The sequence below is a fragment of the Notamacropus eugenii genome, chromosome 1 (genome assembly GCF_028372415.1).
Source record: "Notamacropus eugenii isolate mMacEug1 chromosome 1, mMacEug1.pri_v2, whole genome shotgun sequence".
Classification (NCBI taxonomy): domain Eukaryota; kingdom Metazoa; phylum Chordata; class Mammalia; order Diprotodontia; family Macropodidae; genus Notamacropus; species Notamacropus eugenii.
Genome location: NC_092872.1, coordinates 490,469,012 through 490,538,982, shown reverse-complemented (window position 1 = coordinate 490,538,982; position 69,971 = coordinate 490,469,012). Strand labels below are relative to the sequence as shown.

At 38.9% G+C, this 69,971-nt stretch overlaps 1 protein-coding gene and 1 pseudogene across 1 annotated transcript; one reads left to right on the top strand and one right to left on the bottom strand.

The window, feature by feature from the left end:
• Window positions 1-17,517: 17,517 nt before the first annotated feature.
• On the bottom strand, window positions 17,518-20,505 carry TMEM250 (transmembrane protein 250). The gene has a single exon (XM_072632975.1). It carries the CDS (start codon window positions 20,375-20,377, stop codon window positions 19,958-19,960), a length of 420 nt encoding a protein of 139 aa, XP_072489076.1. The 5' UTR covers window positions 20,378-20,505; the 3' UTR covers window positions 17,518-19,957.
• Window positions 20,506-30,320: 9,815 nt separating this feature from the next.
• On the top strand, window positions 30,321-31,353 carry LOC140519681 (proteasome activator complex subunit 1 pseudogene; annotated as a pseudogene).
• Window positions 31,354-69,971: the final 38,618 nt, after the last annotated feature.

Here is a 69,971-nt window from a genome sequence, read left to right as displayed (position 1 = left end):
GGATCCAGGGTAAAGAGGTTTCTATGGCATGGTAGAGAAATTGTTGACTTGGCTTGATTTGACTTTACTCTATTCTAGCCAATTCTTGTTTAGATCTCCTGGAACCATCCATTTCATCACCACTCCCTGATTCAAACTCCACAATCCAATACTCTCTGGCCTAGGAGAAACTTACAGTTCTGAATGCTAACCTTACGTTTAGGAGCATGATCAGACTGCCTCTTACTGTTGAAGGTCTTCATTGAAACAAGAGAGACATGTTTGTGTTCATGTATGCAAACATAAGCTACAAGTGTGTGTTTTAATTAGATTTCATTTGGATATTAAATCTAGAATCAGAAGAACTACCTATGTGCTTTCCTTCCCAGCAGAATTTTCACATTTTACTTCTCTATCTGGATCATTTGAATTTTATAACTTCAGCTGCTATTGAAATGCAACTGGATTGGGAGTTGTAGTACTAATGTTTCAAATTTTAATTCCTCTACCTGTTTGACCTTGGACAAGTCCCTTAACTTTTCTGTGAAGTTACCTTATCTATAACATGAGTGAGCTGGATTCAATAATCTCTAGGGCTTCTTCCAACTTTCAATCTTGAGATTCTGTAACTTTATAAAGATGAAAACTTAAAGAAGATCTGAATTTCCTTTCCCTTCATCTTTAATGGGAGGTGGTAAGAAAATGTTTCCATCCACAACCTCTTTGCATTAGCCTAATGCCATAAATCAGCATCTCTTACTTCAAGTCTAAGATAAGAGCTAAATTCAATAGCTCAGTGAAAAGGGCTTGAAAAGGGAAGAAGTGAGGTTAGAAAAAATCATTGCTACAGTTAATAAAGAAATTAAAGGACTAAAAACCCTTATGACTGTGCATAAGGTGAAACCTATCTTATAAATATACTAGTTATGGGTGTGGTGGTAGTGGTGAAGAGCAGAGTATAGGAGATGCAAATATAAGTACAGGTCCTCCTGACAATGGGGTCAGTTGCATTATCTTCCTATATGATGGACCATGCCTTTGGTATACTCTGGTGCTGACTCAGGATGTGGAAGGGACTGTCCTTCTCAAGGCCATGTCAGTAAGACCGAGGCTCCAGCAGGTGTCAGCAAGCTGGAAATGCTCTGATGTTCTCGAGGTCTGCAGTTTGAGGACCAATCCCAGCTGACTGTAGCGGTGCTCCTCAAATGCTGGTCACTAGGAAAGGAAATTTTTGCTTATAGCAACAATGTGAAAGTAGAAAGAAGGAGAGATGCTAATGAAATTGATGTTCTTTCAGAGCATAATGGGCATGAAAAAAATAACAAGAGCAGAGCAGAATTAACTAAGGGCGTTGTATATTCTAGGTAATAATGAGAGTTCTCATCTACATAATAAAATGTTATATATACATACACATATATATATTTATTTGTAGGGAGAGGATTATTTGTGGAGAGCTTCATGGATATTTTGTGATTTTTGTGGAGCCTCCTATTCAGACCAAGGGTGATTTGTGTTTTTCTTTCACAGAAGGAAACTGGGTGAGTATTTTGGTTTCTCTTTAGCCACTGCAGAACTCGTGGTTCTCTCTGCTAGTAAATTAGGGCAATACCGTTTCAGTTTCTGTATTCCTCCCCTTGGTTTAAATTGGATGCGCTAATCTTCCTTTTTTTGTCCTAAATTTTCCTATAACATTGCTGTGCAGCTGTTTAGCAGCTGCTGCCTCCTGCTCTTGAGAAGGCTGTCTCTGTGTGTGTGTGTGTGTGTGTATGTGTGTGTGTGTGTGTGTGTGTGTGTGTGTGTGTGTGTGTGTGTGTGTTGGGGTTATTGAAGTCATTCCATTACATTTGGTAAGAATTTAGAGAGGCAATCTCACTGGAGCTGAGATGAGAAGAAAAAGGCTTAGATTGCAGCAAGGGAAACTAAGAAACGAGGAAAAGACGGACTTCTAGATGATTGGTTCCTGGATCATTGAAAGTGGAAGGTTGGCCTGGTATGAGATGGCTCCACCACCTGACTCTAGACATAGAAAAACTAGGGGAAGGAATAGACTCTTGCACATATGAAATGTCAGAAGAGATATTTTGTTCTCTTTGCTCACTTGAAGGCTGAATGCCCATGATACCTAACAGAGAAATTTTTTTTTAAAGAAGACAGATATGGTTTTCTCTAATGTCACAGGGGCCAGATCCCACCTCTAATGAGGGTGGGGTAGGAGTGAAGGAGAAGACTGAGGGCCAGTTTGGAAGACACTGTAGTTAGTTACTCTCCCTGATGCCATTTCCAAAGGTTAGGGTCAGCTTTAACTTCGACCATATCCTATTTCCTTTAATCATCTGCTGATTTATCTACACTCCTCTAGAACTTGTTTGCTTCCAGACTTCACCACTTCTTAGGGAGTGATTTCTATTAAGTGTATCATCCACTGTGTGAAGCCCAGCTTCATGGGACTATGAGGAGCCTTGACAAAGAGGATAAAGGGAGGGGGTCTGGTCCTAGTTCCATTCTGGCACATCTGCTTCCTCTTTTTAGGTCAGGCCAAAGACAGAATGACTGAAACAAATGTCACACTGGCCTAGGTGAAGAAGCTATATCAGTCTCTGCTAAAATCCTCCTCCCCATTCCAAAGAAACTGGAGAGAGAATCCAGCTTGAGCCAGCAGGGAGGCAGGGTATTTTTTCTGCACTGGCTAAGGACCCTTTTTAAGAAAAGCCATCATCCTGGCTCCTGCCACCCACTCCTCATAACTCCTTGTTTAATCCTTTCACTTACCCAATCTCTCCTTTATTTCCTTTCTCTTATCTCACAGGAAGCTTCTCTTGAAGCAACATAAACAACGGTAATGCAACACAATGGAGACATTCAAAGAACAACACATTTCTTTCCGGTTAATCAGCTCAGACAGTGACTATCTGACCCAAATCATCCACAAATGGAAATGTAGCAAATGCTGGGGTTTTTTTTTAAGTTTTTTTTTTTTTAAAGTAGATTCTGTGTCCCTCCCTCCATGACTGTTAGAGTTTTGTTTTGTTTTTTAAGAGGAATATGAAGAATAATGCTATTGATGATTTGCAGTCAACTTTCTCAACCTTAACTGCATACACTCTTTCCTACAGACTTTCTACCCTCCTAGAAGGCAGCTAGACCACAAGAAATGAGAGTAAATGAGGAGAGTAACAGCTCTTGCTTTCAAGCCTGTGCCCCCCTAACTACTCTCTGTTAAGCTGGGCATCTCTGAGGGAATAAAAACCAAAAAGAGAGAAATATGCACACAAACCCATGCCCATCCTAACAAGCTGAAGGGAGAGAATCAGTTAGAGAATGAGTTTGAATTGTGAAGTGTGTTTCTATAATGTATTTGCATAATAACATAGGTAGATGTCTGCTTTTCAGGGGCTGATTCAGCCCTATGGTTGTGGCATTAGGAAAGATAATAGTATTCATTAAGGAAGCTTTTATGCATTGAGATAGCTGAGGAAACTGACAGGGTTACAGGGTACAATTTGAAAAACATACAAATAATTCATGTTACCATTATGTCACAGTGTTATTATAAATAATGTATTCAAACTTAAAACAGGAATTTAAATAATCTTTGGGGCAGTACACACCCATGGAAGTAAGGCGATGCAGCCATAAAAGGCTGCTTGTATGTCAGGATTTCTGTACAAAATGCTTCTAGAAACACACACACACACACACACACACACAGTGTAAGACTTGAATTTGTTCTGTACTAAGTAAGGGAGCAGACAAACTGAATGGTAACTCTCTAAACTGCATATTTCTGGGGCGTAGTGATGTTTCTTTTGTTATAAGAATATAAATTTGTTAAATAGCCTAGCATAAGCAGCATTGGGCCAAAAGTCAAGACAGAATTGGAGTCCCAGATCTGCTATTGTTCATCCTGGTTGTGTAATACCAAGTAAGGTCTCTTCTGTGGGAATGAAAACATCTATGCCTACCACCGCCACCCCGACTATCTCAGAAGATTGTGAGGCACAATGGAAGATAGGAAAGCATTTTACCATGATAAATGCAATATAACATAAGGTATCATAATCTAGAACTTGTTTTCTTGTGAGACAAGGGAAAAATGTGCCCTCTGCCCGTAAGAAAAGGGGAAAATTATTATCTCTTTTTCACTGACAGACTCCTGATGATGATGATTTGGAACATGATGATGATTTGGTCCAGACCTACGATTTCATTAGTATAGTCAACGTCAGGTATGGAAATTGATACAGATGAGTAATTCCTTGGCAACTTATATTTAAGAGTTGCCTGAGGGTCTGAGAGTTTAATGAAAACCAATTCAATTCTAAAGCAAAGCAAGAACCTACTATATGACCTACTATGCGCAAGGCACTCACTATGCTAGGCACTTGGTGGGGCAGAGACAAAAAAGTGAAAACATTCTATGCCCTCAATGAACTAGAGTTCATGCCAGGATTCACCAGAAGCCAGAGAGTTAGGAGCAAAGACTCAGGCAACCTGCCCTACACACCTCAGTCCAGAAGTAGCAGAGAGGCAGATGTCTCCCCCACTACAATGCTACTTGGGGATATGATATGTGGACATGTGTAAGAGGTAGGGGAGAAGGTAATCCCCATATGGAAGAGGCAGGACAGCTTGCCTCTGGAAAGACATAGCATTTAATGAATGGAAATGTTCTGCTTCCTGATTTCGAGCATGTGCAGACATTTTATAACTGGTATTTTAACCTTATGATGAAAAGATCAACCATTGACTTGATCAGTTGTATAGCCTAATGAAGGGTGCATTCACAAAGTCATTAATTAGCCAAAGCTGGGAAGGTTATCATTCCTGCCTGGCTGTGTTTAGGTGAGAAGGTAAGGGCTGAGCTCTCAGTGCAGGCCTTTATCTTCCCACCTGGGTCTGGTGTCTGCTTCTTCTATTATATCTATTCTTTCTAGCCTTTAAATGAAATAGATTGAAGATAGCTATGACCCTATAAGTTCAGAAAGGTCAGGAGAATGATCCAACAGAAATCTAAGAACTAGAGTTCATGCCAGGATTCACCAGAAGCCAGAGAGTTAGGAGCAAAGTCTCAAGCAACCTGCCCTACACATCCCAGTCCAGCAGTAGCAGAGAGGCAGATGCCTCCCCCACTACTTCCCCCTGTTGTGCTGCATTTGAAAGTGAACTTAGTGAGGCTAATACTCTGTAGGAACTACATTAAGTATGAACCCACTCTGTCCAAGGACTTAGAGTGGGGAAAGTGTGCCCTCAGGTGTTGGGGGGAAATGTTTGGACTTCTGTTCTTGCTATATCTTCACAGTAAATATTCTTTTGTAAAAGCTAATTGATATTAATAGGTTAAATGGAGGTGAGGCACTATTCACGGACAAGTCACAGTGGGGAGGACTCACTGGAATGGGAGTATAAGGTGATAGCATCAGAGAAAAATCATTCCAACATATCAGGGATACCCTTAAAACACTGAAGGGGAAGATATAGCTGACCTCACTCTGGAAGTTAGGTAAGAGTCTTGCTAGATAAGTATAAAGTATGTATAATGTAATACAAAAAAGAAAAAGAAACCTTCAAGAGTGCTAATAACTATGTAGATCAGGAAAGTACTCTTGTGGGAGGTGGCCCCTGACCTGTGCGTTGGAAATTAGCTTGGCATTTTGCAAGGCAGAACTGAAGAGAATGTGCATTCCAGTTGCTGGAAACCATGTGCACAGACACAGAAGAAGGTGATGGTGGTATGATGTATGGAGCAGGGGAAATAGGGGGTTGGGGTACGTATTTAGCAGGCCAGTTGGGAATATAAAGTAAGGAAAGGGGATTATTATAAAAGTGGAAAGGTAAATAGGAGTCAGACTGTGTAGCACTTTAAATGCTAAGTTTAGAAGTTTACATTTTATCCTAGAGGCATTTGGAAACCACTGAAGATTTTTGAGCAGGGAAGTAATATAATCAGATTTTAGGAATATCTATTTGGGTAACTAATTTGGAGGGGGTGACTGGAAAGGGTAGAACCAATTAGGAGGCTACTGCAACAGTTCAGGTGAGAGAGAGGAAATGAGGGTCTAAATGAGGATATTAGCCATGTAAATGGAAAGAAGATAGATTTGAGAAATGTTGTTGAAGGACAATCAAACAGACTTGGAAACTGATTGGATGTGGAGGTTGAGGGAGAGAGAAGATTCGAGTGATACTGAAGGAGAGATGGGTTTAGTGAGAGTCTAATTTTAGACCTGTCTTGTTTGAGATGCCTACAAGATATCTTCATGGAGGTACCCAACAGTGATTAATACAGGTCTGGATAGAGATTAAAGCTGGATCAGGATTCATCTGCATAGAGATAATAATTGAACCCATGGAAGTCCATGAGAAGAGAGGGTCCAGGGCAAAGTCTTGGAGTATGCTCACAGGTAGCACATGAGAAGAAGAAAATGACCAATAAAGGACACTGAGGAGCAGTCAAATACCTAGGGGAACCAAGAGGACAATGCCCATGGAAGCCAAGGAAGGAAAGAATTTCTAAGAAAAGGAAGTGGTTGCTGTAGAGAAAGGTGAAGAAGAATAATGTCTAAGTCTATTAAATTTAACTGTTCAAAGATCACTGGTAACCTTAGGACAGCTTCCCTCAACTGGAAGGATAGGAAACCAGAGGGCAAGGGTCCCAGAAGTAAGCAGAGTTAGGGAAATGGAAGCAATAAATGAGAATAACTTTTTTTTTTTTTGATGAATTTGGCACTGAAAGGAACAAAAGAGAAATGCTGATGGTTTGAGAGAATAGCAAGGTTAGGTTTTTTTTTTTATAAGACTTAGGCATGTTTGTAGTGGGTGGGGAAGGAATCTGTAGATGATGGGAGATTGAATAAAAGAGAGAGATGATTGAAGGGGTAAGCTCCTAGAGAAGATAGACAGGTCAGGGATGGGATCAAGAACATAAGAGGAGAGGGTCAGCCTTCCTCATTACAAAATGAATAAAAGATTGCCTTGCAGTAGTGGGAGTCTAGAAAAAATATGAATTTAAAGTGGATAGAGTCAGTACCATTAAGTAATTTGCCCATGGTCACATAGCTAGAATATGTCAAAGGCAGAACTTAAACCTAAGTCTTCCTGGCTCCAAGGCCAACCTTATATACACTATATCACAGCAGTTCTCAGAAGAACATTATACTGAATATGAAATTCAGCAAAAAAACATTTTAGAGTAAAAGGTAAAAAAATGGAGTACTCCTTTTTTGGTCTACTCTTTTTTTTTTTTAACTTTTTTTCATTCATTTTTAAAAATTTGGAGTTTCAAATTTTCTCCATTTTTCCCCTCATTGAGAAGACAAGCAATTTGATATAGGTTATATGTGTAGTCATGCAAAACATATTTCGATATTAATTATGCTGTGAAAGAAAATACAGATTTTGGTCTACTATCCTAAAACTTATGTTCTTAAGAATATATCCTTAACATGGCAAACCTCATAATATAAAATTATTCTTCAGCCATACCACCCCAGAGAAGAGGAAATTGGGATACAGAAATGTTATGTATTTGCCCAGTGTTACCCAGCAAACCAATGTGCTTAGCTGAAATTAGAATCCAAACACATTCATCTCTGTCTTGGCCTTAGACTGTCGAATTCTGTTGCATGAGACTCCATTATCATAAAATTATGAACAGTTGAGTTCAGTAGCAAAGCATATCACCTATTCATTATCTGATATCTGATGTAGCAGGGTTTCCCATAAAGAAATATGGACTTAAATATTTTTTTGGGAAAAAATGCTGGTTCCCTTTAACTGTTACTGATAATATCTTCAGGGGAGTGCCAATTTCCCACTGTATGATCTGCTGGTATAGTCTGTGGTCTTCAGCTTCACAGCCTCTGAGGGATGCAGAGGGGATGATTTCACATAAATTCCCTGGATAAACTCATTGTAGCCACGTGAATGTTAACACAGGCAGGCTTCATAGCAGTGCATGCTCATAATCAGGGTGGAATGTGCACACAGAAGCTGTAAATAGTTGGGAATTAGAGCAGCGTTCGCTCATGCCCAGAGAAGCACACACAAAACCCCACTGTGATTTACCCACAGTGAGTTCAATAAACATTAGATCTGATGGCATTCATCGTTTTTTCACAGTGTTCTCTATTGCTGCTCCAGTTATTGCTCAAGTGACATCATCGCAGACACAGGATTTGATTGATTTTTTAATGAATATTCATATGGCATTTCAGCCAGGAGTAGTCATTAATATTCTAAGAAAGAAGAATGAAACACACATCCTAATTTAATGAATGACTGTAAATATGTAACTGACAGAGAATGTGACTGCGGACATTTAAAAAGACATTCATATTAGCTTCTGACTCTTTTATCAGAAACAAACACACATAAACACACAAAAGTGGTTGGAGAAAGAATAAGGAGATAGATATGTCCCAAATAGGGAAAAGTTGGAACAGATAACTGCAGTGACCTGATAACTTCCTTGTTCATGCTTAGATAACCATTTCTGTTTCTGCCTGCAGTCTTCATGCTCCCCATCTTTGCTTTATTAAACCCACCAGGAAAGATTAGCTATATAAAAGCCAACTCAAGCTTTTCTTTCCCCTTTGTGCTATTTTGAGGTCTGGGGAAAGGTTGATGGATCATCTCAGAGGCAGAAATGTTCTCTATCTTTAAAAGGTATTGCATGAGCAGGGAAACAATGTCCTACCACCACAATTCCACTCCCTACTTCACTCAACAGACACATATACACATATACACACATACATACATACATACATACATACATACATACTCTTTCTCTGCTAGACACCCCAACTCAAAGCCTGAGAGGTAGAGGAAGGTTGCTCTCTTGGATTGGCTATATTTTCTTCTCAGGGACTGGCAGAGGAAAGGAAATGACTCTTCTGTGATCCTGAATGCAGATAAAAAGAGATCAGATTTTGGACATTTGAAGAATCCATCTCTACTTAACCAGTCCATGGTCATCATTTTCCTCTAGTTTTAGTTCAAGATTTATCTACAAGGATAGACTGGCTAAACCTCATATCATTGCTCACTTCTTTGCTTTGTACTCTTTAGCATTTCTTTATAATTTTTACTGTTTACAGTAACTTGCTTATAGAGTATCTTTGTTTTGTTCCTAGGATCCAGTAGTAGTAGATAGAGCATTGGGCTTCATGACAGATCTGGATTAAAATTCCAGCTCTAAGAGTTATTAGCTAGCCATAGAATGACAAACAAGTCACTTAATGCTTGTGACCTACTCAACAGGGTAGATATGAAGATTGCACTCGTTAAACTTTAAAATATAAGTTGGTTTTGTGTCCTAAAGGGACAACAGTAAGTATTTGTCAAATAAATGAGTAGATCGTAGCATCCAGAGCTGGGAGGGTATCTAATCTAACACATTCATTTTACCAAGGAGGAAATTGAGGCCAAGAGAGGTTAAGAGACTTGACCAAGGTCACACAGCCAAAGAGGTTAAGTTGCAGCCCCAATATTTGAACATTGGTTCTGCGACTTCAAGTTTAATTATCTTTGTACTGAACTAAGCTCCCAGATCTTAATATTTAGAACTAGAAAGTCCAACTTTTGGTCCAAACCCCTAATTTTTTTTAACTGAGGAAACTGAGGCCAATGTTACTTCTCCACAGTCACATAGGTAGTAAATAGCAGAGGTTTAATTTTAAAACCAGGTTCTCTTGATGTCCCAAATTGCATGGTCTTTCATCATACTATAGTTACTTAAAGATGACTATAGAATGAATCTAATAAAATCTTGCGACTTTTGTTTTGAGGAGGGCAGGGCTGATGTACTACTCTCAGTAGTTTACTTGTAAGAATGTGGTAATTAGGAGAAGGAAGGTGGGTAGCTGTGAAAGTCTTCCCAGACAAAAGACTGCCAAAAGGCAGTTCCACAATAAAAAGCATACCAGGCAGGGAGAAAAGCCCCTGCTTGCTGCATGGTACTTTTGCTCTAAGGCAGACCACCAGTAGGGGTGAGAGTATACACAGTAACCCCAAGACTGAGAAGGATATGGAAAAGAATGTTAGAAAGACTAAAGAAGAGGAGAAAGGGAGAGCTGGTGAGGACAGTGCATGTCAATGGTACATCAAAATCCATAATCTGTCTTGATATAGGATGTCTAGTCACCTTAACAGAGGTGTGTAGGCCTTGGAATCAGGGAGACTTGAGTTCAAATTCTTCCTCACACTCCCTACCTATGTGACCCCTGGGTAAAACACTTAACTTCTCAGTGCTATCTGTACAAAGGGAATAATAATAGCACCTACCTCGCGGTTGTAAGTACCCACTAAGTTAACATAGTTAACGTGCTTTGCAAACCTTAAGGCTGTGATTGCTGTTATTCTCTAAACTCAAGGTGGGACTCCAAAGATAGGTTGGTATTTGTCCTTTATTCTTGAAGAGGACCAGAATGACCTCATTATGATAAAGTCAAGACCAATACAGCTCCAAATGCTCTACCACAGATTGGGCACAGACAGTCCGTGAACCTTTGGGGTGGATAGTCTAAATTTGCGCATCCTATGTTTCCTTTAAGCTCTTTCAATTCTGCTTTGCTCATAAAGCACAGAACCTTCTCTCATGTGGGCATGCCATGCTGAGTGGTCCTATGCCAGTGTCTCCCATGTCATACAATCAATTCCAAAGTTCCTGAGAGAGACCTTCAGAGTGTCCTTGTGTCACTTCTTCTGACCACCATGTGATCGCCTGTCCCATGTGAGTTCTCCATAAAATAGTCTTTTTGGCAAGCTTACATTTTGCATTTGAACAATGTGGCTAGCCCCTCGGAGTTGTGCTCTCTGAAGCAGAATCTGAATGCTTGATAGTTGAGTTTGAGTAAGGTTACCTCAGTGTCTGGTACCTTGTCCTGCCAGGTGATCTTCAAAATCTTCTTAAAACAATTCAAATAGAATTGAACTCTCAAGATTAAAGACCCCAGGGATGAGTTCCTAGAGCTAATTCAACTTCTCCCCCAGGCACTATGTTGTAGACTTGGCCAGCAATCTCAAAATACTCTAATCATCCTTCAAAATAGTTAGCTCCAACAAAGAAAGAAGGTCTAAACTCTGTTGGGACTGCAGCCAATCCCCAACCCATTCCTCAGGCTGCAATAATTTTAGCAGCTGGTCTCTGAGAACCTATTTAAGAAGTTACCAAGTTTCAAAGGTCTCAAAGTTCATGGGAATCAGAGATTTTAGTTGGAATGAACCTTAGAGGTCATCTGAGTTCAACTCCATTTTACAGATAAGGAAACTGAGGCCAAAAGAGTGACTCATTCAAAGTCACACAATGTTACACAGAAGGTCCAAATCTGAAGCCACATGCTCTGATTCCATCCAAATCCAGCCATCTTTTTCCTAGTACTTTCTATGCTGCTTCTCTGTGTCAACTGTTTCATTGTCCTGATTTGGGTAAAGTTCTGAATAGGAACATCAGTTCAGGCATCTAGTACTAGACTTGGGTATGAAACTATAAAATAAGAGTACACTCTTGTTCCTAACCCTATATGAAGCAAATTTAGCATACATCTTTCACTCATGTTAGAAGATGACTCGAGTTAGAAGATGAAGTTGCCACTGTGCAACAAAATAGATTCTTAACTGGTCTCTCTTACTTTAATCTACCCTTCTCTCACCCACCAAAGCGATTTTCCCAAAGCCTTGAGGATCAAATATATTCATTTCATATTTAAAGCTCTTTACCCCATCCTATTTTTTCCAGCATTGCTAAACATTATTCCCCTGTAGGTCTTCTTACCTTTCTCCCCACAGAGTATTCAATCTCCATTCTTTGTCCCAGGTATCAAGCATGTTGTTATTCCTTTGTGTCTGACTCTTCTTGATCTGATTTGGGGTGTTCTTGGCAGAGAAACTTGGACTGGTTTGCCATTTCCTTTTCCAGCTCATTTTACAGATGAGGAACCTGAGGCAAACAGGGTTAAATAACTTGCCCAGGGTCACATAGCTAGTAAGTGTGTGAGGATGGATTTGAACTCAATTCTTTCTCACTATCCAGCACAATGCCACCTAGTTTCTCAGGTATCAAGCAAGCTTGAAAGGTATTCTCTTTCCAGGAATCCTGAGTTTTTTCTAAGATTAAATTACAAGGCCCTCTTTTGTATGAAGTGTTCCTGATTCTCTCCCTACCTCAACCCAATCCACCGATGATAACTAATGTACATTTTGTCCTCTCCCTTCAAATGAAATATAGGCTTCTCAAAAGCTAGGACTGTTGTCTCCATATTCCCAGCACCTGGCATAATACCTGGCACATAGTAGAGACTTAATAAATGCTTGTTAAGACAGATACTCATGATGTGATAAACTCTGTGGGGGAATACAGAAGTAGTGAAGTATTTCATATGGATCACACTCTCATCTAAAATTAGTTTTCATGATAGAAGCACTGGCATTGGAACCAGTGGTAAATTAGAACCAGTTTATAATTTGGCTTTCAACTCCTATCTGTTATTCTTAATTCTTCATTAAACTGCTTATTCTATTACCCACCCAAACCTGCTCTCCATCACCATAAGTATTAAAGTCAGATAAATACTGCCAATTAACACAGCTGTCTATACCTAACAACCATGACCCTGGGCAAATCACTTAACCCTGTTTACCTCAGTTTCCTCACCCTGTAATATGAACTGGAGAAGTAAATGGAAAACCACTCTAGCTATTTCTGCCAGGAAAATCTCAGATGGGGTCCTAAATAGTCGGACATGACTGAAAAACAACTTAATGACAATGACTTTGGAGGTTTGGGAGGATAGGCAAAGGAGGCCTCAACCCCAAAGCAAATTGTATTAATCTTATCCAAAAATGCTCTCCCCAGGGAAGAAAATTCAGGTATTGGAAGATACTGAGGAGATATTTAGAGCTTCTGCTGTTTTGCTGGCAAGATACTTTTGTGAAGTTTTAGGAGAACTAGAAGTAGTGAAAGACAACAAAAACAAATTCATAACATGCCATCCTGCTTGGGGAAATTCTCTAGTTTGGTGCAGAGAAAGGCCTGGGATAGAATCAGAGAAGAAAATTTCAAAATGTAAAAGTGGTATTTGCTATGGAACGAAGAGGAAGGAGTTTCCTGAATGCATTTAGGCAGGCAGAGATTGGATTTGTTCCAAAATACCAAGTCAAAAAAGAAAAAAAATCCATGGCATCTCTGCAGATTGAAGCAAGTTTCCTCTCCCCTAGAAAATGCTGAATCAGCACTTAAATGCCTTACCAGCCCAGCTCCCTCCCTCCATCCTCCTTCTCCTCCTCCAATCACATGATAGAAGGGACAGGGAAGCTCTCTCAAGGTCATACAACATCAATATCAAGGTACTGGGATGCAGAATCCCACAGTTTGCAATTCTTTCTCTCCCCCTAAGTCAAAACTGAATGACAAGTCCAAAGTGGGCCTCTGATAGTTCTTTACATTCCGAAGTTATGAACAAGGGGGTGGGAGGAAGGGGTGTTAGAGATCTGGCACTAGATCTAGACTGGTAATATCAGTCTCCTACCAAGATACAACTGCAGGGTTTGATTGCGGATTCTAGTGCTGGCAGCAGAGGCATAGCCAGCAATTATGATATGCTGCTTGAGTACCACAAAATGTGCCCAGGTGCAAGCAGCCAAAACCCTTAAATCAATTTCAAACAAATTCAGTTGGGGTGGCACAAGATCCTAAGCAGGGGAGACTAGAGAAACTGTGAGTTTCTCAGTCCCCTGATGTATAAGGCTTAGATCCTGGGGAATACTGAGGCCACTGAAGGGTGGAACAGAGGGGAAAAAGGATGAGACCAGAGAGGAAAATACCAGGAGATACAGGGTAGGGAGTAGCTGGGCTTCAGAGGACCAATGAGTGCTGCCCCTCTCTCTGTATGCAATGTGGTGAATAGCAAATTCCTAGAGGATCCAGCCCTATTTCCCATAGCAGTGTTTATCTAAAGTACCTCCATGAAAACTTTGCCTAGGAAAGTGCTTCATTTTCCCTCCGGAGAAGCCTGCCATCTGGTATTCCTATTTTAAATAATTATTGTTATTAACTAGGTGCTAGGCTCAGTTGTTTCTACCTGCCCAAATGATGTCAGCACCCTCTAAATTTTGTTGCAATAGGGCCAAGTCTTAGTCACCATGCCCTAGTTTTGGCGTGGACTGGCAGTCATGAATCCTACACATTCCTTTAGGTTCAGGGCAATTATCCCACAACCTCTCCCTGACCAGGTAGATGAGCGTAAAAAATGGAAAAACAGGGTGATGCTTAGCCACAGTTGTTCCTTTTATGCTTTGGAAAGATCCTTGATTTCATAGATGTGAGTACTTCCTACAGAATGTAGTCTCTGAATAGAGATTTTCATAAGATTCTGTGGCTGAAAAATTAGTCTCCTGGTGGTGAAACAGCACCTTAAGTACTAAGTCTCTCTGCCTTTGGAAGGACTATTCATGTGACAATATTCTAGGGAGTAAGTCCAGACTTGAAACCAGTCAAAGTTCCCACAGCAATTTCCCCCACCAGCTCCCACCCCATACAGTATAAGAGGATGTATATAGACAGCTAGATGGTGCAATGGATAGAGTGCCAAGCCTGAAGCCAGGAAGACTCATCTTCCTGAGTTAAAATCTCAAATAATTCCTAGTTATGTGACCCTAGGCAAGTCACTCAACCCTATTTGCCTCAGTTTACACATCAGTAAAATGAGCTGGAGAAGGAAATGGTAAACCAGTGCAGTATCTTTGCTAAGAAAATGCCAAATGGGGTGATGAAGAATTGGACATGACTGAAAAATGACAAAATTCCAATGATTTATGGGTTTCAGACTGTAGGTTCTTGTGGACCAGTAGACAAGCAGGATATCTAGGATATCCTTTGCAGAGGAATGCAAAGAGTGAATCTTAAAAGGCTATCTAGCCCATCTCTCTGTCTCTAGGTTAGACAGCATGTAAATTATTACTAACAAATTAAAAATCTATATACTTAAAAAAAGCTTAAGAAATCAATTTAAATGATTACATTTATGCTGATAGTCACATATATGCCTTTATCTTACATGATTATAAAGTCATATATTTATCATGATAAATATAAATCATTCTCTCTTGTGCTGTATAATTGATCAGATTCTCCTACTTGCCCTCTTACTGCCTACTACGTATGGAAGAAACATGGATGTTATGTAAATTCAAAATGTGTCTGGGTTTTGGTACTCTGTCCACATATTCCTACTTAGTAAGTGGGCCCTTTCCTGACCAAAGGAAAGACTAAAGAAGACCTCTTAAGAGAATTAATTACTCTTATGAGAGTTTCCACATAAATATAGTCTTGTATTGTTGACTATTTTATGCATATAACTTTATTGGCCAACTAGCAAGGGGCTGAGGGGCATGGACATGGTTCAGGCTCACCTTCCTTTCCCTCCAGTATCATGCCACGAATGTTAGGACAAAGGATTGGTACAAAATAGTCACTCAAAGACTTGGATTAACTTATGGAACTCTACCTTTTACATGTGAAATTAATAGTGTTCTTTTAAAAATAAAACTATACAAGTAGTCTTTGGATTATCATTGTAGAACTTCCTTGCTGACTACTGATATCTATTTCCTTGCTTTTCATATTTTTGTCTTAAAAGTAGTCTCCCCTCAAAATCTGATGCATCATTCAGGGTCTCTGGACACTGTTTTCAAGTATACTAGTCATTCTTATTGTTTCATGCATGGTGTAAAGTCCATAACAAGCAAATAAATCAGCTTTATATAGGCCATTTCAAAGGAAAACCTTTTCCTCAGGAAACTGGCCTCTCTTTTGGCATTCTTCAGCTTAAGAGTGTCTCATTCACCTGCGAAGGGCATCCCTGGCTTTCTTTTTTTTCCTGCTAACTGTTCTGGATCTGATTCTATCCTGCTTCGTGGTACAGGGAATAGACAAACAGCCCTTTAAGTGTAGCATCAACTACCTTGCTGAGCCATCAGATGAACCCCAGATCTTCCTATGAACAGTGCCTTAATCAGTCAACAAAGTGTTTCTTCTGAAACAGTCTTCTGTTTATTTGTCACAGTGGATGCTCTAGTAAACAGTAAATAGCACATTTGTTGGCAAAGTAGAGCGATCTGTCCAGCTCATTAAAGATATGAGTAGGACAGAGGCAAAAGAAGATGCATAACTCTGCCCTTTTAGCAAACATCCAACCTCTAACTTGTAAAAGCTCAGCATGTCTTTAGAATCCTCAAGAAATGTAAATCTTCGTGAAACTATGAACCTGTCAAAACAAGGGAGACCGTAAGGTTTGTTTAGCTAGCAGGACAATGTGTCTGGCTGGCAGACTATAACTGAAACAAATACTACCCCTGTCAAAATAACAAGCTGTGTGGATGGGGTCTAACTCTAATCCCTTGAAGTCATGAAAAGTCTGGGCTGCTCTCATTATCCCAACTTGGCCAGTTAAGCCTTTTAGAAGGCCCCAAAGCTTTTTGGTTTATGAACTATTCTCATGCCACTAACTCACTTGCCTTTAGATAATGCACTGGTTTTTTCTCCTGACTACACTCGAATGTCATCCTGCAATAAACAGGAGAGAGGCATTCTGACGCTCTCAGATTTTAGTGCATAAAGCTGAGTGTATGTATGGTAAACCTTTATTCTATGTCTTCAATTTATGTATCTTTCAAAAAACCCACCTAAAATACATTACATTACAAATAAAAGTAAACAAGCATATTCTCATAAGATGGAAGCTTCTACTAGGAGTTGTCAGTGCTGCTTTTAAGTGTTTCCATCCTACAGTGAATATACTATCTGGGCTTTCTGAATATTTACAAATTTACAAAGTTTACAAATAAGATTTTCTATGGAAAGTAGTAAGATTAACTAGGTAAGAAACTGGACATATTTATAGAAATTTTAACCTAAGGATAAGCAAAGGAAAGCATCACACTGGAGAATGAGGTCTATTGGATTAGAGCAGACTGAAAGACCTATCACTAACAGATTTCAAAAGTGGCCATTTTTAAATAATCCAATTTGTTCCCATATAATTAAGTAGACCGCTGACACAGCCACTTGTGACCATCCTACTTAAGTTTTAGTAAAAGCATTTTAAGCTTGTTACAATACTATTTTGTTTTAAAAGGTAAATTCAACAGCAAAAATTCTCAGACATCAAAAGCTGGATATTAAGTAGCTTATTTTTTTTCTGAAGACAAAAGTCCGTTCAAGTAATTTAAATATACTTATTTCTGTAATTTATTGCACTAAACTTTAAATTTATTACTACTAAACCAATTTTTATTTTAAATGACATTTCTAGCTGTTATGACTGCTTCAAAATAAAAGAATCTATGAATTGGCAGGTAAAAAAAAAAATGAGATGCAAGGATTTTTTTCCACATAATAAAGCTGTCCAAAAGCCTAGAAAGACCTTTAACTAACAACCTGACAACTCTTTAAAATAAGAAAAACTGCAATTTTGATAGTTAATTCCCTACAAACAATATAACTAAAATATATTTGAATACAAGCAATCACTCCATCAACACATTAAAAAAATAAGTTTAATGCAGGTGGTACGTCTCATAAAGAATTTAACAGGCACTCAAGACATTGAGCTGTCTTTGTTTTTTTGTGTGTTCCAAAGTCAATTCAAGGTACAATTCAAACACTTGCATTGTTGTTTATACATTCATTGGCTAAATAGCAAGATTCCTCCTGCTATTAGGACTTTGTTAAAACGCACACACATACTAGAACCCTCAATCAGTGCATCCGATAGGGAGCTCCACTTCAAAGACATGAATGTTTTAGTGGATTTAGGCTGAAGGAATTAAAAAAGAAAAGTTTTTGAAAAAATATGCATGACTAGTGCAATAAGATTTTTAGCAGGCAGTAAAAATGAAATCAATGCATTTAAAGCTATCATTTCTGCCTGTCACATAATCAATTTCTAAAACTACCTTTGTTTTAACCAGTTTATTTAACCACCTTAAAAACAGATTTTTTTTTTTGCAGAGAAGAAAACCTTAAAAAATAACTCAAAGAGCAAGATTTTCTACAACCATAATTTTCCCTGATTTGAACTTTCTTAAGTTTGTCAAATGACATGCATTTTTTCTTACAACCTATCCTCACAACTAGGCTTAGAAAAGAGTTTCTCTGCTCCCACTTCTCCTCAATATTTTTTGCCTTTGTCCTGGAAAAGGTTATATGTGCTGAGGCTTGTGTCAAATGAAAATGCAATTTTTCACTTTATCACATATACATATAAAATTCAGAGATAATGATTTTAGGTGGACAGGGAATGGGTGACCAATATTGGCTTACTAATTATCCTCTCAATAACCAATAATTGCTTCCCTCAAGTAGTTATCCTAGCCACAGTATAAAAATACCTATTTGAGTGTGGTGACAGAAAACGCTCAAGAAAGATTCTCTTGTATACTTTACTTCCCTTCCTTGTTATTTAAAGGTATTCCAATGAAAATGGGATCTTTGTTCCTTTGAAGTCCATCTGTTCCTGCATCTCTTTACGTACCTGAATTCATCTTATGTCTTAACTGCTTTCATAGCAACGAAGAACGCAGGAAATACAGAGCAGACAAGGCTTTAATAAACAAAGATTCAATGTTCATTCAAATGCCTTAAAATTTAGAAGAAATGCTTTTAAAAAATAAACCATTTAAAAAACATTTTCCATGATAAATAATTGGCTTTAGTGTTATCTGTCTAAAGATTTCAGATAACTACAGTGTTTCAGAAAGTCAAATTCTACATTTCTGCAAAAGAAATAAATTCAAATGCCCTCCAAAGCAAGTAAAACATTTCTCAGCTTTCCCAGAAAAGTGAGTTTAGAGAGATTAAAATATTTTATAATGTAATATTGCATTCTCTATAGACCTCTCCACTGATGCACAAAGGGCTCTATATTTGCTTTGCTTCTGAATTTGGCACCACTGAAACTTACAGTGCTCCAGAGAACACAGCTCTCTTATGAGCTATGGCATTAGAATCAGACTCCCTGAATGAAGATCTTGGCACTGTTTGCTTCAGTTTGCTTTCAGATTGGGCCTAGGTCTGTGAAACACCAAATCTGGTTGCAACCAAACAAAATTATTCACTTCCCTCTAGATTTTAGACTAGCATTCAACCTCAACATTTAACTTTTCAATTGTAGCTCTTTGTTTAATGTAAGAAAGATGAACTTGCACTGGACCTGTGCAAACATTCTAGAAATCCAGGGCCATGCAAGTGGTTTAATGGCAGTGCACTGCATTTCTAAATTGGAGTCCAACTTTTTCCTAAGGCAGGGAAGGGGTTAGGAACACTAAGGAAGAGTGGACATTTGGCCCACAGGGAAGGGAACTGCTTCCAGGCTTGCTCCTTGGTCAGTACACAGAGCAAAACTGTTGAGACATGTTCCATTCCTTTGGTAGGTCAGAGAAATACCCCTAAACGTGAAACTGTTGAGAAAGCCACACCAAGATCCTGAAAGTGCAGACTTGATAAAGAGGACCCTACTGCACTGTATTTATTAAATGTGAACATAAGCTACATTAAAATAGAGGAAAGGGGAAGAATACAAAGTAGCGGCAGGGGGAGGGGAAGCTAAGAGTCAAAAAGCAAATTGAAGGAGAGCCTTGATTTAGTCTTTACAAATGTCACAGCCCTTTCCTTTCCCATGCCATAAACACAGTAAGATGGTCAGAGAACAAATAAAAATATTGCCTCTGATCAGGGCACTACTTGCTTTGTTTGGTATGATGAAAAACCTGTCTTTGGGATGGGAGACAAACAGAAGGAAAAATGACCCAACATTCCCCCTGTGTCATTTCATTTCAGAGACAGGTTGTCTTTACCAAAGAAAATATCTATATACTGCATATACATACATCAGTCATAAATAAATAAATTAAACCAAAGGAGGAAGTGGATACATCAGATGTAGTCACAGCTGCCCAAGCCAGCATGCACACCTCCTATTTACATGTCCACAAAGACCATGAAACACCAGCCCAGACCTCCCACCAGCAGCATAGTCACATGAATTCCATAAATGAGCAGCTCATTCATCAAGCTGAAATCAACCCGCCTTCGTCCCAGCAATAGGAGAATGATGGACAGCTTGTACTGGAAACGCAGAAAGATGCGGATGCCAAGGTATTGAAGGCAAAACAAGATGGAGAGCGCCACCCAGAGGATGGAGGTAAATAGGCTGCAGCTGAAGTAGAGCAGGAAGCGGATAAATCCATACATCCATCGGGACTTCAAATAGATGTCGAAGTTGTTGTACTTGGTTCGCACTAAATGAGTGGTTCTTACAGGCCCACAGGCGGAATGCAGGCATGTGGTATGGGGGCCGTGGAAAGACCGGACACGCCGGGGTATGGGAATTACAGGCATTGGGTACCCCACGGCTCACTGAGTTCTAGAGGACGACAGACTGTGTACATAAAAAGCATCATCCATGGACAAGGAACAGAAGTGAGGAGCCTAGGCCTGTGAACTCTCTGCTGAACTTCCAGGGAGGCACACTCCTATAGGAAGAAAAAAAAGCAACAAAAAGAAGAAGCAATTCAGCTGTAAGGAACCAAAATAAAATGAGTTTTTGTACTGAGTACGTTTATAATCTAAAAGAAGAAACAGCAGATAAATCCTAAAGATATTTCTACATCCTTATAATGAAACCCACTAAAAAGTTTATATGGCTGAAAGAATCCTGGGAGTCAAAACATCTTGAGTTTTAGACATTAAAGATCATAAAATTTAAAGCTAACATTTGAGTTTTAAACATTAAAGATCAGAAAATTTAAAGCTAGAAGGAATCTTAGAATCATGTGATCTGGTTGCCTTATTATATTTATAAAGAAAATGAAGATCAGAGCTTAGGGGCCCAATGAGTGAGAATCTGAATTTAGATGCCCTAAGTACTAATTATAATTACTCTTTTTTGGATCTACCACTCACTAGGCTGTTTTACCATGGACAAGCTAAGTCACTTCATGTTTCTGGACTTCAGTTTCCCTACTTGAAAAGTAAAGGCGCTTGGATTAGATTATATCTGAGGGATTTTCTAGTTCAATTGAGATAACATTTATTAGGCTTTTGCCAAGTATAAGGTATTATCTTAAACAATAGGAGATACTAAAATAGATAGTACTCAGGACCTGTTTGGAGTTTAGAATCCAATGGAAAGGTGGGGTGAGAATGGGGGTCAGAATCAGGATCTTACTAATGTAGGCAAATTAGGATCCCCTCAGAAGCCTAAAGAGGTTCAGGGCCACTTTAGAAGTGTTATCCAGAGTAAGGAATTCCTAAGGACTACATTTGAAGGCTGGGCACTAAATGCTTTATCCCTCCATTCTAAAGTATAAACTAATGGAAAGAGAACTACAGAGAGGTAGCCATGATATAACAAATTGAGGGCAGACCTCAAAGTCAAGAAAACCTGTATTTAAACTCTGAAACACGATAGTTGTGTGACCAAGGGCAATACCACTTAGCTTTTCTGTTGGTGGAAAATAAAACCACTGGTCTGGACAAAAAAAAAAAAAAAACCCAAACAAAAAAAAAAAAACGGCAAAACATCACCACCACCACCAACTAGCATTTATATAGAGCTTTGCAATGTGCTTTACAAAAATTGTAACAATTTATCCTCACAACAACTCTGGAAAGGTATGCCCTATTTTCACCCCTATTTTATGGATGAGGAAACTGAAGGTCTGAGAGTTTAAGTGACATGCCCAGGATTCCATTTCTTATGTCTGATATGCACCTAGTCAGGGAGATGCCTAATCTAAGAGTACTAGGCAAAAAAAGTGTGCAAAAACAATGAACAAAACAGAAACTCAAGTTCTTTTAATTCTTTTCAAGTTTCTCACTCAACATAACAATATTGCTCTGTCTCTTAGTCCTTGGGCCTAGCCCATCACCAATATACATTTTTCTAAGATCTTAAAGCACTTAAAGGATTACAAGCAATCATCTGTAACTGATATTTAGGGTCTAGCATACTATGAGTGATAGATTATAGATTCACTAAACACCAAACAATCAATCAATTTTATGTTTCGCCAATTAAGATAAGCACAAGGTTTAACCATTTGACCAATTTCACAATATCAGCTATAGTCAGAGCCTCACTCAAGTTCAAAGCTATTCACTCAGTAGGATCTTATGAGAATACAGTTACAAGTTCTGAATACAATTTGTTGTTTTTAATAGAGAAGGCAGGCATATAAAGTGTTCCTCTAATATTGTAGTTTGCTCCTTTTTTTAGGAAAAAGCTTAAAGTGAACTTAAAAATCCCAATAATGATAAAAGATGAGGTTCTGTTACAAATGAAATTAAAAGCCTACCAAGCAGAAAGAAGATGTAACTCTCACTGGTTTAACCTACTGATTTCTATGTCCACAGAATAGAACAAGCTCCTAGCTTCCAAGGAGTAGAAAGTGGTGGCTGAAGATTCCTATGCATTTTTTTTTTACCTAAGCACTGCAGGGATTCAGTGTAATATCTGGCCCAGGAGTGGGGAACCTTTGCCCTTGAGGCCACATGTGGCCCTCTAGGTCTTCAAGAGTGCCCTTTCTCTGCACCTTGGAAGCTTGGAGCTTGTTCTGTTCTATGGACATACAAGTCACTGGGTTAAACTGGTGAGAACTGCATCTTCTTTTCGCTTGGTAGGCCTTCAATTTCATTTGTAATAGAACCACATCCAGAAAAAGAATTCTGGAGTCTGAATGCAAATCAAAGCATACTATTTGCTCTCTTTTGTTTCTTCTTTCCCATGGTTCATTTCATTGTTTATAATTCTTCTTTGCAATATGACTATTGTGAAAATATGTTTAATGTGAATGTATATGTAGAGCCTATACCAGATTGCATGCTGTCTTGGGGAGAAGGGAAGGGAAGAAAATTTGGAACTCAAAAGTTTGTGGAACTGAATGTTGTAAACTAAAAATGAATAAATTAAAAAAATAAAAAGAGTGGTCTTCTGAATCCAAACTTCACAGAACAAATCCTCTTAATAAAAAGGATTTGTTCTGTAAAACTTGGGACTCAGTCAAAAGGCCACAATCTCAAGGACCTAGAGGGCCACATGTGGCCTTGAGGCTACAGATTCCCCAACCCAGATCTGGTCTGAGTCAAAATATCATTTGCTTCCCCTCCCCACTTCAGATCTCCTAGAGAATAAATATCCCTAATATATCCCCTTCCATGAATATACTACAATTGTTTTTTTTTACCATAACGTCTTAAACATGCCAATTTCCAAGAATTATGACAATGCCCTCATTTGACAATGTCATTAAATAATTAATATCTTCTGCAGGTGCCTGATTCATCCTGTAAGCTGGTGTATTACAATATGTTTCAGGGTTAATGAAAACAAAGCCATAAAGTGGACTATTTTTTCCATTGCTAAACTGGGAGATTTTACCACAGATTTTGCTTACAGATAGTTCTATTCTTTTTCCTACCGTCAATTTGTGAAGCACCATGAGATACACTGTGATGAATCTCTAATTAAAAGTCAAACTTTTGACACAAAGTTGACTTTTGCTTTTTGTTTTGATTGTTTGCTACTACAAAAATAAAATTATTTTACTAAACTTTACAGAAAACAGAGGAATGGCTGGCTTTGGTCCATATATCCATGACATCTGGCCTGTTATTTCCATGGGCTAAGTCTAGAAAGTCATTCTCTGAGACTACTCTCTTATCTATAAAAGGGATAATTTTCTAGGAGAACAGAGGTATAAGACGACTTAATTGTCAGTATTTTTGAAGCACTAGAGTTTCCTTGATAAACACATTTTAATCACTTTATAGCACTTAGCACAGTGCCTGGCACATAGTGGTACTTATGAAATGTTTTGTTTTTTTTAATTGATGATAGATCTTAAAACTTCTGTGTATGAATCATGAATTTTCATTTACTTTTAACAAATGGGCTGCTAATCTTTAGCTACACTACGAGTTTATTTTTATTATCTTATATACCTTCTCGTAAAAGTGTGGTGCATTTAGGACGCCCCCTATAAAACACAACTATACACATGATTATTCACTTATTTACTTTGTAAATGTGGTGCACAAAAAACATTTAATCTCAGTCCCTTTACTCCATGAGGGCCTGTGAAGAAATACCCACGTGTAACCTGACACACAAGGATTATAATCTGAAATTCTCAGCTTCCCCAAGGCATTACATTTAGGATGTACTGACCTTAGGGAAAATGCTGGAATGGGTTCCATCGAAAGACTGGGATTATAAAGCAGAGACAAAAATAAGCCCTATGATCAGATCTTTTATATGGAACTGACTATCCCCATCAGTTTTGGAGCTCCATATCTAAATGAAGCGTAGTGTGCACTTGAATTAAGTGTACTCGGTGCCCTCAAACAACCAGGGAGGCGAGGAGAAACACCAATAGAAACCAAAGGTCGGGGTTCAGGCGAATCTGACCATCTTCTCTTTCAAAAAAAAGAAAAAAATGAGCATTCTCATCTAACTTTTGAATCCCACCCTCCACTCGGGGTTGGTTTCCGTGTCCAAAGAGAAAGTGAGAAAGAGAAGAGAATTTGAAAACAAAAAACATTTTTTCCCAAATGACGTATCCACGTGACCAATACATTACTTCCCTTTCACGTCACTTGGGAGACAAAAAGTGGTTCCCCTTCGGACCTGGAAGGCGCAGGGAGAGGAGGGGGAAGCCAAGTTCAAACACTGCGCCCCAAAGTAGGGAGGTTCTGACCGCCCCCCCACCCCCGGAGGGAGCAGAGGAGGCCTCAGCGGAACCAACGGGGGTCCCTCCCCTTCCCTCAGCGTCCTCCGGCAACTACCCCTCCTAGCTCTACGTCCTTCCAAATGCCCACTCCCGGACCATCTCCTGACCTCCGACCCCGGATACGCCCCTCTGCCCTCTCCGGGAGTTCCCTGCTTAGCTCCCGCCCCTTCCCCCGTCAGGCGCGGGCCGATTCGCTCACCATGCGCGGCCTCCGCGGCGGGGTGGTAGTTCCGGGGCCCGGGGCCGGGGGCCGGCGGGGCGGAGGCCAGGGCCGGAGGCCGCCGCTGCTGGGGCCCCTGCTGTCCCTCGAGGCCGGAGCGCCGGAACGAGGGTGGAGGCCGCATGATGCCGGGCCCTCAGAGGGAGGAAGGTCACCAAGAGTCAGGCCCAGGGCCCGGGGCAGGCCGCTGGGGGCCCCCGCCCATGTATGCTGGTCATGGGCCCCAACCAGGTACGGCCCAGCTGGGGAAGGGGAGCCCTAGGCCGTTCGTGGGAAGCGTTTGTCCCAGTGAGGGAACCGTAGCAGTCGTCCCTCCGCGGCCACCGTAGGACATTCCTTCTCGCCCTGCTCCTCTTCTTTTTCCCCCTTCTCGTCCCACACTTAAAAAAACAAACTCGCCTCCCCCGCCCTCCCCCGTTCCCAACCTACTCCAAAGGCGAGAACTTAACACTTCTCAAGCGTAAGGATGCGCACATCAGCCGCACGTCATGCGTCACGCGCCGTCTCCCTCCGCACGAGGGCGGTGCCTGTCTGCGCAGGCGCGCGCAGCGGCTTGTATCTCTTCATCTTCCACCTCCCCTCCCCTCTTTGAGGTCTCAGTCGCACCTGCGTGCGCTGGGTTGCACTGGGCATGCGCAGAATGTCCCGCTTCGCGCCTCTCTGCGGAGGGCCGACGACGTTCTGGCTGATTTAGCCCAGATCACGACTTTGCACGTTAGAGAACAATAGAGCCGAGGAAGGGCCGGGGCCTTGTGAGCCGGGGGTTCTTGGGTTAGAGTCCCAGGACCTGTTTCTCCGCCGGGACTCCGTGCCCAACCCGGGGCCCCTGGCTGTCGGTGGTGCCCAGACTGCGCTGGTGCTGGCGGAGGCCACAAGAGCGCATTTCTGTCTCCCGGATAGCGCCGCCGCTGATCAGGGTGATGCGTACTGAGGCAAAAGACCCTCCCGGCTCCCCAGGGCTCCGGGCGTAGGGGCCACCAGGTCTGCGCCCCAGACCGAGGGAGAGAGCGCGAGGAGGAGCTGACTCCCCTCATTGTACAGATGGGTAAACTGAGGCCTGAGGTCACGGGGCCAGGCATCCGCAGGAGCGGGGGTCGAACCCAGGTGAACTAACTGGGGAAGCGATCCTTGTTTTCTTGGGGGTGTTCTCCATATGCATTCTTGTTAACCATATTTTCACGTTAGTCATGTCCCGTAGACTCCTCTATTTTCTGTAAAGTTTAGTCAAATAAATTTATTTTTGTAGTAGCAAACAATCAACAAAACAGAAAGCAGCAGTCAGCCTTGTGTCAGCGGGCTAACGTGGCAAAACTGCGGGACTCCCAAGTCTTCCTGTTCATCGTTTCTCATGGCGCAACAGTACTCCATTACGTTCGTATGCCACAGCTTGTTCAGCCATTCCCCAGCTGATGGGCACCCCCTGCCTTCCAGTTTATGGCCACCACAAAGAGAGCTGCTATCAATATTTTTGTGCATGTGGGACCTTTCCCACTTTTATGATCTCTTGGGCATGCAGTCCTAGGAGCGACATTGCTGGGTCAGAGATACCCTTTGTATCTATTTGTAGCCCTTCGGGCACGGTTCCAGAGTGCTCTCCAGAATGGCTGGATCAGCTCACAGCTCCACCAACAAGGAATTGGTGTTCCCCCTCTGCCCCATCTCCAGCATTTATCATCTTCCTGTTTCGTCATGTCAGCCAATCTGATAGGTGTGATGTGGTACCTCAGAGTTGTTTTAATTTGCATCTCTCTAATCAGTAGTGATTTAGAGCATTTTTAAAATATAACTATGCATAGCTTTAATTTCTTTCTCTGACAATTGCCTGTTGATATCCTTTGACCATTTATCAATTCGGGAATGATTATATTCTTGTACATCTGACTCAGGTCTCTATATATTTTAGAAATGAAACCTTTATCACAGACACTAGTTGCAAAAATTCTTTCCCAGTTTTCTGCTTCCTTCCTAATCTTGATTGCAGTGGGTTTGTTTGTGCAAAAACTTTTCAATTTGATGTGATCAGAATTATCTATTTTGTACTTCATAATGTTCTCTGTCTCTTGTTTGGTCATAAATTTCTCCATTCTCCATAAATCTGACAAATACACTATTCCTTGCTCCCCAATTTGTTTATAGTATCAGTCTTTATACCTCGATCATGTATTCATTTGGACTTTATTCTTGTGTACAGTGTCAGGCATTGGTCTATGCCCAGTTTCTTCACACTGGTATTCAGTTTTTCCAGCAGTTTTTGTCAAACGGTGAGTTCTTAGTGATTCATTTTCATATATGGATTTTAGTAGATTCTCTCCCAACTTTGAGATTCTATGAGTAGTAGAAAGAAGAGTAGAAAGAGCACTATTTAGAGTTAAAATAACACTTTTTGAATTCAATATGTGTGAACTTTGGTAAATCACTTAATCTCTTTGGGTCTTAGATTTCTCATATGGTACTTCCTTTTCTCTTCTCTCTTTACCCTGTTTTCTCTTCCTTTGTCTTTTTCCCTTTCTTATTTTTCCTTATTTATTATCCCCTCCTGCTTTTTCTACTTTTTCTTTCTTACTAGTATCCTCTTGTTTCTGTCTTAATGTAACATCTTTAAATGAATGTTATAAATTTAATGCTTTTATGTTTATACATTGAATGACCTTTCTGTCAAAATAATTAGCTCATGTATTTTAATGATGTTGCCTTTCATACTTGACATGCGTACAACTTCACAGTGTTTGACTCTAGCTGAGCATTGTTGTTCTTCAGTCGTTTTCAGCCATATCTGACTCTTTTTGACCCCATTTAAGTTTTCTTGGCAAAGATATTGGAATGATTTGCTATTCCCTTCTCCAACTAATTTTACAGATGAGGAAACTAAGGCCAATCTGTCTAAGTGACTTGCCCAGGGTCACATAGCTAATATGTATGAATCTGAGCCAGATTTGAATTCAAGAAGATGAGTCTTTCTGATTCCAGGCCTGGTACTCTATCCACTGCTCCACTTAATTAAACAGAATATACAGTAATTTTTATGAACCAAAAAAATAGGAGGAGGAAGGCCTGGAAAACAATTTCTTCCCTGATTTGTAAATTTATTCATGCAACAAGTCTCATGGAAGGGTACCATAATTTGTCATAGAAATATTAGACTTGTTTGGCTTGACCCCAGAAGATGGAACTAAAAGCAATAGTGGAAATTGCAAAGAAGCAAATTTTGGTTGCTATTTACAAATGTAACAGGCTACTTCCAGTGTAATGAGATCTCCCTCACTGAAGTCTTCAAACAAAGGCTATAAAAACTCATCCCATGTGGTGTAGCAGGGACATGGGTTTGGACATAGGAATAGATTCTACTGGGGTTCCTTGCAACTGTTAAATTCTGTGCCTCTGCAAAATGAAGTGTTTGATCTAATGATTTTTAAGGCACTTTAAATTTTTTAAGTCTTTTTACTACCGTAACTCCATATTCAGTGTCTTTCTTTTACATAGCAGTGGTTTTTCTGGCCCAGGAAACTAGCAATATACTCTCCTCCTTCTTTGGGCCTTCCAGAGCATCTGGGAAATCCCTGTCATAGGATAGGTGCTTCAGTGTTTGTTGAAATGTAACATTTTGCTTAATGGATCCATGGTATAATGGAAACAGTGCTGAAATACAGGTCAAAAGAACTTGTTTCTAATCCTATTTTGGCCCCTTAAAAACTTTGTGACTTTGGACAAATTACTTAACCTCTCTGAGTCTCAGGTGTCTCATCTGTAAAATGAAGGAATTTTATTAAGTTTATACATCAATGAACATTTGTTAAGCAATTACTATGTGTTTGGCATTATGGTAGGTTTTGAGTATACGAAAATAAAAGTTACTGCCCTCAAAGAGCTGACATTTGATTGGAGGGGGTAGAGTCTATATAAGATATGTGTATATAGAGTAAGTACAAAGTACATACAAACTAATTTTCCTGGAGGAAAGCACAAGTCACTAGGGAGATGTGGCACTTGAGCTGAGCTTTGAATGAAACAAGATGTTACTTGAGGGAGTTAATTCCAAACATGGGACAGACTAGGTAAAGAGAATGTGATGGGAAATGAAATGGCTTGTTTTTTTGTTGTTGCTGAATTGTTTTTAAGTCATGTCATACTTTTCATGACTCCATTTGGGGTTTTTTTGGCAAAGATACTGGAGTGGTTTGTCATTTCCTTTTCTAACTTATTTTATAGATGAGGAAACTGAGGTAAACATGGTTAAGTGACTTGTAATGGTGAGCAAAGTAGGATTTTTTTGCTGTTTTCTGTATTGAGTTCTAACCAATCAAGTGCCTTTGATTGAGTCTTACCTTTGAATCAGTTAAGAATTTTTGATTGAAAACAGTATATATATGTGTGTGTATATATGTTATTGCTTGGAGAGAGAGCAGAGAGAGAAGAGAGAGAAGCAGAACTGAGAGACAAGTGACAGTGAGTGGGCTAGGGGATCTTGCTTGTGGGCAGGCCCAACAGAAAGAATGTTTGTGATGTCAGTGCTTTGTCTGTTGATCTGTGTTAATTTCTTAGACATTAAGAAATGTCTGTCTTTATGAGTGAATTGAAATGATGGTGCTGGTAATGTGTATAAATACTATTATATCCTTGTTAATCTTTGTTTTCCTAGAAAGAGAAGCCCTTGGAGCCTGCTGTCAGTCAAAAGCAGGAAGAGTTTGGAGTGGAACAGTCCCTGTAAGCTGAGACAAGGAGCAGGAACAGAGATCTGCCTGCTTGTGAACCCAGGCAAGAGCTAGGAGCAGTCCTACAGAGGAGGAGCCATGGGGTTTTGGAAGTCAGCCTCGAGTCAAGATGAGAGTGGAATTTACATACACATTATGTATTGATTAAGGTGATTGTTCTTACAGTGATCTAGGGGTGAATGGTGTGGTATCTTCTGCTACCCCTTATGATGTGTCATGCTAAGGAAGACTCTAGCCTGGGACCCCTTGACTTTGGGGATGCAATGATATATGCTATGTGCCATCTGATGTACAGAGTGTTATGAGACACATATATGTGTTAGATGATATGTTTTGCTTAAGAATGTTGCTGTGAATGATATGCTTTACTTTATTGAACAATGTTTAGTTTATTGCTGCATAGAGAGTTCACTATACTATGCAATTAGACCCTTAAAATTATTCACAGCAGCCATCCTCAGGTGTGCCACCCTGATTGGCTTTACACTTGTCCAAGGTCACACAGCTGGGCAGTGTTTGAGGCTGGGTTTGAATCCAGGAAAATGAATCTTCCTGACTCCAAACTCAACTGGGCACCTAAGTTTCCATGAATTTTTGGGAAAGCAATAAATTGATGATTTTGACTGTTGTGGGGTGTGAAGAAAAATCTGACTTACAATAAGGTAGGATGGAGCGAGGTTATGAAGAGCTTTTAAAAGTCAAACAGCACCCTTCCCCCTTGCTCCTGTCTCACTGCTCAGTCTGGCCCCTTTAACCTCCCTTCCATGGTCACCTTCAGTGTCAGACCTGAAGCTCAAGCCAAGGTAGATTTGTTCAGAAAGAAGTTATGTGCTCAGGTGGAGATCCTACTTGGAACCTGTTTCCTTGTGAAGGCTTCAGAGCTGGATGAGTTCTTGAAGGACCTGTCTCTAAATGAGGCTAATTTGAGTCTCCTAAAGTGCCCCCCCTCAACATCCCAGTCCCTGACCCAGCCAAAGAAAAAGAGAAGGAAGATCGTCAGAAACAAGAAGAGAACGATGATAAGGATGGAAAGAAAAAAGAGGAAGATGAAGATAAAGGTCTTCCTTGGGGGCCTTGAGCTGCAATGTTCTCATCTTCTGATTGTGGCTCTCTTAGGGTGCCTGAAGCCTGAAATCAAAGATGTGAAAGAACCCCTCAATGTGGTTTCCATGTGGCTGCAGGTACAGGTGCCCCAAATTGAGGATGGAAATAATTTTGGAGTAGCTCTCCAGGAGAAGACATTTGAACTGATAACTACATTCAGAACTAAGCTGGATGGCTTCCAAACCTAGATCTCAAAGTACTTCCCTGAAAGGGGTGATGCAGTGGCTAAAGCAGCAAAACAGCCACCTGCTGGTTCATGAATTGGATGAAGCACAGTATAGAGAGACAAGACTGATGGTCATGGAGATCCGAAATACTTACGCTGCATTATATGATATCATCCTGAAGAACTTTGAGAAGATCAAGAAGCCCAGGGGAGACGCAAAAGGAATGATCTACTGAAAAATGGAGCCTGCCTTCCTTCTCCATCACCCCTTAAATAAGATTATCTGTCTTGCCACAGTTCACCTTCCATTTAGAACTTCCCCTCTTATCCATACCTTGCATTTTGGGTACCAATAAATTTTGTCACACCAAAAAAAAAAAAAAAAAGTCGAACAGCAAAGTTTGTATTTAATTCTAGAGGCAATAGAAAGGCATTGGAACTTGCTAAGCAGAGTAGTCACATAGTCAGACCTTTACTTTAGGACTATCAGTTTATCAGCTGTGTGGAAGATGACTTAGGCAGCTGCAGGGAAACCATTAGAATACGATTTTTAATAACTGAAGTGAGAGATTATAGGAGCCAAACTGGGGTGGTAGCTATGTGAGTAGAAAGAAAGGGATGTGGTAGAATTAACAAAAGTTGATAACTGATTGGATATAAAGAGTGAGAGTGATGAGTCAAGGATGATACTGAAGTTATGAACTTGGGTGACTAGAAGGCTTTGTGGTAACTTCAACAGAAATAGAGAAGAGATTTTACACCCAGGAATCTATATATTAAATCCCCTACTTTTCATGATCCATCAGAGGGAAAAAAATGACTTTCTCTTTTTTTTTACTTAGCCATTGTACAGCAGTAATTTTTTTGGTGTGCACTTTGCAAGTTAGACCAGTAATTAGTGCCAGTTGATATATCCTGGATGCTATCAGTAAGCAATTAAGACCAATAAGCTTTTAAGGATATTTACTGAGAAGATAACAGCACAAACAGAAGTTCAAATACCTCTCCCCCATAACTCCCTGAACTAGGGGCATACTCCCATCTACCACCTTAGTCCTTGGGCAGAGTGGGCTCAGATTTAAAGAAGTTGCTACAAACATTCATTCCACCACCCAAACTTCTGGATGTAGCATAGCCACTCTCCTTTTCTTCCAGGACATGTTGGGTTGATTTACTACTAGATTGGACCATGTAGGTCACTCCTCAGGCTCCTTCCTTGGCTCAACTGCTGGGTTTCTAGTGGCTCTTCCCACATTTTAAGGTCTCACAGGCCCAGTATCAAAGGAAAGGAGACACAAATATGCATTGGTTTCATTTCAGACACACTTGCCTAAGAGGCCATGTGCCATTCATAGCCAGTCAGGTATATGTGTGTGGGATCCTTTCTGGTACTTCACAGTTAGCAGGAAGGAAAGAATTGGGTTTGATCAGTTAGTCCTTTTTTGAATGCCTACTCAGTTCCTGTTCAGCAGCTAATAAGAGGACAGGAAACAGTCACTGACTATCTGTAAGTGCTCTGAACTGGGGAGCAGGACTGCTCTTGCACTTTTAAAAGTAGGCTTCCCAAAACATCCATGTGGGTTGGTACCAGGCAGAGCAGACTACATGTGCCCAAAGGACTGGGGCATCATTGGATAGTTCCTAGTATATATGAAGCAGAGAGAAGAATGCAGAGCCAAGTGCTGGTCAGCCATGCTGGAGAAAACTGGTGGAAATACCACTGATATTTTCTGCATGGCTATCATGGTAGCCCTTCTAAGTGCTTCTGTCTGCTGTAACCAAGACAAGGCAGAGTTGTAAACAGATCCAGAAATGAAATAAAAGGTACCTGTCAGGAATGTGGGAGTAAGTGCTTCTGGGACAGTGGATCTGGAGAAGAAATAGATTTCAGAATGTTTGGACTAGCAGCGGTTTTTTCCTAATTCTTTTTTTTTAAATTTAGTATTTCATTTTTCCCAGTTACATGTAAAAACAATTTTTAACATTCATTTTTAAAACTTTGAAGTCCAAATTCTCTCCCTTCTGCCCCCTGCACCTCCTCTCATTGAAAACTATACATGTGTAGTGATGTAAGACATACACGTAATTGGATAAGCAGCTTTTGAAAGCTCTCTCTTGGTGAGAGATAAAGGGAAAACAAATTTCTCTTACCCAATGTTTCCTTGCTTGAGTTGATTGGAGCCCCTGACCTCTGAAAAGAAGTCCCAGAAGCATCTCATACTGTAAACCAAGATAAATTCCAATTTGATACGTGTTTTAGACATAAAAGGTGACATCATAAGCAAATTAGGGGGGTGTAGAAGAAATTACCAGTCAAAGTTATGGATGGGGAAGAGTTCATGACCAAATGATAGAGAGGTTCATAGGATGTTAAATGGACAACTTTGATTCCATAAAATTAAAAAAGTTTTGCACAAACAAAACCAATGCAGCTAAAATTAGAAGAGAAGCAGGAAGTTGGTGGTAAAAAAAAAAAACTTTACAGTAAGTTTTTCTTTTAACAGTTTCATTTCCAAGATACATAGGGAACTAAGGCAGCTAGGTGGTGCAGTGGATAGAACACCAGTGCAGGAGTCAAGAGGGCCTGAGTTCAAATCTCACCTCAGACGCTTGACACTCACTAGCTGTGTGACCTTGGGCAAGCTACTTAACCCTAGTTGCCTCATCCTGGGTCATCTCCAGTCATTCTGAGAAATATCTGGTCACTGAATTCAGATGACTCTGGAGGAGAAGTGAGGCTGGTGACCTGCACAGCCCTCCCTCACTCAAAATAAAGTCAAGTGGAAGTCATGTCATTATTTCTCTGATGGCGTAGTCTTCTTCAGCAATGAAGGAAAAATACATAGGGAACTGAATTTAATTAATAATGATAAGTATTACAATAAGACCATTCCATTTCAGACTACCTGACCATTCCCCAACTGATCAAAGGATAGGCAATTTTCAGGGGAAGAAATGTTAGCTATAGCCAAATGAAAACATGCTTAAGTTTTTATTAATTTATTAAAATAATTAAATAATTATTAATAATTATTAATTAAATAATTAAAATTTTTAATAACTTATTAATTAAATAACTCTGAGAAACTACTTTACACCCATCAGATTGTCAAAGTTGCAAAAGAAAAAAAGGGAAATGGCAAATGTTGGAGGGGCTATGGGAAAACAGGTATTTATTGTTGATGGAGGTACGAATGGTTCAGTACTTCTGGAAAACAATTTGGAACCAACCCCCAAAAGCTATTAAACTAATACTTTTTTTATTTTTTATTTTTTTAATGTTTAACAATCACTGCCATACAATTGCGATTTTATCCCTCCCCACCTACTCCCCACTCCCCCCCTCCCTCCCCACGACTGCATACAATTCTGTATAGATTCTACATATACTTTCCTATTGAGTATAAACTAATACTTTTTGATTCAGTGATACTGCTATCAGGTCTATATCTCAAAGAGATCACAAAGAAAGTGGAAAAAGCCCTATATGTATAAGCATATTTATACAGCTCTTTTTTGTGGGGCCAAAGAATTGGAAACTGAGGGAGTACTAATAAATTGTGGAATTGCTGAACAAGTAATGATATATGAAAGTGATGGAATGCTATTTTGCTGTAAGAAATGAAGGGGATAGTTTCAGAATAATCTGGGAAGGCTCATATGAAGTGATCCAAATTGAAATGAACAGAACCAGGAGAATAGTGTATACAATAATATTTTAAAGGTAAATAATTGAAAGACTTAGGAGTTCAAATCATGACAACCAACCACAAATCCAAAGAACTCACACTGAAGAATTCTGTTCACCTCCACATAGAGAGTTGATGAACTCAGAGGACAGATTGAAGAATCTTTTCCTTTTCCCTCCCTTTCTTTCTTTCTCTCTCTGTCTTTCTTTCTGATATGGCTAATGCAGGAATTTGTTTTGTTTGACTGTACCTAGTTGTATTGGTTTTATTTTTTCTTACCTTCTCAGTGTAGGGGAGTGGGAGGTAAGAGTGAGAAAATTTGGAATGGAAAATAAAATAAAATTGAATTTTAAAAAATGAAATTATTACTCTTTCTCTTCCTTCCCCCCATCCCCCATACATACCTTCTGTTCTTAATCTTTAGTCACCGGGGAAAAAATGGGAGGAGGTTTTCCATTTTGGGAAATGTTTTGAGCAGCTTGGAAGGAGAGATAATCAGCTAAGGCCATTTCTTTACAGTTTTACTATATATTAATTTCATTTAGTTATTTATTGTATTTTAATTAGTTATGTAGCCTGTAAAAATCTTATGAATGAGGTTGATCAATAAGAACAACAGAATTGGTAGGTATAGGGTGGGGGGGGTGGAGTACAGATAAGAGATTGCCTATTTTATTAATTTTGAAGTACATTCTAGATTACATTTCTGTATTGATCCCTAGGCAGGCAATGCTGTCTCAGGATCCCTGGAGAGATCAGAATATTGGGAGAAGGGGAGTAGTCTAAGTGGGTAGGCTGAGCTTTAGGGATATTTCAACTTCTGGGAATGACAGTACATATGTAATTCATACCCTATGAAGTAGCCACTGGGCTGGTAACCTAATGATAACCACACCTGGTGACAATATTTATAGTGTACTCCCTTCCTGGTTAATGAATTAACTATCAGCAGACTTTTCTCTAGGTTGCTGAAAGCAGGAGAATGAGCCAAATATGTTATAGCTCTTGTAGCACCACCTATCCGTGCCACCTGTCACAAAAGTATTAATAATAAAAATGAACAGACACTACTTTTAAAAAATCTGGCCATTTTTCTAGTGCTCAGAACAAAGGAGCTCTTCCTTCTGTTCACGATCCATATGCTGGTGAAAGATTTCACTCTTTTCACTGAAAGCTGTCAGGCTTGCCAGAGTCCCTTAAAAAAAACACAACCCACAAAAAACCCCAAACAAACTGAGATTTTTGAAGCATCTTTAACTTATTAGAGATTAGCCTCCCACAGGGGCCTTCTTTATAGTCTAATTTAAGCACAGGTGCTCAGGCTTTCAGTCTTTAGGAAGATTTATAAGTTTAAAACATTGAAATAATAGAAAAAAGTCTTTTAAGGCAACATGATGATTGCAACATTTTTTTTACAGGCTATTAAAAGAAGTAAAAGGGCTATTAAATAGTCAACAAAGTGGTAAACCTGGTTCTGTTTTCTTTATGGCCAACATCTGTGTAGCACTGGGCTGTCAACACTCACTGAAGTTTCTAGTCTAAAGTGGAAGAGGCTTGTTTGCTAGATTACTACAGGTCACTCAGATGAAGCCAGCTCCATTTCCCTATTCTCTTTTGGAAAGTAAAAGCCACTGAAAGTTTAAATGAGGCATCACTTCCTGTGCAAAACAGATGTTCTCGCGAAGTAGAGAATTTCCATAGACAGTCCCCATTTTTTACTCCCTCACATTTCAGGTTCAGTTTGTTCTCTGCTTTCTACTAAAGACCTATATATCTCTTATTTCTCCCCTTTTTTTCTTTTAAAAAATATGTCCCTCTCACTATCCCTTTTCTTCCCCAATGAGTAAAAATTTTAAAAAGCACCCTTAATAAATTGCACAGACCAGCAAAAGAAAGTCCCACATCAGGCACATAAGAGTATGTATCTCTCTTGAGTGCCTCACCTCCCTTTCGGAAGTTGAGTGACATTAAATCTTTACCCCTTTGGACTCCTCGTTTGTGAGTATTTCAATGCAGTGTTTATCATAGTCCTAAAATCTTTCAAAATTGTTTTTCTCCATAGTGTTATTATTATGGCATAAAATGTTTTCCTAGCTCTGCTCACTTTGCTCTGCATAATCAGTTCAGAAAGAAGACCCATACTTTTCCCTGCTGTAGAGTTTCTGCTAGTGACCCAAGTAATGCAGCATGTCCAATGACTGTCAATTCTTTTCTTTCTTTTCTTTTCTTTTTTCTTTTTTTTAAGAAAAAGCTCATGAAGAACTATGGAGTCTGAATGCAGACTGAAGCACACTGTTTGCCCTTTTTTTTTGTTTCTTCTTTCTCATGTTTTCTCCCACTGGTTCTAATCTTTCTTTACAACATGACTAATGTGAAAATATGCTTAATATGAATTGTGTATGTAAAACCTGTATCAGATTGCATGCCATCTTGGAGAGGGAGAGAAAATTTAGAACTCAAAATCTTATGGAAGTGAATGTTGAAAACTAAAAGTAAATAAATCTTTTAAAAAAGAAAGTGCTTGTGATAAAGAAGTGTAAGGCTTCTGTATAATCTACAAGTCTTTGTCCTTTTTAAAATTTTTGCTTCTTTAACCATTATTACATGTATGTTCCTGCTTATCTTTACCTTTCCTCACTTTTGGATTGAGGTCACTAATTATCTGAATGTGTGTTGATTTGATTTGGAGGTTCTTGTTATTCATAGGATTTCTCTTTATCATCAGCAACTAATGTTGATGTGTAAGTTTTTCAAAGTTTTTTTAGTGTTGTCCTTGTATAAATTGTTTTCTTGGTTCTATTAACTTTTCTCTACATCAGTTCTTTATTTTTAATGTGGTTTTTATTTTATTTTCTTTTACTGTCAATTAACAGGAATTGGTTTTCTTTTCATTCTAACTACAATCCTCCACTAGAAAAAAAATACAAAAACAGAAGTCTTGTAACACATATGCATAGTAAAGCAAAACAAATTCTGACACTGGCATATCAAAAAATATATGACCCATTCAGCACCCTGACTTTATCACCTCTCTGTTAGGAGGAGGATATTATGCTTCATTATTATACACTCAAAGTCATGGTTGATCATGGGACTGATCAGAGGTCTTTACTTCATCTGAAGAATAATATATTTTACTCTAGTCCCTTATTTTAACTCTATGCAAATCTCTATGTTTCAAGTGTTTCTTGTAAACAAGATATTGTTGAATTCTTTTTTCTAATCCATTCTGCTATCTTATTTATGAGTGCGTTCATTCTATTCGTGTTTGATGTTGTTACTATTACTTGTATATTTGCCTCTATTTATTCTCTTATGCTTTTCCTTCTTATTATTTCTTTTCACTACAACCTTTCAGTGCTCCCAAAATGGTTTGACCTTTGCCTTCCTGATTATAGCTCTGTAAGTTCCTCACCTTGGTTTGAGTCTAAGCAACACCTATGGACTTGTCCTTGGTTGGAGTTCCAGTAGACTGTTGCTGGACTTGGCCCCTATTAGCTAGCTGGAAACCTCTGCTGGTTTGGAGTGACAGAACTACATGCTCCCCTTGGTCTGAGATTCCTGCTCTGGTTATTCTTCTGTAGGCTTAAGACTGAAATGGAAGCTGGAACAAAGATCCCTAATTCCTTTTCACCTTCAGGATCAGAGCCAAATAATTAGTGCTTGCTTCTGAACTTGCTCCTTACTCAGTATACAGACTAGGGTCTGCATTCTACCCTGAATGTGTGATCCAGAATTGAGTACTCAGTGACAGAGCTGTCAGTTAGTACCCATTCCTGCATCCTGCGGAAGATCAGGTCAGGCTTTGTGGACCTGGACCTTTTCTTGCCTTGGAGCACAGCCTTAGCCCTCATTTAGTCTTTGTGTAGCAAGGCTCTGTCTGACCATTCTTGGTTAGACCCTGTCCTCAGTGTCCACAAAGCTTTCTGTCTCCTCATGCCAACCTGTGCTGGAAAAAAGGACTCATTGTGACTTAAAAAAAAATATTTTCCAATTAAGACTTGGTTTGATGTGTATTCTAGATTTTTTGTAAAGGAGTTACGGGGGAGAACTCAACTGTACTTCTTCCTGTTATTCTGCCATCTTGGCTCTTCCCAAAGTAGTATTTCTTCAAGTTTTAGCATATAAAATAAAATCCACTCTGCTAACTTGTTTTCAAGTCATCAAGAAGCTTTAATAAGTACTTGCTATGTGTCAACACTGTGCTAAAAGTTTCTTGACTTATTTTTCATGAGAATACCCATGAGCTATCTTTCTACCTGGCTATAATTTCTTTCTTCTGGTTTTGTTTATAGTAAGAATTGGAAGATTAATATGCATTTAGCTCCTCCAGTATAATGTATTCATTGGTCATTCGATAAGGATATCACATTTAGAGTACCAACCGTCAAGTTACAAGTTACATGCTGACAGTCTAAAAATTGTGTGATTTTTAGCACCTTTCTGCCTCCTTTCTTGCCACTTTGCCATTATCACTGCAGAAGTGAAAGTGAACCATGTGAGACTGAACATTATTTTCTACTTTTCCCTGTATTATGGCCTGCCATGGTTTCATCACCACATAGCCAACTTACTGGTTATGAGTTTTTCCATGATTAGTGAGGCTGACCTTTGGAAAATAGACAAGATTTATTCCTGCAGCCATACTCAAAGCTTATTCAGTATGGTGGAACCTGTGAGAGTTTGTGTTCCTTTAAGAACCCAGGGTCACCTTCATAGTCATGATGAGGCTTTAGAGTAAGATTTCCATATTTATCTCTAATAAGACTAAATTCAACAGGGATAAGCATAAAGTCCAAACTTGGGTTTAAAAAGTCAAGTGTATTAGCACAAGTGTATGTATGTAGCACAAGTGTATTAGCACAGAATAGAAAGATGGTGATAGAAAATTATTCATGTGAAAAAACAAACAAACTTAGGTTGCAGTAGTGGACACTGTTAACTAACTGTGTTATGGCAGCGAAAAAGACTAATCTACTTTAGGCTACACTATCAGAAGTACAAATATCTAGAACCAAGGAGGCGATGGTAGCACTGTACTTTTGATTCATTCATGAAACCAACATTTATTAAGCACCTGCCATATGCTTAGTATACTAAGAAAAAAATACATTTCCTTACCTTCAAGTAACGTTCCCCATTCTGAGGGAAAAGCAGTGTGTACATAGAAAATTATACACAAAATAATTTCATGGGGAAGGTACTCACAATTGAGGGAAGCAAGATTGTCTGTCCATCTGAGGTAGGAACTGAGCTAAAGGAAGCCAGGAATTTCATGAGACAAAGGTAAGGGAGAAATGCACTCCAATCCGGGGGACAATCTGTGTAAAGGCATTGAAATAGAACATGGAATGACTTGTACAAGAAATAGCAAGTAGATGAAGGCTGGAAAGGAAAGTGCATGAAGGAGTAATGAAAAATAAGCTTGGAAAGGTAGGTCAAAGCTAGATTGTGAAGGGCTTTTAACAGCTGAGTTTTGTGTTTTATACTAGAGGTCAAAGAAAGTCCCTGGAGATTTTTGATGAGGGGAGTAACATGATCAGATCTATACATTAGGAATATTAATTTAGCAACTGTGTGGAAGATATATTGGAGAGGGGGAGAGCCTGGATAAAGAGAAAACAATTTTAATCATCCAAGTGACCTAATCTTTCTCTTGATATCTAGTGTCACATTCAACTGCTTAAATTGGACATCTCAAACTGGATGTTTCACAGACAGTATTTCCAAAACCAAACTCATTATCTTTCCCCTTAAGACTTCCCTTCTTCATCACTTCCCTGTTATGAATGAGTATACCACCATCCTCTTAATCACCCAAACTCACAACCTATGTGTCGTCCTTGACTTCTCACATTCTCTTCCACCACTCTCCTATATCCAATCTGTTGTTATATCCTATCAACTTTACCTTAATAATACTCTTTTATACTTCCTTCTTTCCTCTGACATTGGCACCATCCTTTTGCAGGGTGGTGTACTACCTCACATCTGGATTATTGCAACATCTTGGTTGACCTTCTTGCTGCAAGTCTCTCCCCATTCCAGTTCATCCTCCATGCAGCTATCAAAATGATCTTCCTAAATCCTTATTCAGTAAACTCCAGTGGTTCTAGTATCAAATGTAAAATCCCCCATTTTTTTTGGTGTTGAAAGTCCTTCATATTGTGGTTGCTTTCTACCTTTCCAGGCTTCTTATACCTTACCCCTTCCCATATACTACCTGATTGAGTGATAAGGTTCTCCTTGCTGGTTCTCACACAAGGTACTCTATCTTTCTACTCTGTATTTTTTCAGACACTGAATCCTATGTATTGAATTGTCTCCTTCCTCATCTCTATCTCCTGTTTTCCCTAGTTTTCAAATTCAACCTAAAATCTTACCATTTGCAAAAAGCCTTTCTGTCTGAGATTATTTCCAACTTATGGATATATCTGGTTTATATATATATATATATATATATATATATATATGTATGTATAAATACACATATATAGATATGGCTATGCCTGGTTTATATATGTACATATATAGATATATCTGGTTTGTCCATAATTATTTGCATGTTGTCACCACTATTATAGGCCAGCTGAATGGCACAGTGGATAGAGTGTTGATACTAATGTGTGACTGGGCAAGTCATTTAGTTTCTTCAGTTGTAAAATGAGGACACTGGAGAAGGAAATGCCTAACCACTCCAGTATATTTGCCAAGGAAACCTCATAAATGGGGTCATGAAGAGTTAAGCATGACTAAACAACTTAACAACAGCAAACTCCCTTATTAGATTTTAAACCCTTTGGTGACATGGATTCTATCTTCCTTTCTTTGTGTCCCCAGTGCGTGACACAATGCTTGGCATACAGTAAGAGCATAATAAATGCTCATTGATCTGACTTGACTTGGAAGGCAATGAAGACTAGAACCAATTACTGGTTGTTTGGAGTGGAGAGAATGAGATACATTATGACAGTAGAGTTGATGAGAGTCTGGCAGCAAGCCAGATGTGAGGGGTGAGGGAAAGGGAAGAATTAAGGATTATTTCAGATGACTGGAAGGATGGTGGTACCCTTAAAAGACAGGGATATTAGGAAGAAAAGAGGGCTTATAGGTGTGTGTGGGAAGATTAGTTGTTTTGGACGTGTTTAGTGTGAAATAACTATGGGATGTCCATTTGTAGATGTCCAACTGCCTCTTGGTGGTATTGAACCATTCCTTAGGAGAAAGACTGGGGCTCGATATATAGATTTGTGAGTCTTCTACATAGAAATGATAGTTGGACCCACAGAATTTGAAAAGACTACTAAGAAACAAGGGTCTTGACCCAGCTTGAAGGATACATCCATGCATAGAAGGTGGTAATAATAATAATAGCTAGCATTTATATTTCCAGATTTGCAAAACACTTTATATATATTCTCACTTGATCCTCATAATAACCCTAGGAGGTCAGTGCTATTTTAACCCCCATTTTACTACTGAAACTGAGGTAGATAGAAGTTATTTGCCCAGAATTATGCAGCTTGTAAATGTCTATGGCTGGATTCAAACTTGGGTCTTTCTGACTCCAGATGTAACCCTCTATCCAATGTGTCAGCAAAGGAGACTGAGAAGGAGGGGCCACACATGTAGGAGGAGAGTCAGGAGAGAGCAGTCTCATGAAAACTCAAGGAAGAAAGCATCAAGGAGGAAGGGTCAGCACTGTCAAAGGTTAAGAAGAATGAGATCCATTGGTTATATATGCTAAGAGATTTCTGTTAACCTTGAATAGACTCTGATGAATTAACAACAAGCCCTGGGGGAAGCCTCAAACATAGGTCAGATAGCCTAGTAGGGGAAGATTGAAGGACAATCCACTGTCGCTGGATGCCAGGTCTAGATGTGCTGACCAAACATCATCTCACACTGAAGCTGTGGGAGAAGAGTGAGCTCATGCCTGTTGAATGTAGTTGCAGAGGGCTGGGGATCTTGCTGGCTGTGGGCACGTAGAAGAGAGCAGAGTTGCTGGTTTCAGTTCCAGGATAGAGGAGTGTGTTGGAGTTTGTAGCTGTCGACTGGGAGTGCAAGGAGCAAGAGAATCTGAGTGGACAGCATCGCTAGGGGCCCTAGTCATGGCTTAGAGTGAAGAGGAATGCCCAACATTGGGTTCCCAGACAGAGCTCAGGAAAGAACAGTAAGAAAAACTTGAAGCCAGAGGTATCATCCCTCACACCTTGGGACTAGAACCTGGCTGTAATTATAAGCTATTTAAAAAAGTGAGTATACTATTTAGAACTCAAAATCTTATAAAAGTGAATGTTGAAAATGAAAAATTAATAAATATATATTTTAAAATGAGTAAGTAAAGGAGAAAGAACCTGACTGTGGCAATAAAGATCTGGGTTCATACTCAGAAGAATATTGTGAAACAAAAAAGTCACTCCTACTTCAAAGAAACATGTCAAATAGTCACAAGCCCAAAAGGAGTTCTTAGAGAGCTTCAAAGGGATTTTAAAAATCAAATAAGAGAGGCTGATAAAAAACTAGGGGAAAAAATAAGAGTAATTCAAGAAAATCAAGAAAATTATGAAAAGAAAATTAGTCAATTGGAAAAAGATCCAAAAACTTAAGAAAAACTAGCATTGGGCAAGGGGAAGCTAATGACATTATAAGATACCAAGAAATAATAAAACAAATCAAATGAATGAAAAAGTAGAAGAGAATGTGAAACATTTCATTAGGAAAACAACTGATTTGGAGAACAGATTGAGAAGAGACAGTATAAGAATTGTTGGACTACCTGATAGTTATGATAAAAAAAAAAGAGTTTAGCTATAATATTACAAAAAATTATTAAAGAAAATTATCCTCAAGTTCTAGAATGAGAGGGTAAAATAGAAATAGAAAAAGTCCACCAATCCCCACCTAAAAGAGACTTTAAGATGAAAATTTACAGTGATATTATAACCAACTTCCCAGATCAAGGAGAAAATACTATAAGCAAAAAGAAAAAAAAATTAGTTATTGTGGGGCTGCAGTCAGGATAACACAACATTTAGCAGACTCTGCATTAGAAGACCAAAGGGCTTGGAACGTTATATTTTGAAGAGCAAGGAAGCTGGGGCTGCAATCAAAAATAACTTAGCCAGCAAAGGTGGGTATAATCCAGAATGAAAAATAAAAGGATATTTAATGAATGGAAAGACTTTCAGGCATTTGTGACAAAAACCAAAACCAGAACTCAATGGAAAATTTGACATATGAGATCCAGAAGAAACAAAAGGTAAACATTAAAGATCAATTATAAGGAACTCAATAAGGTCAAACTGTTTACTTCTTATATGGGAAAATGCTATCTATAATCTTTAAAAAATTTTAATTTATGGAATAAAGCAAGCATTTACATAACATAGCATCATAAAAAAAGATGATTGCATGCAAAACTGCAAATATACTATGTACAACTTGCTATTTCTTTCAATATATAATAAAGTTATCATGTAAATTTCTTTTTTCTTTTTTCCATCCTTCCCCTTGAGATGGCTCCCATTAGACACAAATTTGTGTGTGTATATATGTACGTATATGTAGATATATATACACATGTATATATGTATGTATATGTATATATATGTATATGTATATATCCACACACATATTTGTTGGTTCTTTCTCTGGATGCAGATACCATCTTTGTATGTCCTTTGTTGCTAATTTGGACATTTATGGTAGTCAGAACGATTTATTTGCTCAAAGTTGTTCTTAAAACATTATTTATATTACTATATACAACATTCTCTTGGTTCTGCTCATTTAGCTCTTCCTTATTTTGTGCAAATCTATCCATTTTTTCTAAGATCATCAGGGTCATCACTTCTTATAGCACAGTAGTATTCCATCACAATCATATACTGCAACTTGTCCAGCCATTCCCTAATCGACCGGCAGCCCAACAATTTTCAGTTCTTTGCTACTACAAAAATAGATGCTAGAAATATTGTAGAAAATATTGGGTTTGTTTTCTTCCTTTGCTTGATTATCTTTGGAAATAGACCTAGTAGTGGTATTGCTGGGTTAAAGGTAATTTCTTCCCTAATGTATTCTTTTTCCCCCCTTTTGTTTCCTAAGAACATAAAAAAATAATAAAACCACTCTAGGCCCTTTATCTTATTTAACACCCTCTATGATCCATGAAAACATTAGTATTTTAAAGGGGCACTTATTTCTTCTATACCTATTTGAATATAAGCACTTCATCATCACATAAACCCTTCTAATTTCACAAAAGCATTACCTTTGTATGTTTGTTTTGGACTTTTGTTTGCAGTTCAAAATTTCTACTCAGAAAGGGCTATAAAAATGTGCATACCCTTTGAACCAGCAATACTGCTTCTAGGGCTGTATCCCAGAGAGATCATAAAAATGGAAAAAGGACCCACATGTACAAAAATATTTGTAGCAGCTCTTGTTGTGGTGGCCAAGAACTGGAAATTGAGGGTATGCCCATTAATTGGGGAATGACTGAATAAATTGTGGTAGATGAATGTAATGGAATACTATTGTGCCATAGGAAATGATGAACAGGAGGACTTTAGAAAAACCTGGAAAGACTTATATGAACTGATGCTGAGTGAAGTGAACAGAACCAGGAGAACATTGTTCACAGAAATAGCCTCAGTGCACAATTACTGATTTTGATAAACAGCCCTTCTCAGCAATACAAGGACCTAAAACAATTCCAAAGGACTCATAATGGAAAATGCTATCCATATACAGAGAAAGAACTATGGAGTTGGAATGCAGAGCAAAGCAGACTATTTTCTTTTTTGTTTTATTTTGTTTTGTTTTTCTTTCTCATGGTTTCTCCACTTTGTTATAATTCTTATATGCAACATGACTAAGTGTTTAAGTGTGTTTAATAGGAATGTATGTGTAGAGCCCATATCAGATTGCATGCTGTCTTGGGGTGGAGGTGAAGAAGGGGAAGAAAATTTAAAACTTATGGAAGTGAATGTTGAAAACTAAAAATAAATAAATTGGAAAAAAACCTTCTACTTAGCTATGGACTTTTCAGAATGAATGTTTGGAAGTCCTTTATTTAATTAAAGATCCATTTCTCCTCTCACCCCACTCTCAATTTTGTTATACCTTTTTTTAAATTTAAAATTTAATTTTTTCCCCAATTACATGTAAAAACAATCTTAATATTCTTTTTTTTCTTTCAAATTTTGAGTTTAAAATTCTTCCCCTCCTTCCTCTCTTTCATTGAAAAGGCAAGCAATGTGACATAGGTTATACATGTGTAGTTATGCAAAACACACCAGAAGAAAATTTATATTTCTAAGTGCTTTTATCAATAAAATAGAGAAAGAGCAGACCAGTGAACTGGATATGCAATTTTAAAAGCCTAGAAAAAGAACACATTAAAAATTCCCAATTAAACACTAAATTGGAAATCCTAAAAATTAAAAGTGAAATTAATAAAATTAAGTGTAAGAAAACTATTGAAATAATAAATAAAACTAGTAGTGAGTTTCATGAAAAAAGTAATAAAACTGATAAACCATTGGTTAATAGGATTTTTTTAAAAGGGAGAAGAAAACCAAATCACTGGTATTAAAAATGAAAAGGGTGAATATACCACTGATGAAAATGAAATCAAAGCAAGAAAAAGGAGCTATTTTGCCCAATTATACGCCAATAAATTTAGTAATTTAAGTGAAATGGAAGAATATTTACAAAAATACAAACTGCCTACATTAACAGAAGAGGAAATAGAATACCTAAATAAACCTAGTTTAGAAAAAAATTAAATAGGCTGTAAATGAGCTTCCTCAGACAAAAACATCAGGACCAGATGAATTTACAAGTGAATTTTACCAAACATTTAAAGACTAATTCCAGTATTAAATAAATTATTTGGAATAATAGGCAAAGAAGGAGTTATACCAAACTCCTTTTATAAAACAAATATGGTACTGATACCTAAACCAGGAAGAACAAAAACAGAGAAAGAAAAATATAGACCAATTTCACTAAGAAATATAGATGCAAAAATGCTATATAAACCACTAGCTAGGACACTACAACAATATATTACAAGGAACTAAAAATTTAGTGAAAACATTGAATAATTTTAGCAAAGTGGCATCATCTGCATTTCTACATATTACCAACAAAACCTTTAAGAAGAGGTAGTAAGAGATATTTAAAATAACATTAGACATTATGGAATGCCTGGGAGTATACCTGCCAAAACAAACCTAGGAAGTATATGAACATAATACTTTTAATACAAATAAAGTCAGATGTAAATAACTGGAGAAATATTAATTGTTCATGGGTAGGCAGAGCCAATATAATAAAAATGACAATTTTACCTAAACTAATCTATTTATTTGATGCCATCCTAAGTTAGCAAAAAAAAAAAAATTATTGAATTAGAAAAAATAATAAAATTCATTTGAAAGAACAAAAGTTCAAGAATATCAAAGGAACTAATGGAAAAATGCAAAGAAAGGAGGTTTAGCAGTACTAGATCTTAAACTATATTGTAAGGCAATAACTATCAAAACTATCTGTTGCTGGCTAAGAAATAGAAAGATCCGTGAAACAGAGTAGACATATAATACACAGCAGCAAATGATTCTAGTAACTTTGTGTTTGACATGTAAAATTTAAAATTTTTGAGATAAGAAAATTGTTATTTGGTAAAAAAAAAAATTGGGAAAGCTGTAAAACAGTGGCAAAAATTAGGCATAGACCAATATTTTATATCATTTACAAAGATAAGGTCAAAATGGATACGTGATCTAGATATGAAGGGAGTTATCACATGGAACATATTACTCATCAGACCTATGGATAAAAGAACAATTTATGAATAAACAAGAGAGAATTGTGAGGCATAAAATGGATAAATCTGATTGCATTAAATTAAAAAATTTTTATACAAATATATATAGCCAAGATCAGAAGGAAAGCAGAAAATTTGAAAAAAAAAAGATAGTTTCTCAGATAAATGTCTTATATCTCAAATGCATAAAGAACTTTGTCAAATTTATGAGTCATTCCCCAACTGATAAATGTTCTAAGGATGTGAACAATTTGAACTGGTTTATACTGGTTTGAACTGGATTGTATTAGTTTGAACTGGTTTGTCTTGGTTTCAACTGGTTTGTAATGATTTGGACTGGTTTGAACTGGATTAAACTTGTTTGAATGGGTTTTAAATGTTTTATACTGGTTTAGGCTGGTTTATATTTTTTCAGTTGGTTTCATCTGGTTTATATGGGTTTAGAATTATTTTGAAGTGATTTCCATTGGTTTATACTGGTTCCAAGTGGTTTCTACTTGTAAGAACTGTTTTATACTCTTTTGAACTTTTTTATAATGTTTTATACTGGTGTGATTTGGTTTATGCTGGTTTGAACTGATTTACACTGGTTTATACTGGTTTGAACTAAATTAAACTGGCTTGAATTAGATTAACCTGGTTTGCATTAAACTGGTTTGAACTGGATTGAACTGGTTTTAGTTGGATGAATCTTGTTTAAACTGATTTATACTGGTTTGAACAGGGTGGAATGGGTTCTACTCAGAATCATTTATTTATATACATTTTTAAAAAATTCTCTTCTTTATGTCCATTTCTACTCAGAATCACATTTATTTATATACATTTTTTAAAAATTCTCTTCTTTATGTGCATTTCTTAATATCCCTGCTCGTTGGGGTAAGGGATTTTATCATTTGTGATCTTTAGATCATCAGTGCCAAGCAAAGTACCTTATACATAGTTGGAGGTTAATAAATTACTGGATTAAACTGGTTTGAAGTCAATTAAACTGGTTTGAACTGGATCAAAGGTTTGAGCTGCATTAATATTATTTTACCTGTATTAAGCTGATTTGAAATTATTTGAAAAGGAGTAAATGAGTTTTAACTGATTTTAAATGAATTAAACTGCTCTGAACTAGATTGAATGTGTTTGAACTGGATTAAACTGGTTTGAATTAATATATTACTATCTTACTACTTAACCTACCCCAAAGTACTGTGGCAATGGGCTACTGAAGAAGTTGAGTATATTCTGGAACCTATAGTCACAATTCTGTACATACACAATTGGCCCAGGCCATAGGGTTGGGACAGAGAAGATGTAAGAGTCACAAGGCAATGTGTGGTACAAAGTGCTACCTTTCATAAATTTATCTTCTCTAAGCTAAATATTTTCATTCAACAAAAGTGGCAGCCTCAGGATATGACAACTATCAGAAGACTTGATATCAACCTACTGGAATCCTTTTCCATATGTGAACAGTTTATTACTGACTGTAGGGGAAAACTGAGCCAACATATTTTTGGTAACAGTGGAGAAGAAGAGGAATGGGCAGCTTTCAGAGATTTGCTGTACAGCACAGCATTTACTCCTCTGGGCCAGAACACTCACAAATATCAGGATTGGTTTGATCAAAATGATGGGGAAATTAGGAAGGTACTAAATGAAAAACAAGAACTTGTAGGGTCTTGTCAATCTCTGAGAAGCCACACTGGCTTAATTCCATCAAAAATAAAGTGCAAGCAAAACTTAGACAGATGCAGGATTCTTGGCTTAGTAAGAAGCCAAATGAAATTCAGTCTTATGCAGAGAAAAACAATCCAAAGCATTTTATGATGCCCTGAAGGCTATTTATGGTGCAAAGATCTGTGGAGCCACAGTTATCAGTGATAAGGACCCAATTCTGGAGAGATGGGCTGAACACTTCTATAATATTCTCAACAGATGGTCATTAACCAACGCTGAAGCCATTGACCATATACCTCAGGTTGAATCAATCCCTCTCTAGCTTAAGTTCCAGCTGAAGAAGAGGTTTTTAATGCTATCATTCTCTTCTTGTATGGCAAAGCACCTGGTGCTGATTCTGTTCCAACCGAGATTTACAAAGCAAGGATGTTTGCCTGGGTTTTGGATAATGGATGATGCTCTCATACTTTCCCAGTTTTCACCAATGGAGTGAAACAAGGCTGTGTGCTTGCTCCCATGCTTTTTAGTATGATGTTTTCAGCCATGTTGTCAAACATCTTCAATGAGGATGAACACAGCATCAAAGTCAACTACTGCACCGATGGTAAATTCTGAAAAGGCTATAAGCCAAGACCAAAGTGGAGGGAGTGTTGGTGTATGATTTTTTGTTTGCAGATGATTGTGCATTTGATACAGTCTTTGAAGCTGAGAGGCAACAAAGTATAAATTGATTCTCTGCTGCTTGTGCTAATTTTGGTCTAACAATTAACACCAAGGAAATACATGTTCTCCATCAGCCCACACCACAGTATCTATAAATGGAACCATTAGGTACAGAAAATGGAGAAGCTTTGAATGCTGTGGATAAGTTCACTTACCTTGGTAGTATACTTTTTAGAGAAGTACATATTGATAATGAGGTTGATGCACACATCACCAGAGCTAACTCAGTGTCTGGGTGCCTCCAAAGGAAAGTATGGGAGAAAAGAGGTATTAGACTACCAAACTGAAGAGCTGTTATGCTGACCTCATTGTTGTATGCCTGTGAAACCTGGACAATATAACAGCGCCATGTCAGGAAATTGAATTGCTTCCATTTGAATTGTCTTAGGAAGATTCTGATGATCACCTGGCAGGACAAGATACCAGACTCTGAGGTCCTTTCTTGAACTAAATTACAAAGCCTTCAAACTCTACTGCAGAGAGCTCAATTGCGATGGGCTGGCCACATTGTTCAAATGCCAAATGTACGTTTGTCTAAAAGGCTATTTTATGGAGAACTCACATAAGGCAGGTTAGTCACAGTTGATCATCATATAATATTACTGTGTACAATATTCTTTTTATTCTGCTCACTTTACTGCATCAGTTCATGTAAGTCTTTCTAGGTTTTTCTGATAGTATCCTGTTCATAATTTCTTATGGCACAGTAATATTTCATTAACTCTTATACTACAACGTTTTAATCATCTCTTAATCATCTCTTCAATTTTCAATTCTTTTTTTGAAGGTTCAATTCATATTATTTATTTTTTACATTTTAAAATTTAATATTTTATTTTTCCCAATTACATGTAAAAACAATTTTAGCATTTGTTTTTTTAAATTTTTTTGAGTTCCAAATTCTCTCCTTCCCTCACCCCTACATTGAGAAAGAAAGCAGTCTGATATAGGTTATATATACACAGTCATGCAAAACGTATTTCCATGTTAGTCATATTGTGAAAGAAAGCAGACAAAAAATCCCCAAGAAAAATAAAGAAAAAGTATGCTTCAATCTGCATTCAGACACCATTGGTTCTTTCTCTGGAGATAGGTAAGGGAATTGTCTTAGATCACTCTCATGCTGAGAGCCACTAACTCATTCACAGTGGATCATCATACAGTATTACTCTTACTGTACATACTCTTCTCCTGGTTCTGCTCATTTGATTTTGTATCAGTTTATGTAAGTCTTTCCAGGTTTTTCTGAGAGCATCCTGCTTATTATTTCTTATGGCATAATAGCATTCCATTATACTCATATGCTACAACTTGTTCAGTCATTCCTCAATTGATGGGCATCTCTTCAATTTCCATTTCTTATAACTGCTAATTAGATATTTCTAAAGTATGGTTCTGATTATGTTACTACCCACCCTCCCCCACTCTCTCCCTCCAAAAATTTTTATGGACTTCTTATTGCCTCTAGATGAAATACAAAATTCTCAGCCTGGTGCTTAAAACTCTTTGTAATCTAGCTCTTATCCACTTTTCCACTCTTGTTTCTTGTTATTTGCTCTCATATAATCTTTTCTAGTTAAACTGACTGCTACTATAGTTGTTCTTTGTATGTAACATTCCATTTCCTGTCTCAGTACCTTTGCAGAAATGGTCCCTTATACGGGCAATGCACTCCTTCCTCATTCCTGCCGCATAGAATGCCTAGATTCCCTCAAAGCTTAGCTCAGGTACAACTTTCTACATTTCCTAATTCTCCAAGTTCTTAGTATTCTTTTCTTTCTTTATTTTATTTTATTTTTTTTATTAAACTTTTAACATTTATTTTCACACAATTTTGGGTTACAAATTTTCTCCCCTTTTTTCCCCCTCCCCCCCCAGACCCAAGTTTTCTAATTGCCCCTGTGACCTATCTGCTCTCTCCTCTATCCTCCCTCCCTGCCCTTGTCTCCGTCTTCTCTTTTGTCCTGTAGGGCCGGATAGCTTTCTTGACCCCTTAACCTGTATTTCTTGTTACCCAGTGGTAAGAACATTACATTTGGTCCTAACACTTTGAGTTCCAACTTCTTTAGCTCCCTCCCTCTCTACCCCTTCCCCTTGGAAGACAGGCAGTTCAATATAGGCCATATCTGTTTAGTTTTGCAAATGATTTCCATACTAGTTGTGTTGTATAGGACTAACTATATTTCCCTCCATCCTGTCCTGTCCCCCATTACTTCTGTTTTCTTATGGTCCTTTCCCTCCCCATGAGTGTGGACCTCATATTGCATTCTCCTCCCCATGCCCTCCCCTCTATCCTCCCCCCCATCCTGCTTGTGCCCCTGTCCCCCACTCTCCTGTATTATGAGATAGGTTTTCCTATCAGAATGAGTGTGCATTATATTCTTTCCTTTAGTGGAATGTGATGAGAGTAGATCTCATGTTTTTCTCTTGCCTCCCCTCTTTATCCCACCACTAATAAGTCTTTTGCTTGCCTCTTTTATGAGAGATAATTTGCCCCATATAACTTCTCCCTTTCTCCTCCCAATATTTCTCTCTCACTGCTTGATTACATTTTTTTTTTTTTTAGTATATGATCCCATCCTCTTCAATTCACTCTGTGCACTCTGTCTCTATGTATGTGTGCGTGTGTGCATGTGTGTGTGTGTGTACTCCCACCCAGTGCTCAGATACTGAAATGTTTCAAGAGTTATAAATATTGTCTTTCCATGTAGGAATGTAAACAGTTCAACTTTAGTAAGTCCCTTATGATTTCTCTTTGCTGTTCGCCTTTTCATGGTTCTCTTCATTCTTGTATTAGAAAGTCAAATTTTCTTTCCAGCTCTGGTCTTTTCATCAGGAAAATTTGAAAGTCTTCTATTTCATTGAAAGACCATTTTTTCTCCTGAAGTATTATACTCAGTTTTGCTGGGTAGGTGATTCTTGGCTTCAGTCCTAGTTCCTTTGACTTCTGGAATATCCTATTCCATTCCCTTCTATCCCTCAATGTAGAAGGTGCCAGATCTTGTACTATCCTGATTGTATTTCCACAATACTTGAATTGTTTCTTTCTAGCTGCTTGCAATATTTTCTCTTTCACCTGGGAATTCTGGAATTTGGCCACAATGCTCCTAGGAGTTTCTCTTTTGGGATCTCTTTCATGCGGTGTTCTGCGGATTCCTTGAATATTTATTTTGCCTTCTGGTTCTAGAATCTCAGGGCAGTTTTCCTTGATAATTTCGTGGAGGATGATGTCTAGGCTCTTCTTTTGATCATGGTTTTCAGGTAGTCCCAGAATTTTTACATTGTCTCTCCTGATTCTATTTTCCAGGTCAGTTGTTTTTCCAATAAGATATTTCACATTATCTTCCATTTTTCGAATCTGCGTGGTATGTTCTGAGATATCTGTCTTTCTCGAAAAGTCCAAAGCGTCCATCTGTAGCATTCCAGATTTGAGAGATCTATTTTCTTCAGTAAGCTTTTGAATCTCCTTTTCCATTTGGTTAATTCTGCTTTTGAAAGCATTCTTCTCCTCATTGGCCCCTTGCACCTCCCTTGCCAGCTGAGTTAGGCTAGTTCTCATGGTGCCAATTTCTTCAAGATTTTTTTGGTTCTCCTTTAGCAGGGAGCTGATCTGTTTTTCATGCTTCTCCCTTATCCCTCTCATTTCTCTTCCCAGTCTTTCCTCCACCTCTCTAACTTGATTTTCAAAATTCCTCTTGAGCTCTTCCATGGCCCGAGCCCATTGGGTGGGCTGGAACACAGAATCCTCGATTTCTGTGTCTTTGCCTGATGGCAAGCATTGTTCCTCCCCATCAGAAAGGAAGGGAGGAAGTTTTTTTTCTCTGATAAAGTACCCTTCAATAGTTTTATTTCTTTTCCCTTTTCTTGGCATTTTCTCCACCTAGTGGCCTGACCTCTGAATGTTCTCCTCACACCCACCTTGCCTCCTGGTCCTTCCAGCCAGCGTTTGGGGAGTGAGATTCAAATGCTGCTTCCCGCCTTAGGATTTTTGGCGGGGGCAGGGCTGCTATTCAGTGTGAGAATTAAGTTCAGGTGCTGAGGTCAGGGGCAGGGCCACCTCTCTGGCTCAGTTCCCTCAGGGGGTTCATGCACAGACCTTCCACAATGGATCTAGGCTCCCGCTCGCTTGGGGAGCCCCCGTCCGCAGCCGCCTCTCAGCCCCCACCTCCCGGGGGGGCCCGAGCCATGGGGGCACCTCACTCCCCTCTCAACCTGCCGAAGAGACTCTCTCACCTACCCCCGTCAGTCACCTGTTGGTGGGGGGCCTGTGTAGCTGCTGAAGATCCCGCCTCCGGAGCCCTCTCAGAACTGTGTCTCTCGGAGCCGCGGCCGCCGTCGCCGCCGCAGGTCCGGGCTGGGCACCGTGTCTGCAGCGCGACGGACCTTTTGCGAGAGGTTTGCAGGTCCCTCTGTGGGTGGGGGGACCTGCGTGGCCGCTGGAGATCCCGTCCCATAGCCCTCTCGGATCTTTTTCTCACGGTGTCGCTGCCGCGGTAGGGCTACTCTCTTCTTCCCGCCCCGGCGCCCAGTCCCCGGCGCCCAGTCCCCGGCGCGAAGGACCCCCCGCGAGAGGTTTGCAGGTCTCCCCGGAACAGAAATCTCCCTCGCTCCAATATTCCGTGGTCTCTGGGTGCAGAATTCGCCCTGGGCTAGTCCCCTCTGCCGTTCTGTGGTTTGTGGGTTCGGAGCTATGTGTATGTGCGTCTTTCTACTTCCTATTCTTTTCTTCTTATAAATTATTTTGTATTGCTTTGTCTTAAGTTAGCATTTTACTTACCTGCATACTTGTATTCTCCCTTCCTCCTTTAGAATGTACAGTTTCTTAAGGGCAGAAAATATTCCATTTTTGTTTTTGTGCCTCCAACATTATCACAGTATTTTTTGCTTGCACATACACAAACACTCACCCCACGTGAGTGTGTATATCTCTATCTCTATATCTATCTGTAGCTCCTCAGTCCCAAATCCCATTCATGTGGGATTCTTTCTTTATTTGTTGAGGTTAGTGTCCTATATCTGTGTGAAGCTGGGTGGAATTGGAGAGAGAGAGAGAGAGAGAGAGAGAGAGAGAGAGAGGGAGAGAGAGGGAGAGAGAGGGAGAGAGAGGGAGAGAGAGGGAGAGAGAGGGAGAGAGAGGGAGAGAGAGGGAGAGAGACGGACAGACAGATAGACAAGGAGAGAGACAGGGAGAGGGGGGAGGGAGAGGGAAGGGGGAGGGAGAGGAGAAAAACAGAAGAATAGGGAAGAGGAGGAGAGGTTCTTTAGGTTCTTTACTTGTCTTAAAGCTTTCAATCTGTTCAGGTTTTTTCAAACTTCAGGCTTCTGGCTTCTATCTTTGAAAGAGATAAATAAGACCAGTCCCACTTCAGATTGTTGAAAGATGGGAAGACATGACAGGAGCTGGCAAGTCTCTTTCATGTGTCTATATCCAGTTTGCTACATGAGAGTCTTTGAGAGACTTCTAATTGTGTGAGATCTAGGTCTCTTTCTGTCTATTGGTTGAGCTGAGTTACTTCAATCCCAATGGGAAAGAACTTTCACTCTGGTGAAAGTCTGGTATATATTTTCCTCTAGATACTTTCTGTGATGTTTGTTTTGCTAACATTTAGATAAATGGGTTTCTTTTTTATTTGCTATGTGTGTTCAATGTGAAATTGTCATTTAGATATAGAGCTTGGGGTCCTTTCCCCCCAATACCGAAACAGCAACCAGAAATTAGCTTGAATCTATCATTTAAATCTCCTAGACTAATAATATTTGAGGGAGCAGGTACATATAAATCTAGCCTGGTACTTCTCTCTCTGAAGAAAGCCCCTTCTAGCCAATGTTCTGAGAAACAGACCACTGGGTAAGTCAAAAAAGCTAGGTTCCCCCCCCCTTTCTAAAAGAGCTATATATAGCAGGGAAAAATCTCAAGACTTTTAACAAAAAGAACCTTGACAGAACCAGAACCACTGCTCCAATGAGGAAGACATCACCCTTAGCTAAAGCTTCAAGCAGAGAAAAGCTCTACAATTACATATTTGAGTGGAGCTAGACCTAACAGTGACCACAGAAATTGTGGAGGAAGAGAACTGAGCATTGGCCAGGCAAGACCAGTAGGGAGCCATGCCTGGCAGAGATGGCAGGCCATGTAAGACCCACAGGGAATTTCTGTGAGGAGCATCCTGACATTACTAGAAGACATTTGTGATTCTATATCGCTATATTTTCCATACAAGGGTTTCCTATGTGTATGCTCTGGCTGTGTGTATTCTGTGTCTACCTTTCCATGCCTCATGTATTCTTTGTATACATGGTATGAATATTGGGGAGTGTGTCCCATCTTTATGGAGAATTAATTAATTATGGAGAATTAATGCCTCTGCTTGGCTTGCAAACACGTTGATGAGGGTTTGTGGGCTATGGTTTTGAGTGGATTCAGATCCATACATCCCTTTGAATCTGAGGTTCCTTATCTAGATGACTCATTGTGAGTTGGGGAGAATTTTCCCAGGTATAACATTGGTATATGTCGGTTTGGGGATGGAAAAAGGATATGGCAAGGAAGGAAGACTTCATTAAAGTGGCTTTTGAGGACTACAAAACACAGTCTTAGATTGTAAATAATTTAGAATTTGTGGTTTCATATAAATCATATTTGTTTATTTGAATGATTTCATTAATGATGACCAAGTTTAGAATTCCAGAAGACACTATGTAGACTAAGTTTTGAGCTTTCCTCCTGACCTAGCCCAATTGACAAGTCAAAGTACAATATCTCAGTAGGTACCCACAATGGGGAGATCACAATAATCCGGTTCAAGGAATAATTTCATTACATTACTTTCCAGGTCATACTCCAGACTTTCTCCATCATACCTCTCTCCTTCACTTCTTCCTCTTACGTGGTATCTTCACCCATTAGGATAAAAACTCCTTGCAGACAGGCACTATCTTTCTGTTTGTATTTGTCTCCCCAGTGCCTGACACATAAGCTCATAATAAATATTAGTTGTCTACTTGTTGACTGATTATATTTACTCTAAAATACTAGTGAGAGCGAGTTAGGCAGACACAGAGCTAGCCTAAAACACTATCCAAAGATGAATTGATATTATCATGCTTTTGCTATTTTTCTATGCACATCAGAGGAAAGATCTTGGAACAAGATATAATTATGGAGTGGCAAAATATCTTAAAGATCATGGAGTTTAACTCCCAAAGTATTCAGTCATGCCAGAGGAAGTTTGGAGTGGTTAAATGATTTTTTAAAAAGAGTTCCATAGCTAATGAGGAAGCATGGTGATATAGGAAAAATAATATATTGGGCTACTACGTGGGTTCAAATCCTCATTCTGTCATTAAACAGGTATGTGATTGTGGACAAGTCCCCCTCCCTGAGTCTTAAGTTGAACTAAAGGACTTCCATAGTCCCTTCCAATTGACAGGCTAGGGTTTTAAGTGGTTGAAATGGAATTTTAGATTCCAAACCTAGTGTTCTTTTGACTATCCTATGTTGCCTTCCAGTGGACACATGAGTATGGAAATGAAGGAAACCAAAGTTCTATGTTACTTGCTAAAACAAAGGAAAGCATCTGATGTCACTTATGTAAGTGATGTCACTTAATGCAACAAATATTTAATAAGCTCTTATTATATGTCAAATCCATTGGGGATTCAAAGATTTAAAATGACATCGTTCTTCCCTTACTCTTACCCCCCAAAACTTACATTGTATTACAATGGATTTGGATCTGTACAGAGGTAAATATAGTGCAAGGTAAGGAGTGATAGGAAAGGATTAGGAAAGTTTGAGGAGGAAAAAATTCCACTTTTTAATGAGGAGTGGAATCCATTAAGAAGGTAGAATCTAAATTAAGACTCAAGGGAAGAGGGATTCTGAGAGGCAGGGAACGAAAGAAGGCGCATTCTGGATCTAGGGATAATCTGTGTATGTACAAGCATAGAATGAGATGGTATATCAAGTTTTGGGGAATTATTAGTAGTTCCCTTTGCTGGGAACATGGGATAAATGAAAGCAGAGAGTAAAGTAAAATTAGATTTGAGAAATAGACTGAAGTTAAATTGGGGATGGTCTTGAATGCTGGGCCAAGAAAGTTGTGTTTTATCTTAACATTAAAAGCAAAGCTAGTGAAGATTTGTGAGTATAAGAATGTCATGGTCAGACCTGTGCCTTAGATAAAAAAAAAATTTTTTTTTAACAACTTAATAAGGATACAATGAAGAGGGAAGAGGTAGGGGGACCAGTTAAAATGCTGTTATAATATAGTCGAGGTGAAAAATAGGTGAACGCCTTGAGCTAGTAGGGTAAACAGAGAGAAGGTAGTGGATGTGAAAGCTGGTGTGGAGTTGGAATTGGCAGCACCAGGCAACTGATTAGATGTGGGGGAGGGGGAATCTCAGATATGACTGAACTTTTTGAGTCTAGGTGACTAGGAGGTGCTGATTCCATCAACAGAGAGAAAGAAGTTAGATGGAAAGTTTGGCTTGGGGGAGAGGCGGAATTATGAGTGAATTCTTTTTTAATTGTTTGGGTTACAAGTATTAGTAGTTTGTCTATCCAACAGACAAGGGTTCTTTATTCCCCCTCTGGTGGAAAAGAGGATGTCAACCTCTCATCCCCAGTACAGCCAAAGGAAGCTAATGGGCACCACCTGCTGGGACACTTTTTAAAGTGCAGTGTAGTGGAGTATTAGTCCTAAGGTTTTCATTATGTTGTATAGATTCATGCATTGGAAAGCATCTTAGAACACAGAAAGCTTAAACTGAAAGGGACTTGAAATCGAAAACACAGAAAGTCAGACAGAAGGGACCCTCAGAGAGCATCTTGTCCAACCCTTGATTTTACTTAGGAGAAAACCGAGGTATAAAGACAGTGATTTCCCCCTAGTCGTACAGAAAATATGTGCCAAAGCCAGTGTTCTGTCTGCACATTCCATGTATACACTGCCCTACAGTGAGAACTTAAGAGTTACAATATTTAAAAAAATCTTTTTGTGGGTTTATTTTACAAGATGTAATTTTAAATTGTTCACAAAACTTTTCTTTAGGCCCACACTGTGATTTTTGTCAATGTAGAGAAGCTCCCTCTACTACTGCAGGTCAATTTGTTTGTAACTTATAGCGTTGAAAAATTGTCTGGAAGCCTGAAAGAAAGTGATTTACCCTTGGTCACAGTGCTTGATGTTTCAGAGGCAGTATCTGAACTCAGGTCTCCTGACCCTCTAACTACTATGTTATATTACCTTTCATAGTACATTGATATTAGAAAATGATGTAGATGGTCTTATCCTGTTACAAATTGGTGTAAAATGGCTTATTTTAAAAAACAGTGTAATATCCTCATGTGGTATACCACCTGAATATTGAAGTCTTTGAATTCTAGCCAAAGAAATTTGTAATTTACTCTGTAGGAAGCCACTAAAAATTTTCAAGAAGTGATTAAAAAAACCCAACTTATCTAATAATTATCTTTTGGGGGCAGCTAGGTAGTATAGTGGATAGATCACTGGGTCAGTCAGGATGACCTGAGTTTTAATTGGACCTCAGACACTTACTGGTTTTGTAACCCTGGGCAAGTCACTTAACCCTGTTTGTCTCAGTTCCTCATGTGTAAAATGAGCTGGAGAGAAGATGGCAAACCACTCCAGTACCTCTGTCAAGAAAACCCCCAATGGGTCACCAAGAGTCGGAGACAATTGAAATGACTGCACAACAAAATGTATTATCTTTACTCTTTGCTCTAGACAAAGTGGATTATCTTCTGCCCTGCCCCTCCCACGCTTTTGCTTATGCTATTTCTTATGAAATTCTCCCCTTTTTTCCCCACCTGTTGAATTACTACCTATGCTTTAAAGTCCCTGAAAATGTTACTTCTTCCAGGAAAGCTTTCCTGATCCTCCCCTCCCAGCTGAAACCTCGTCAGTGCATGGAACTCACTCAAGGGCAACTATCAATTCATCTCCTACAAGTTCTCAGACTCACAAAGAATCAAGCGTAGAAATTGTCTTATTTACACAATATGGGACACAGAAGATAGTCATACCCTTGGTCAGAGAGTTAAGTTCCCTTTGCCTTTTCTGTGGGTCTTTGCTTCCCCCTAGGGACCTCTCCAATCCTCTTGACTCACTATACTTCTGTGAATGGCACCCTGGCAAAAGCAATAGATAGGACCCTGTATTCCTGAGAGTTCCTACAGGTTTCTGTACTTCACAAATGCATTCTGGAAGTTACTTCTTTTTTCTAGAAGATAGAGTCCAGCTTTTGAAATATTAGATTAGAGGTCAAAAAGAAAAACAGACAGGGTTGCAGCTCTTTCACACCTACTGTACAATGCCTATAGACTATTTAATACTTTCTTTTGTTTTTCTGGCTCTCATATTCCTGTGGTTTTTTTCTTCCCTGGCAGCTGTGAGTATCATTTCCACTCACCTTGCTCTTTGTTTCTCATAAAGTCATTAGAATGAATCAGCCCCCTTATTTTCCTAGACCTCCAGTGCCCAGGTGTGCTTCTCACTTGGTTACTTCCTCTCATTGGATCATTTTGGTGCTGGGAAGATCCCTTTATTTTTTTCTTTCCATTTTCATCATTCTCTTGGGCAGCTGGGCTAGGTCATGCAAATTAGCCTAGGTAGTTTCTGGGAAGCTTCTCTGAAGAGCCTTGAAAGAGAGAAGGGTCAAAGACTCATGTACCTGCTGCACTCACAACAATCCTGCCAAGGAGATAATACTTGCATTATAACCTGGGCCCAAGGAATTGTTCTTCCGCGTAGAACACATTGCCTTTTATAAATAAATGCCTATTGATTGACTGACTAGAGAGGAAACACTTTGACCTGGGCACAAATAATGATGTATACCAACAAACAAATTTATGAAATTTTTATCAAGAGAGCTTATAAACGGTGACCTTAGATGAATTTCAAACTTTGGTTCCTAGAAATGGAAAAGAGGCTCAAACTAGAACAGCAACATGTAGTTTCATTTGTATAGTGATTTTAACTTGTCCAAAACACTTCAGTATACCAAGAATCTATTTTTGATAGAATAACCCTGAAGGGAAAGGGAAGCTTAATTTTGGCAGATGAAGAAACTGAGGCACATGGTAGCCACACAACTTATCTTAGATCATATATATGTGTTGGTTTAGACTGAATTACAAAGTTGACTAATAGAAAAGTTGGGTTTAGAAATCCAAGTCATGACTCTTGGGCTAGAGGTCTTTCCACTAAATCAGGAACAGCCTTCCATTCTCTGTAAAGACAGTGCAAGATTATCTTTTTGTTTGATTCCAGGTTTAGGTGGAAGAATAGGACCACTACAAAGCAATGCTCATTCTTTTCTCCTCCATTGTCCCTGTGGCTTATATTTCTTTTTCAATTGTATATCAGACCAGCTTGGCTGATACCAGTGATCAAACTATTAGACTACCCCATCTACCTTGAATATAATGATTTCAATTGAATACTGACTATTTTGGGGTATAAAAATCTATCTTAACCTAATCATGGTACTGCTGTACTAACCATAGTATACTGAAGTTCAGATATACACAGAGAAAAAATTTAAAAGCCCAGAGAATTTGATACAAAGCTAATGGGGTGCAAAATTCACTAAAATCTTTATCTTCAATTTATCCCCTCTCCTGAGCTCCCGACCTGTATTTCCATTGACTTGCTATCCATCTTGACCTGGATATTCTCCCAGTACCTTAAACTCAATCTGTTGCAAACTGAATTATGATTTTGAGTCAGAGGAGCTAGGTTTAATTCCTTCCTCTGCCATTTGTTACCTAGATTACCTTGGGCAAGTCACTTAATCTCTTTTGGATCTCATTTTTCTCAACTATAAAATAAAGGGATTAAAGTAGATGAACTCTAAGGTTCCCTCCTGCTCAGAATCTATGATCCTGTGATTTTATGAATTCACCATCTTTATCTGAAACTCATTCCTCCTTTTCACTTCTCCACTTGTATTTTAAAATGTTTTTATTTATATCTTTTGTTTTTTTAGCATCATCATAGTTTTCCCTGGTGTCCCCTTTCCTCTTCCCAGAGAGTCATTCCATGTAAAAAGTTGTATTTTTTTTATAGATTTAAAAAAAAGAAGAAAGAAAGAAGATGGGAAAATCAACACAATTGCTTAATACATTGAAAAAGTCTGAAAAACATGTGAAATGTGAAACCAATGGACTTCCCACCTCCAAGAAGAGGTGAGTTTGGGAGTGTCCTCTCCGAGTATCCTCTCAGTACTTTCCTATATCTGTAACAGCATTGCTATTCTCATGGCTGCTGAGGTACCAAGCCTTAGAATTCATTTGTTTGAGAAATATTTATTAATATTCACAATACTGATATATGCAAGGTGTTGGCTGCAAGAACAAGCCCTGAAACTTGAAATAATTTTAGAAAGAAATGTATTTGGTCATTTGGCAGAGGAGAGAGCAGGAAGAAGGTGTAATTCCCTCCCAAGTGTTCAGGGTTTATGTTATGCAGGGTTCAGAGAAGAGTACTAGTACAGAACCTACCTGTAGCAGCTAAGAAATTTTGTAGAGAGGGTAGTTTCAGGCAAGGTCCACTGAGATGGATATCAGTAAGCATAAACATGCAAATTTGGGAAACCCAAAACATAAGCATTGCCCAATAAGACCAAAGTGGGATCGTGAGCATTTCCTGCAGTTCAGCTTTCCCTCCACCTCCCCAGGTTTCTGAGGTCAGCTTGACCTCTGCAGTAAGCTTTGGAGTTAAATACTTTCTAGTATCAAGAAGCTAGGTTCAAACAATAATAAATTAGGTTTTTCCCATCTTTAACATGTAATTGGGAAAAAAAAGCCAAAAAAATTTTTTTTTTGAAAAGGACTCCTTAAATCTACTTTTTGGAGGAGGCTGGTCTTTGATCTTCTGCTGCTAGTGCTTTCCTTCTGAGATTTCTTTCCATGTACTCTGTATTTATAAGTACTTGGTAATTTCTATGTTGTTTCCCTCATTAGTATGTGAGCTCCTTGAGGTCAAGAGATTTTTTTTTATATTTCTTTGTAATCTCAGTCTTTCATATAGGGCCTGACACATAGTTAGCACTTAATAAGTGCTTGTTGACTGATTAAAAATTATTTTGTTACTGGTATCAGTCCTCTTCTTTCTAGACTCATGCAATAAACCTTTTCTAGGCCCCCTTTACCTCTAAGCTGGAACATTGATTATTGTGATAGTTTACATTGGTAGCAGTGCCTCAATTCCACTCCCCTTCCCCATTTTATCCTGTATATATTATCACATTATTGTCCTAATGAACAAATCTGACTATATCAGTTCGTTGCTCGAAAACTTTTAATGGCTAGGTAGCAGTGGATAGGGAACTGGATCTGGATTCAGGAAGACCTGAGTTTGAATTTGGCCCCAGACACTTACTAGCTTTCTGACCCTGGGCAAGTTATTTAACCTGTCTTCATTAGTTTCTTCAACTATAAAATGGGAGTAATAATGGCACCTACCTCACTGGGCTGTTGTGAGGATAGGATGAAATAATATTTGTCATCCATTTAACATAGTACCTGGCACACAGTAGGTGCCACATAAAGGCTTATTCCTTTTTCTTCCCCTTTGTCTACTGAAAAAAAGTCCAAATTCCCTTTATTTGACATTTAAGGCATTTTGCAATTTGATTACAACTTACTCTTCCAGTATTTTCTCACATTACCCTCAGTGTGTTCTATACCCACAATCCCAGTGTTGAAAGAGCCTTCAGAAGTTACCTAGTCTAATTTAGGATGATAATTACTTCTTTAATATCACTGGGAAGTAGTCATCCAATCTGTACTGGAAAACCTCCAGTGTGAACCCTTTACCACTGTTGTTGGGTCATTTTGAATTGTGTCCAACTCTTTATGAGCCTGTTTGGGGTTTTCTTAGCAAAGACACTGGAGTGGTTGGCCATTTCTTTCTCCAGCTCATTTTACAGATGAGAAAACTGAGGCACACAAGGTTAAGTGACTTACCCAGGGTCACACAGTTAGTAAGTGTCTGAGGCCAGATTTGAACTCAGGAAGATGAGTCTTCCTGACTCCAGGCCCAGCGATGTTTGTTGTTTACCTCTTAATTGCCTGTTGAGCATGTAGTTACCTAAATTCCTAGCTCTTTTTCTTTTTTAAAAAAATTTATTTATTTGTTTTAGTTTTCAACATTCATTTCCACAAGATTTTGAGTTTCATATTTTCTCCCCATTCTCCCCTTCCCCACGCCAAGACATTATGCACTTTGATTACTACTTCCCCCAGTCTGCCCTCCGTTCTATCACATCGCTTCCTTCCATTATCCCCATCTCTTCTGTTTTCTTGTAGGGCAAGATAGATTTCTATATCCCATTACCTGTATTTCTTATTTCTCAGTTGCATGTAAAAACAATTTTTAACATTCATTTTTAAAACTTTGAATTCCAACTTCTCTCCCTTCCTCCCTCCCCACCCATCCCCACTGAGAAGGCAAGCAATTCAATATAGGTTATACATGTAGCTATGCAAAAGACTTCCATAAAAGTCATGTTGTAAAAGACTAACTATATTTCCCTCCATCCTATCCTGCCCCTTGTTTATTCTGTTCTCTCTTTCAACCTTGTCCCTCCCCAAAAGTGTTTATTTCTAATTACCCCCTCCTCCCATTTGCCCTCCCTTCTATCATCCCCCCCACATCTCGCTTATCCCCTTCTCCCCTACTTTCCTGTAGTGTTAGATAGATTTTCATACCAAACTGAGCATGTTATAACCTCCTTAAGTCAAATGTGATGAGAGTAAGCTTCACTTTTTCCCTCTCACCTCCTCCCTCTTCACCTCCATTGAGAGAGCTTTTTCTTGCCTCTTTTATGAGAGATAATTTGCCTTATTTCATTTCTCCCTATCTCCTCCCAATCTCCTCCTCTCTCTTACCCCTTAATTTTATTTTTTTTAGACATCATCCCTTCCTATTCAACTCACCCTGTGCCCTCTGTCTATATGTATGTAATACCTCCACTTTCAAATACTGAGAAAAGTCTCAAGAGTTACAAATATGATCTTTCCAATGTAAACAGTTCAGCTTTAGAAAGTCTTTTATGATTTCCCTTTCCTGTTTACCTTTTCATGCTTCTCTTGATTCTTGTATTTGAAAGTCAAATTTTCTATTCAGCTCTGGTGTTTTCATCAAGAATGCTTGAAAGTCCTCTATTTCATTGAATGATCATTTTTCCCCCTGAAGTATTATATTCAGTTTTGCTGGGTAGGTGATTCTTGGTTTTAATCCTAGCTCTTTTGACTTCTGGAATATCATATTCCAAGCCCTTCAATCCCTTAATGTAGAAGCTACTAGATCTTGTGTTATTCTGATTGTATTTCCACAATACTTGAATTGTTTCTTTCTAGCTGCTTCCAATATTTTCTCCTTGACCTGGGAACTCTGGAATTTGGCCACAATATTCCTAGGAGTTTCTCTTTTTGGATCTTTTTCAGGTGGTGATTGGTGGATTCTTTCAATATTTATTTTGCCCTCTGATTCTAGAATATCAGGGCAGTTTTCCTTGATAATTTCATGAAAGATGATGTCTAGGCTCTTTTTTTTGGTCATGGCTTTCAGGTAGTCCCATAATTTTTGAATAGTTTCTCCTGGATCTATTTTCCAGGTCAGTTGTTTTTCCAATGAGATATTTCACATTGTCTGTTATTTTTTCATTCCTTTGGTTTTGTTTTATAATTTCTTGATTTTTCATAAAGCCATTGGCTTCCATCTGCTCCATTCTAATCTCTAAGAATTCTTTTCTTCAGTGAGCTTTTGGATCTCCTTTTCCATCTGGCCAATTCTGCTTTTTAGGGCATTCTTCTCCTCATTGGCTTTCTGGATCTCTTTTGCCATTTGGGTTAATCTATTTTTTAAAGTGTTATTTTCTTCATCATTTTATGGGGTCCACTTTAGCAAGCAGTTGACTTGTTTTTCATGATTTTCTTGCATTACTCTCATTTCTCTTCCCAATTTTTGCTCTACTTCTCTTACTTGATTTTCAAAATCCTTTTTGAGCTCTTCCGTGGTCTGAGACCAATTCATATCTTTCTTGGAGGCTTTGGATGGAGGAGCTTTGACTTTGTTTTCTTCTGTTTGCATGCTTTGGTCTTCCTTGTCACCAAAGTAAGATTCTCTAGTGTGATTCTTTTTCTGGTTTTTGCTCAATTCCCCAGCCATTTACTTGACTTTTGAGCTTTTTGTCAAGGTAGTTCTCTGCTTCCAGTGGTGTTGGGGGGTGGTGGTGTACTTTTAGCCTCTCAATTCTGCAAAATCTGTCGGTCTAGAGCTCTAGAAACAGTGACTGTCTCTGCTTCTGCTGCTGCTGTGGCTGCTGCAGATTCCTCCACCTCTTCTCCCCTCAGCCACCCTGGGACTGGGGCAGGACCATTCCACTCATCTACCCTGGTCCTACAGGCTTTTCCCACTGACTTTCCAATTTATCCTCAGCGTTTTGGGGTCATGAAATCTGGAAACCACCATAGGTGTGAGAGATTCAGTCTCCCCAAGGCCTGCTCAGGTCCTCTCTGTGCACTCACGGTGCACGCTGGACTGCGCTCTGCCTCCAGTGTAGCACGATAGACACTTGTGACCTTCCAGGCTGTCTTGGGCTGGAGATTTACTTCACTCTGCCATTCTGTGGGTTCTACAGCTCCAGAATTTGTTTAGAGCCATTTTTTACAGATATTTGACTGGGCATGGGGGGAGTGCTCTAGAAAGTCTGTGCTGCAGCTCTGCCATTTTGACTCGGCCCCCTCCCTCCCCAATCCTAGCTCTTTTTCACATGGATTGTTATCTAGCCATGCCTCCAATGTCCAGGGTTTGTGTATTTTTTTAAAACTCAAGTATAGGGGTTTTCATTAAGCTGCTACTAAATTTCATCTCACTACCTTTGTTCCATTATTCTAGTTATCATCTATCCAATCCATTCATATGTTCATTCAATAAGGATTCATTAAGTACCACTATTTACCAGATGCTGTTAGGTCCTGATGCTAGAAAGACAAGCTCAAAACAATTTCTGTCCTCAAGGAGTTTATACCCTACTGGGGAGAAACAGTAGGAGCATAGGTAAGTAAATACAAAATAACTACCAAAAATGTTCTAGGGATGGAGGAGGGCGGATGGTCCTAATGCTTTTTGGTCCCTCTGTTCGTAGCTTTCAGTATATCCTCCAGTGAGAAAGTGAGGCTGGTGACCTTGCACAGCCCTCCTTCACTCAAATCGAAGTCAACTGCAAGTCATGTCATCATCTTGATGTCATGGTCCTCTTCGAGAACAGAGGACAAACACAATCCTCCAGTACTCCCTATTCAATATAAAGGAAATACAAACCAGAGTTTACTATGTATATGCATCTAAGAAACAAAATAAAGAGATTAATTTTTCATAAAACTTCATTTGGTACATAACAGTTTTAGTATTATGAAATTATCTCTCTCTAATTCACATTTTTTTCATTAATACTACTGCTTTTGTAACAGTCCAGTAGGATAATATGGTTATTTACCAAATATTCCCCATATCTCCTTGATAATCTTTTTGTACCCCCTTCTCTGGGTTATGTGCTAAAGGTTAAGAACTGCTGAAGTACGAGGATCAGGATAGTTCTCATTATGAGTTAGCTCTTGAGCTAATCTTTGAAGAAAGTTAAAGGTTATAAGAGTTAGAGGTTAGAAGAGAACACTTCCCAGGCATAGGAAATGGTCTATGCAAAGGCATGGAGATGGGAGATGAGAGATGAAATGTCATTTATGAGGAATAGCAAGTAAGCTAATTTAGCTCAAAGGAAGCTTGCTTGAAGGAGAGTAATGTACAATAAACTTAGAAAGGTAAACTTGATCTAGATTATGAAGGGGCTTTAAATCTAAAGCAAAGGGGCAAAATAGTTGGGAGTCAAAGAAGCTTCTTATGCAGAGGAGTGGCATTAGACCTGTGCCTTAGAAATATCAATTGCTCTCCCCCTCAACCCTATGTTATCTGAGCAGGGCCATCTGTAGTCATCCTGATCAGTATCTGGCCACTGGATCCAGATGGCTCCGTAGGAGAAAATGAGGCTAGTGTCCTTGCCCTCCCTCACTTAAATCCAATTCACTTGCAAGTCATAGCATCACCTCCATGATGTCATTGTCCTCTTCTAGAAGGACAAACAGCAACAATGTTATCTGAAAATTTGATAAGCATATCATTAGTGCTTTCCTCCAAATCGTTAATAAAAATATTGAACAAACTAGGGTAAGGCAGCTTCCTGAGTTACATTATCTAAACTGGAAAGCTCTCTCTCTGTTCTTTGAATACTTCCACATTTTCCAAGTCAGTATTTTGTCTCTGAATGATACCTTCCACCCCCCCACTCTGCCTTTGCCTTTTAAAAATCTACTATTCGTCTTTTAAGGCCCAGATCTGTATTTTTTTTTACATTTTTTTTCAGGAGGACTTCCCTAGCCAGAATTGCTTTCTCTTTTTCTAAACTTTGTATCTCTCTTAGGCATTTATCACAAGCTATTAAATTATAAATTCCTAGAAAGCAGACTTTGCATCATGTCTGTCTTTCTATCACCAATATCTAGCAGACTACCTTGCATATAATCAGTGTTACCCCAATTCCAAAAGACTCATGATGGAAAATGTTATCCACATGCAGAGAAAGAACTGATGGAGTCTGAATGCAGAACAAAGCATGCTGTTTTCACTTTATTTTTTTCTTCATGGTTTTTTCCTTTTGAAAATTGTAATTGTTTCTCAAACTGTTTCTTCTTTCATAACACGGCTAATATGGACCTAGGTTTTACATGATTGTACTTATATAGCCTATATCAAGTTGTTTACCATCTTAGGGAAAGGAGGAGGTGAGGGTAGGAGGGAGAAAATTTGGAACTCAAAGTTTTATAAAAAATGAATGTTAAAAATTATCTTTACATGTACCTGAAAAAAACAAACACTGTTAAAAATAGTTATGTCACCCAGTACTTGGGGATGAGGTGGTTTCCCACAATGAGTTTCTGCTCTTAACTCACATGGAGCCTGAATTGATTCTGGGGGTAGTCTGACTGCAAAGTAAGCTTTTTTCTCACTCCCTCAGGGTAATTATGCTCCCAACTTAGAGTAGGATTGGGGGTGGAGAAGGAAGTCTCTAAAACAAAGTTTATGTCTAGGGTCTCCCCAAAAGGGATTATTAACAAATTCCTTTATGGAGAAGGTACTCAATGTACAAAGTAAATATCAAATATAGGACAGTTATTTATCTTCTTCCTCCCCAAAAGAAAGGCTTAAAACACAAAAGACTCTTTAACAAATACTTAAACACATTAACACATTTTTTGAACATGAACAAATACTTAAACCGTGAAATGCACCTGAACAATTACATAAACCATAAAATGATCCGTCACCCCTATTACGCTCCCTCTGGAGATAAAGACTGTGAGGCTGCTGAGTTGATATTCCACATCCACTTCGGATCTACACTGTTGAAGCAAATAAGACCTGGATTTCATTTAGCCAATCAGGATTCATTTGTTCTTTCAGATTTAGCACAATCAGGTCCTTGGTCTTCTCCAAGAAGTAAGGTAACTACAGGAAACCCACACCTCCTGATGGGGCTCAGGAAGAAGCAGCCAGGGCCTTGAGGGCTGGCCTCAGGCTTCCCTTGGCAAGCATGAATTCTGGCTGGTATGTGCTTTATTTGTAACCACCATTACTTTTGGAGGTTGGAGAGGAGGAAAATTGTTTTATTCCGTTCTTAGAAGTCTAAGAGAGGAAGGACTAGCATTGGAACAGACTGAAGATAAGGCTTGGAAGAGTGGGAGAAGTGGAGCCCCAGTGAGCTTTAACAGCTTTACTGAGAGGGGAGATTCCACCTGATTCCATTGGTGGGGCAGGGAAGCGGAATCATGTGGGACCAACCATGAGTTGCTGCATTGTCTGGACAACATAAAACATTTGTTTCTCAACAAGAGGCCAATGTGAGTGTTGATTCCTACAGAATCAGAGCCCATACTCCATAGGAATAGGGGTAGTTAGGTGGCATTGATGAAATTAGCTGAAGCTTTTCTGGAGATGAT

What these genes read in the sequence shown, in the direction of transcription:
- TMEM250 (XM_072632975.1), bottom strand. Translation starts at nt 20,377, where the DNA reads ATGCCTGTAATTCCCATACCCCGGCGTGTCCGGTCTTTCCACGGCCCC.